We start from the raw sequence: 72,089 nt of genomic DNA on the forward strand, positions 1-72,089 counted from the left end.
TAAAGTTCGATACAAACAAAGAGATGCTCCATTTGTTAATTGATAAAGAGGTCTAAATTTACGGACAAAATATTTAGATCAACTTTCGTTCTTCATCATTATAAAGAGATGATTAGATAATTGAAAAGAATAAATTTAGCAAATAATAATGTCCTAACATGAAAATGCTTAATTTTTTTTTGATAAAGAGGCTCGAATCTATGAACAATTTCTTTCAACTTGATTCATTATCTCCATCATTAAAAAGAACCTTAAATATTTTCTCCACTTTAATATGGATAGCTAATTATGTTAATAAAATAAGAGTAGGTACAAAAAAGAAATTATATTTAACAACACTTTGGAAGTGGCCGCCGTCAAGACTAATAAAGAATACTTTTTTAAATTAACAAGACTTTACTCCATAAATTGAGAGACAATTTTGGGATAGTCAAATGTATAGTTTATTAAGGTATTATATGATCTTATTCTTTCTGTTGACATGTGTCATTTGAGTACTATTTGTTTCTTGATAATTGTAGAGTTCAAACTATATTTACGCCACCTTAATTAATTGAAAAAATAATATAAATTTTAATAGTTTAGATCTTAATAATTTTTAAAAATCTCAATTTTGAATCAATCGAGATATATAATTAGGTTTTGATATATTCAACGAAGATTCATTTTTTCCTTTGTAAAGATACATAATTAGCTCATGATACAATTTTTCTATTTTGAATCTGTCGCGAGATACAAAATACATTTAATGAAGATACATATCTATTTTTCTTTGTAAAGATACATAATTAGCTTTCGATATATTATTTTCAATTTTGAATCTATCGGGATACATAATTAGCTCCCAATACATCCAAAAAAGATACATAATTAGTTGAAATTTGTATAATTACTTTACACGGGTGGAGATATAAATATAGTAAATTAACGCATATGTTTATATTAGTTTTTCTAATTAATTCCCTAAAATATCTATCACCTTTCACTAGTAATATCTATCATGTACATTAGTAAAACTTCTATTTGAATGTTTCTTATTAGTTTTGAAGTGAATTATGGAATTTTCCTTCACTATATTTTAAACTCCCTCTTTTTCAATTTACATATATCTAACTAGTCTCCCATTAAAGATGTTTTCACTTTAATCAAACTTCTTTTACATGGGCACCATGAACAAATCCTTACTATTTGTGATTTTTAACATTTGCTCGTCACCAACAATCTTTGTCCAACTTAATTTTTTACAATCTAAAGATCAGGATTACAAGTAATTTGATCTTATGTTCACGCATAAGATCTCTGATACAATCCAAAATGCCTCAGAGCCTTTTGATGTGATCATGAAGTGAGAACTATCCCTTACTGCTATCCAAAGGATGCCACGAGTTGGTGATTACATCCCAGAGGGGTCGAGGGGCCTTGGAGAGGTCAAAGGGAAGCAAAGAAGAGTTAGAAGATGCCTTGGAGGCACCTGCCAAAGAAGTCACCTGCGCCCGCAAGTAAGGAGGTGCAGACGCATATGGCTTTTTGGCCTCTTCCAGAGTCACCTATGAATTGACACACGTGGTAGGTGCCACCTGCATCCTAATATGAGTGGGCATGTGTTCAATTTACTGAAATGGATCACTTTTGGGCTCATAGTTATAATAAATAGCTCATGACTATAAATAGTACTACCTTCGTTCCATTTTATGTATCGCCATTTGACTGGGCACAAAGTTTAAGAAATAAGAGAAACTTGGCAATATTTATCAAATTATCCTTTATCATGGTATTATTTTTTTTTAATTAAGTGAGATCAATAAGGGTAAAAGTGGAATTGTGTATTTAAATAGTCACCAAATAAGGAAAGATGACATTCTTTTTGGAACGGACCAAAAAGAAAATAATGACACATAAAATGGGAGGGAGGAGTAGTTTTTTCTTCATTTTTAGACTACTTTTGAGGCTAAAGAACAATTATACACATGAGAGTGTGAGTGAGCTAGAATTAGCTTACGTTGAAAAATCATTTGGAAACATTGGTTGCTTGGGAGTTTGATTCCCTGATGGTCTACGTAAGAGTTAAGTGCTAATTAGGATTATTGAATTGAGGATTTAGGTTTTAATATACCCTTTATTTGCTTTCAATTTATTCTGGTTCTCATAGTTTTCCCATTATCAATCTCATACTACATGTAAAAGTTATATAACATTTACATGTTTAATTTGTATGTTTTGATTTGCCTAGCTAGTTGTTTTAAAATGTAAAGACGACTTGAGAAATCTCTCATTAAAAAGTACAACTATATATAAAAATAACTCAAAAAATCTCTTTTTAAAAGATACAATCGTCTAATGTGTCCCATGAAATCTCTCATTCAAAGGTAAAGTTATTTAATCTGTATATACAAGACGCAAAAAGAACATCTTATGAAATTCTCATTGAAATGTAACTATTTGATCCATGTTGTGTAGTCAAATGAGCACTAGATGTAAAAAAAACATTTGAGGAAATCTCTCATTAAATGGTACATCAGATGTAAAAAGAACTCATGAAATCTCTCATTTAAAAGTACAACTATTTGATCTGTATGAAAAAAAAGGTAAAAAGAATTCATGAAAATTTCTTATTAAAAGATATAATTATTTGATTATTTACACTAGACGTAAAAATGACTCATGAAATCTCTTCTCATTAAACGATATCATAGTTTGATCAATGTACACCAAACGTGAAAAAAGTCACTCCTCCCTCCATCAATATAAAAAGTAAATCGAACAAAGAGAAACGAGGGGAAGAAGATAATTAAATTAAAAAAATTGGCTGGTAAGCAATTATTACGAAATTAATTAAGTACTTAATCCAACCAATACCAAATGTTTTCAAATCAAGATTCTAAGATTATATCATAAATTAAACCTTCAAGTTATACACCAAATATAATACCCCATGTCTTGATCCATAGATGATCAGTACAATTTACTATTCAAACAATATTGTCATCTACCTATATATACATGTTCAAATTGAAACTAATTGAGACAGAAAATTTTTGACCTCAATATGTATAATTGAAGAAGGTGATAGTGATGAGCAAAGCATAAATACGAAAATAAAAAAAATAGGAGATCATAATTAACAAAGTATTGCTAATTAATTCCATATATACTAATTTTCCTACCTTAGTTAATAAATTCATGAGATGAAGGAGGGAAAAAATAAATATATAAATAAAGCATCATCAGAAGCGGATAAATTTAGTGATGGCATATTTGGTCAAGCTTCTAATAGATCAAACATGCTTTATTTTTTGTTTACAAGAATGAAAGAGTTATCAAACTAGCTAGCTCGTAGTATATCTACATATATAATTACATCTTATAAAAAAAAAAAATACCAAAAATATAGAAATACCTTTTATTCGATTAAAAACATAATCTTGTAATGGCCATGAAGGATGATTAGTTAAATATTTTTTATACAAAATTATATTGCACATATATAAAACATATTAAGTATATAGTATATATATTGAAATCTCATACCTTAGCGAAATTAATTTTCAGCTGGGCCATCTAGTCATAATTTGCTGATGCAGCATCATCAAGATTCTCATGTTCAAAACTAATTAATTAGAAACAGATTTTATTACAAAGTAATTTTTTTTTTTCCTGCTCCCCATAATTTGTTGTATGTGAATCTTGATAGTGCTGCAGCTGCAAATAACAACTGTATATATATGTATCTCAATCACTTGACCATCTATAAGAATTGATGGAAGTCAAAATAAAATAAGAAAAAAAAAAAAGGAGTATGAGATCTGAACTCAGTATATAACAAAGAGGTAGAATCCGGTGAACGAAATAGAAGTGAATCCAGTATTTTTGACACGAAATATTGATGTAAATGTGAAAAATATTAAAACCTTTATATATGAAGATAAATTTTGAGTTCATAATTTAAAAGTATACTGAGTTATTTTAACATATCAAATTTAAATCCTGAATCCCTAATCGTCAAAGATTTCACTAAGATCTCCATCTAAAAAATTTTGAGGAGAAAGAATACAAATTGAACAGAAAAAAAATAATACAAAGATTCAGTTAAAAATAGTGGATGGATTCAATATATCAAAAAGAAAAAGAGGGGTACATGTTGGATTAATAAAGCTATTTTCTTGAGGTAATTAAAATTGTGAGAACTAGAAGAAAAATTTGTAGTGAAGAATCATTTGAGTTTTCGAATAAAATATTTTCCTTCAATACAGAAAATAAAACATTAGAAATACCACAAGAAGAAGAGCATTACATGTTGAATGAAAGAGTTTTGTTGAACTTGTGTATATATACACAGAGTCCCCAACCCCACCCCACCCCCACCCCCTTGTGTGGACCAATGAATATTAATATTTATTAATAGGAATTAACTAATATTTTTCTTCATTTTAATTTTAAAAACTTTCTAACTAGCACAAAAAGAAAAAAATATGAAATATATTAAAAGGGAAACAAATAGAACACATAAACTAACATAATGGAAGTAGATATATTTCAGGTCCAATCAATTTAATGGTTCGACTCTTCCGCAGATTCTAGGAATTAATGAGAGTTTAGTACACCAAGCTGTTAAATCGAGTTAATGATGAATAGTTGGACCAAGAAAACACAAGGCAACAATCTTGATTTGATGTCGTTACCAGAACAAGAGATATGATCATCATATATTTATTGTTTATCGGATATAAATTAATTTTTTTTTCTATTTCATAAGTTGAAACGATTTACATATTCACTTGACTATAAATTTTATCTCATTTAAGTTAGCTACATATATTGCTCGTTTATTCAAAAATTATGATCGATCAATAATAGTTGCATGTCTAACCACTTTCTCCTTCTTAATCCGGCGATTAGACATGACATCTAATCCCCTTGAATAATCTAAGTAGTATATGTACATCAATTAATCAAATTACAATATTTTTTTAATATAATTTTTTTGTTGTTATATTTAACTTTCACACATGACGTCATGTTATTTTCAACTAGAAATTAAGTTAGGACAATTAAGAAATAATTACTCCAACATATGGGCAGACAACCTAGTATCCTTTGGATATTTCTGTCCTCAATTGAACCCCCACAATCAATTCTCAAGTGGAGTATCATCAATGAACTATATTTCATTGATACAATCATGATAGTCTGTCGATTGTGATCTGACTCAGCAATAATATTATATATAAAAAAAAAAATTCGTTCTTATTAGAGTGAAGGTGAGATTTGTCAAACGTGATTTGACTTAACAGTAACATTATACGAGAAGATACTTTTGCTTTCTTTTTAACTTACATAGTAATGTGACTAGCACCATACATTATGTTGATATATTTTTGCGTGATTCAACCTTGGGATAGTTGATTAAGCATCTTCATTAACATAAATATTTAATTAAGCATCTACTTAGTTACAAATATTTTTTAAAAAATAATTACTTAAGTCTTCTTTTGAAATTGGAGAAGTGGTTATCCACTAGTTAATGTCTCTTGCTTGTGGAACCATGGACGGTTTCACTGTTTTTTCTTTTATATAAAGAAAAACAAATGCTATGATCATACTGCATTTTTGTAAATATTAAAAAAGAAAAATACTATAGACATTTTGAAAAAGAATAAATGAATGGAGTAGTTGATTATTTTATTCGAAATATAAAATAAATTCTTTTCAATTCAACAGGAGAAGACTCTGTGCCTTCAATTAATTCAAGCAATGTAGAAAGAAAGTCGTATGACAACCAATTAAATTTGTCAACATTGTTCATGAACACAACATCAAAAATACTTTTGAAAAATCTCTCATGAAAAGGTACAATTATCCACAATCATCGTATAAAATGTCTTAATATATGTTGCTTAACTAGTTCATCTTAATGTGTACTAGTCATTTGATTTGATATTATTCTATATTGACTATATAGATCAAGTTGGTAAAGATTTACGTTTCATTACTAATTTCATGGTTAAATATTATCAAAAATAATGAAGTTTGTCCTATTCACATTGAAACTTCACAAATACACATGAACTCTTTTAATCAATGGTTAATTAGGCATTGATTGACTCTGAATTGCTATCTGGTGAAGTTCCACTTGTACTAGAAATAAGACAAATATTTTTTTTAATAAACGAAACTTTCACTATGTGCATGATAAAAAAAAAAAAAAAGGTCTGATCATTAACCTTATTTTGCAAGTGTTGAGAACACAATAACATAAATAAAAATTTGTTATTTTTAAAAGCTTAAGTTTTTAGATAAGAAGATCACAATTTTAATAGAAATCAGAGTATATCTGAGATTTTGATTACTTAGAGTCTTACAATCTTGAATAAATATCATGTAATTGGCCATAAAACAAAATCAGATCCACATATAAAGAGGTGTGCACGAATTTAATCAAGCATTCTTATTTATTAATCGATCATGAACTTTGCAATGACAATTCTTAGATTGCGTAACGCTCCCCTTCAATCTAAGCTTCCTCTATATGTGGATCTGAAATAGGACCCAGCCATATTGAACCTATTTTTTGTGTATATATAAGAATATTAAAGAAATGCAGTGTGAATGCATCAAGTATATTCTACAGACTATATTATTATATAATGTATGATAAGTTATAATTTATCAATAAAACTTTCATATGTACAGCTACAGCTTCCAAGTTGGACTGATTCACTGTAGATTCGTTCACACATCTAATTAATTTTTTAAAGTTTAATTTATTTGAGTAATGCAATGTTATGAAGTTATTCTTTTCTTAATCAACATAAGCAAAGACCAATAAACGTGGATCATATCTGGAGGGAACATGCTTTTTTGATCACATATATATTTTTTTCGACGATTATAAGAGAAAGAAAGTCACTAAATAACTGCTTGTAGTTCCTGAGTCTACGAGCTAAAAAATTGACTTGACCTAAAGAGGTTGTCCTCTCCAGGCTAGTAATTCCACGACTATTTTTGTGGTTATTGTCAACGGGAATTCTGTTCTCAAAGGTTACTCTATAGATCGACGATTAGTTCAAAATTGTAATATACTGTTATAGTATCGATAGATTCACTCCTTCAGGGTGAGAAATTTTGTGTGGACTAGCTAGTTGTTTTTCGGACCGACTTTTAAAAAATAATTAGCATTTAAAAGAAAAATAGCCACATGAAAATACCAAAATAGTGTCATGAATTTTGAATTTAAGCAAATAAAAGTTTCAGGATATTATCATTAATTTTAATATAAATTTATAATATATATTACTCCATTACTTGTGTGGAACAAAAGCTCCAACTACATATTCTTTGACTAGAAGTGAAGATTCAATACATGTTGTATAATATATAGTTGTATCGAAATCAATCTTGCTTAGTGCCTAAATAGTTTCTCGGGTTGAATTTCAGTTACTTATTTAATATGTGGGAAGACGTTAAAAACACTCATAAAATTTCTCATCTAAAAATACAGGTGTCAATTGACAGTTATTTAACACTTTATACGTATAACTGTCAATGGAGTATTATGGCACACTTGATATTTGATCTATTTGACTCAAATTTTTAGTATTTATGAAAACGTCAAAAAAACTCATGAAATCTCTCATTAAAAATATAACCGATTATTTAACAATATTGTAGTCAACCACAGTTGTGCACTTACTTAGATGTGCCTAAATGGTTGTCTAGGCACCAACTTGGAATTATTTGATATATTTAAACTCAAATATTTAGTATATGCAAAAAAAGACAAAAGCACTGAAGAAATTTCTCATTAAAAGGTAGAATTTATAACAATTATGTATATACAATAATTGCACTAGAAACTCACCAACCCTTCATTCCAAGTTGAAGAACTGCATTGTGTGGAATGCTAGGGGGGCCAAGAATGTTGAGTTTAGGAAGCATTACAAGGCTATGGTCAATATGCACCAACCATGTATCCTAGCCTTGCTTGAAACCAAGATGACTGATCACCAAGACCTTTGTGAAGAGCTTGGATACCACAATCATATCCAAGCTGAAACAAATAGTAACTCAGGTGGGATTGTCATCATGTGGAAAGAGGACTCTATCTCCATTTCTTCTATCTCCATCTCTCCTCAGGTCATCAATGCTAAAGTTAAGGTAAACTCTCCCCCTTCTACTTGATTTCTTAGTGTCATTTATGCTAGCACTGACTTTCAAACCAGACCTGACCTCTGGGACCAGCTCTCTTCTTTCTCTGATAACTATATTCTTTCTGAGGGCAAGAGCTGGTAAGTTGGGGGAGACTTCAATGAAGTCCTAAAGGCTTCAGAAAAATTTGGAGGCTCCAGGATTAACATTAACAGGTCTAACCTTTTTATGAATTGCCTAAATTACTGGAAGCTCATTGATTTAGGTTTCCGAGATAGTAAGTACACTTGGTCCAATATGAGATATAGGAATAGACAATGCCTCATCCTAGAAAGGCCTGACATATGCCTTGCTAATGATGATTGTGTACATCTTTACCCAGAGGCCACCATCACTCACCTTTCTAGATACCACTCTGACCACTCCCCTCTTCTTCTTAATGTGGGTTCTCCCCCTCCCAACCAGGTTAAGCCTTTTAGAGTGGAATCCATGTGGCTTAGTCACCAAAATTTTCCTAACCTTATAAAAGACTCTTTCCTGGATTGTCTATGCATCACTGTGGCTACCACTGAGTTTGAAGATAGGGCTAGGAATTGGAATAAACTTCTTTTTGGTAACATATTTGCCAAGAAAAAGCACTTGCTTGCAATGTTAGCTGGCATTCAGAACTCTCCCAAATACCCTAACAGCCCTTTCCTTTATGGACTAAAGGCAACCCTCCTGAAAGAGTTCAACCATGTACTCACCCTAGAGACTGAATTCTGGAAACTCAAGTCCAGAATCTCTTGTCTGTTAGAAGGGGACTCCAACTCTAGATTCTTCCATACCTCCACTCTCAATAGAAGGAGAAGAAATAAAATTAATTTCCCCATTGATGATAGTGGCAACTGGCACTACCATCATTATGATATTATTCAAATGGTGTCCTCTTATTATGCCAACCTCTACACTACTGATCATACCCTGGGTTATATGGTTACCCAGCCCAACCTCTCTACTAAGGATAGCATCAACCCCCTCAACCATGAAGCCCTTCAGGCCATCCCTTTCATGGAGGAGGTCAAAATGACTATATTTTTCTTCAAACCTAATAAGGCCCCTGGGCCTGATAGTCTTCATCTTTTTCTTTATCAGAAATTTTGGGACACTATGGGTCCCCCCTGTTCAAATTTTGCCAGAAAACCTTTACCTCCTACTCTATGAACCCTCAAGTGAACTCTACTTATCTTTGCCTCATTCCCCAATATAGGAATGCAACCTCCCTTAAGAACTTCAGATCCATAGGACTCTGCAATACCCAATATAAGCTCATTACCTAAATCATAACCACCAGGCTGAAACCTCTCCTGGCAAAAATCATTGGCCCTTGCCAGGCCAGCTTCATGGCAACAGGAGAGTCTCTGACAATGCTATCATTGTGCAAGAGTATGTTAGTCACTTCTCCAAGATGAAGGGAAAAAAGGATAACATGTTCTTCAAAATTGACCTGAAAAAAGCCTGATAGATTGGAGTAGTCCTTTATCAATCAAGCCCAGGTTTTCTTCAACTTCCCCCTAACCTTATCAAGCTCTTCCTCTCTTGTGTCTCTTTTTCATCCATCTATGTTCTTGTTAATGGGGGAAAACAACCAACTTCACTCCCTCAAGAGGCATTAGATAAAGAGACCACATGTCCCTCTACCTCTTCATACTTTGCATGGAAATATTGTTTAGAAGAATCAACCATGAAGTTGACATTCTTAATTGGACATCCATTTCCATCTCCAACAAAGGGCACCCTGTCTCTCATCTCTTCTATGCTGATGGACTCACTCTCTTTGCAAGAGCTGATCTAAAGAACTGTCACACCATCAATAAAATCCTTCACAGTTTCAACTCTCATTCTGAGCGAAGGATCAACCTTGCTAAATCTAAGGTCATCTTCTCTGCTAACTGTACTCTTGAAGAACAAAGGAACCTCAGCAACATTTTGGGCATCCATCCTTTCACTACCTTTGGTAAATACTTGGGCTTCCCCATCTTCCATAAAAAGTTTGAGAAGGGTGATTTTCAATTTCTCATTGATAATCTGAACATCAAACTTGCTGGATGAAAAAAAACAAATTCCTCAACATAACTGGCAGGGTTACCCTAGCTAAATCCTCCTTGGCTAGCATTTCTAACCATGTCATGCAATACATCCATCTTTCAAGCTCCATTCATAAACTCATTGACAAATCTCAAAGAAACTTCATGTAGGGCACCACTGATGCCAAGAGGAAAATACACCTCCTGGGGTGGGACACTATTACCCTTCCCAAAAGATATGAGTGGCTAGGTATGCAGAGAGCTAACATCAAGAACAAAGCTCTTCTTTGTGGCTTGGGATGAAGAATATACTCCAACCCCACTTCTCTTTGGGCCAATACTTTTTTTTTTCAAATACAACTCTAAGGATAAGTTCAATGTTGGCTCTAGAACCTGGAAAAGTATCACTGATGGCTAGAAGCTATGCAAGGATGCCCTATTCTGGGACATCAAGGATGACACTAAGGTGAATTCCTAGAAAGATAGATGAATTCCTGGAATACCCTCTCTTTCTTAAATTATCCAGGGGTCCATCCCATCTCTCCATATTCACACTAAAGTCAAAGATATCTGGAAGGAAGGCAGATGGGACTTTACCCCTCTGCCCTTCTACGTCCCTCCCAGTATTATCCAAAACATAAAAAGTGTCTTTTTGCAGAGCCCCAACCTTAAGCAAGACACCTCTATTTGGAGACTTACTGGAGATGGCACCTTTTCCTGTAAAAGTGCTTACTATCACATCAATACTTGGAAAGACATCCCACCATTAATCACCATTCCTAAACTAAATCTGGAACCTTATAATCCTTAACAAGATAAAGACCTTCATGTGTCTCTTGCACCACAACATTCTTCCTACTAATTATACTCTTGCCAAAAGAGGCCTGAACATCACCTCCTCCTATCACAATTGCAGCAATAGTCAGGAGGACCAACACCATATCTTCTTTGAATGCAATGTTGTCAAGATCTTTTGACACCATCTTATTCAAAAATACAAAGGAACCATGCAGCTAAATATCCTCATGTTTGACACCAATAATTGGCACTCCACCTAAAAAATCCTGAGTAATGAGGATTTTGACCCTAACACCCCCTGGAGCACCTTGCTCCCTTTTCTGCCTCTGGCATCTCTGAAAGATCAGAAATGGCAAAAATTTTCAAAACTCTAACTCTCAATCTTGCTTCATCATACCCCATGCTGAAGCAGTGGAGTACAACCACTTAATAGATCTTAGAAATTACCTCCCTAGGACCAGCATCACCATTACATGGCAACCCCATCCTCAAACCCCTACAATCTCAACACTGATGGGTCCTGTCTTGGGAACCCAGGTAGGGGAAGGATAGGTGGGATCATCAAGAATAGTAGAGGAGACTGAGTGATGGGGTACAGTAGGAGCTTCACCCATGCCACTAACAATCTCATGAAACTCTTAGCCCTCAAAGAAGGCCTCAACTTAGCCATGGAACATAACTTAAAGCCCTTAGATATCTGCATTGACTCTCTAGAAGTGAGTAACATGCTGCACTATGAATACTTGCTATATAATTCTATTGTATTTGTATGCAGATCTCTACTAGAGAAGATGGGGAATCCTCCAGTTTACCACTCATAGAGTAGCAGATTCAATGGTGAAGATGGGCTCAAAGCAAGACCTGTTTGACAACCTTCATATTTTTGTTACTCCTCCAGTCAGTATAGGAGTAGTTTTTTGGGAAGACTTCAATGGGAAATCCTTCTCCCGAGTTGTATCTAGTAATGATAGTCTTAATCAAAACACTCATGTTTTTGTACCTGATTAGGTCTTGCTTGTAATTAACCTTTATTTACATTAATGCATATCCTCTTCTTCATGAAAAAAATAATAATTTAATTTCTAAACGTTGTATGCTAGTTGTTTCTCTCAACATGTACTATTTGATGTTATACCGATATTATTTAATCATGATATTTATTGAATAGTAATTATTTTTCAGTTATAACGATTGAAAGTGGTTATTTGTGAATTTTTTCTTAAAAAACTATATGCATATAAGGTAAGAGATCGACATACTAAAATTGCTCTAATCAATATTATTTGTACTTTAATATTATTTGTATTCATTTCCACTAAAAGCTTTTCAACTTTAAATTTTTAACGCTTCGGATCTTTCTTAAAAAAAATAAATAAAAGAACTAAAAATTATACAAATACACTACTTATGTTTTCAATATTACAAAAAATATCAATTCCTTAAACATATTACAAAAATCTCAATATATACACAAAATGTTATGTATATATCGGCTATGTTATGTATATTAATAGAGACAGAGAGTAAAATAATTAAAAATGTGGGAGAGAGTATAGTTACTTCTAAAAGAATTAGTATTTATGTTATTTATACTAAAAAAAATGCAAACATAAGCATTAATAAGGCCCAAGATAAAATGTCAATGAGGCTCATTAATGATTCTAAAAGAGACACGGCCCATTATTCCCTTGAATTTCTGAGCCCAAACTCTTCACACATATCATAACACAACGAGTCATTGAAAGTTACAGAGTTAATACATAAAAATGATCCTAAACTTGACACCAAATTATAACTTTGATCTTAAACTTTGATAGTGCACAAATAAGATCTTTAAATATTCAAAACCTGAACAAATATGACCTCCGATTTTGCAACCCCATGCGTGAGTCTCACTCGCACCTACGTGGAAAGGTAATCCAATCACACGGTGTCACATCGTTAAAAGGACTGACTTGGAGAGAGATCATATTTGTGCAGTTTTGAATAGTTAAAGGTCATATTTGTGCACTATCAAAGTTGTTTTTTATATTAAAACGACGTCGTTTATTATTATTATTATTATTATTATTATTATTATTATTATTATTATAATAATAATAATAATAATAATAATAATAATAATAATAATAATTTTATTATTTATTTCTATAGTAGCAGCACCTAATTTTTTTAATTTTAAAAAATTATTATTATTATTATTATTATTTATTTCTATAGCAGCAGCACCTAGCTTTTTTTTAATTAAAAAAAAACAGCCACTAGCAGGGATCGAACTCGCACAGTAGGCTGAAGGAAACACACAAGAAGAGCAAATAACACCACTGGGCTATCTAAGTGCCTTGTTCCATGTGGTTCAACATTAATATACGTACATAAATATACTTTTTCTATCTTATATATATACAACGTAATTTTTTTACCGAGGGGGTTCGGGTGAACCCCATGGCAACCACGTAGGTCCGCCCCTCGTTAATTTAATAACGTTGATGTAATAACATTTTAATTACGTTAATTTGATAACGTTAATTTAATATACTACTACTACTATCCGCAATAACATTAATTTAATAACGTTTTATTAAAACTATAATGTTTTTATTATTAGTATAGTTTCATCTTTAATTTAATATTTAAAAAAATAATATTTAGATATATTATATAACTTAAATTCGTCCTCTGTTTTGTAATATATATACATACTCGCTCGATATTTTCATATGAGGCTAATCCGTCTAATTAATAAATCTTCAATATTGCTCTTTTTTCTCAATGACAAAAGAAATTAGATGTCATTTTCATCTTTGAGCCGAAAATAATGAAAAAATAATAGTGAAGAATCATTTAAAGGTCATATTTGTGCAGTTTTGAATAGTTAAAGGTCATATTTGTGCACTGTCAAAGTTTAAGGTCATATTTATGTATTATACCCTTAGATTTTAAGCTGGACGCGCCCAGTTTTGCGTGTTGAACACGCGTTTTGCCACGTAGGATTGGAGGTCATATTTGTATAATTTTGAATAATTAAAGGTCATATTTATGCATTGTCAAAGTTTAAGGTCAAAGTTATAATTTGGTGTCAAGTTTAAGGTCATTTTTATGTATTAACTCAAAGTTATACGTAGCATGTTAAATTGGAACAACAAAGAGATTGAGAAAGCATACAGTAACGTATGCAGAATTTTTTATTTGATCGTCAAGATGTAACACTATTGCGATGATATTGTCTGCCTTGAATTAATTAAACTTCATAATTTTTAACGTCTTACTAATATATGAAATTTATTATCTTAAATAATTAACATTTCTCACGTATTTTGCCGATACAAAACAGCCATGGGTAAAGCCACCTATATCAAAGGGTGATCAGTGCACACCCTTCATCGAAAAATTATATTGTGTATATAGGCTAAATGTTAGCTATTATGAGTATATATTTAATTTTGCACACACAAATAAAAAAAAAATTTACACAATCTTCATCAAATTCCGGACTCTATTGCTGAAAACAACATTTGGGAAACGGTTTTTTTTTTTTTTTTTTTATGCTGTTGTTGTAACTAGACTTGTCCATTAAAGGTGGATGAATCCCCTTGAACTTGCTTTTGAAATTAAGCTTTAGATCCAAAATCTACATCATTGATGCGGTTAGATTTTTCACCAAGAAAATTTTCAAAATATACAAAAAATAAACACTCAAAATCTTAAATAAACAAGTGTATTTCACGTTTACTATATATAAAGTACGTAAAATATATTTTAATCGTATATATATGATATAATTTATTGCCAAGGAAGTTTTCATGAACCCTTTGCGCCACTAGCTCCATCTAACCTCCCCCACCCCCCGGCAACCCACCCCACACACCCCCTCTTTTTCTCTATGATACTTTTTGGTTTCAAATTTTGATGTGGCAATTATCCAGAAAGAAAATCAAAGTAACGTGTTACTCTTTTTTGAGCTACTAGATTTGCATAGGTGGTCTGTTATCCAAATTAAAGAGAAGACTTTAATTTAATTTTATGGTAGTTGGGATCCTCCAATATCCTTGGGCATGACTTGGATTCTACTCTAATTGGACATGTATTTTCTACGTGGCGATAATGTACGATTACACGTGGCAAAGATAATGTTGGCAAATAGGTAAGCTACTAATGACATGTGGCACCATCTAAGCATGTCCAAATTGCTACATATTATTGGTTAGGTTGACTGCATTTATTTGACAGAATAATAGTATTTCTTTTTTAGAGAACGACGCTGTGTAACACTTTTTAAAATAAATAATTTAAGTTTGAGATTTTGTCAAAAAGTGACCAGTAGATAAAATATTTTTACTTTATAGCTATTTCCTAATTTGAATCATTTTGGCTCAGGTAGTTCAGAAACAGTCCATATATACAGTTTTCAACTTAGGCTATTCATCCCTTTTAAAAATATTTTTTTTTTGCTATAAATTTTTTAACTAAAAAATATTCTAGTTTTTTTTTTTTGAAATAATAATTAAATATAATTATATAAAACGGTATAATTGTTGTATAGAATATGTATCTATATAAGATACATGTATAAAAATTGTATAGTTCATCAAATATGTATATGTATAAAATATATATATAAAAAAAAATATAGAAAGTGCATAAAAATTATATAATTGTTGTATAAAATTTGTAAAAAAAGTACAATTACTATATAAATTGTGTATCAAAATTGTATAATTTTCGTATAGAATATTTATATATAAGATATGTAAAGAAACTGAATAGAAGGTGTGTAGAAACGGCATAGAACAAGCCAACAAATTAAAATGGCTAGAAAGTGAAATTAAATTTCATGGAAATAATTTAATTTGAAGTGTCGTTTCTGTCCTTTCCACTTTCTTTTTTCCTTTGGTATTGATAACTGATTTTTCCGTTCATCTTTACTTATTCAATTTAAAAAATCAATAGATAATTTATTAATTTATATCTATTTTACTTTTAATATTAAATACTATTTATAATGCAGTGCATTTTTCAAAGATTAATATAATAAATTATTCATATCATTTATTATTTCTTAAGTTGTGTCATGTGTGTCAAGTCAATAATAGACGAATATAATAAATTATTCATATCATTTATTATTTTTTAAGTTGTGTCATGTGTGTCAAGTCAATAATAGACGAATATAATAAATTATTCATATCATTTATTATTTCTTAAGTTGTGTCATGTGTGTCAAGTCAATAATAGACGATTATTATTGAAAGGAAGGAATACTCTTGACTTTTGTAAATTTGCGCTAGTGTATATATTCCCGTGTATCTCTGCTTTGGGCATTAGTTCATTTAAATTTGCGCTGAAAAGTCATATTTGTGATAAAATATTTTCTTGTAAAGATAACTTCATGAGACTTGAACTTGAAGGACTTCTAATCCTAGATGAGATAAAGTGTTAAATTATTTTTTTAAAAAAATTTAATTGGAAATTTCGAGTTTTACTTTGTTAAAAGCATTATACTATCAAAATAACTCATTCCGATCGATGTGAATTCAAATTATTTAATTTTCAAAATAAATAGTAAAAATCATAATCTTTCGATCATGGAGGTTTTGGTTCTTGTTCCCCTCCATCATATCTATCTCAGATTTTTCACTATCTCGAAAGGTAAAAGCATGGATGGATGGATGGATTTAAACCAACAAAATAAAAATAAAACAACAGCAACAATAAATTCAATGTATTCCCACAAAATGGGGTTTGGGGAGGAGGGTAAAACGTACGTAGTCCATACTGCTACCTCCGAAGAAGTAGAGAGGCTATTTTCGATAGACCCCCGGCTCAAAATAAAGAATAGTAAATAAGGTCGCAATGAAACATCAAACATGATGGCTGGCATAACAGAAATAAGGAATAAGAAATAATAAAAATAGAAATAACAGAAATAAGAAATAAGACACCAACACAGTAGTACCATACATTCATAGACCAAAGACACCAAAACTCTCCTAGGATTTCTAACCAGGCTACACAAAAGCTATCCTAACTACTTACTACGACTCACCCACACACTAGTCTTCTGCCCTTATTCGCGACTTCCGCACCTTCCTATCTAGGGTCATGTTGTCAGATAAAAATAAAAATGAAAATAAATATTAAAAATCAGATAAAAAAAAAGAAAAAAAAACAGAAAAGACCACAATGGAGGGGCATTTATTATTATCCCATGAATTTAAGAAGCACAAAATTGCAATATCGTGATCCATACCTTTTTTAAACTTAGCTGAGTTGTTCAAAATAAATTGACGAATATCAAAACATCAACAAATATCAAAAAGGAAACAGCTAAATACACTTTATCTTTATTTATTTTAAAAAAATATATTTGCTATTATAGATTATATAATTAGTATATAATCAATGTATAATTAGCAAGCTAAGTATGCATTTTACACCGAACCGCAAACCAAACCAAACCGATAAAAAAATCGACATTTGGTTTGGTTTGGTTTGATTTTAGATTTTAAAAACCGATATTTATGTGGTTTGATTTTAATTTTACTCTAAAATAACCGATAAAGTAATCAAACCGAACCGATAATATATATATATATATATATATATATATATATATATATATATATATATATTATTCATGAATAAAATATAAATATTTGTTATATTTTAAATTTTAAATTTTAATTATGAATTTAAATTTAGCCATAACACTTTTAGTCATATGTCTTTATCTAGTTGACAGTACTTTATGAGACTCAAAATAATTTTTGCACTTTGAATGACATATGATACTAATTGTGAAAATTATTTTGTTGTCTATGATATTTTAAAGGTGGGTTTCATTAGACTATAGACAATCGCTAGTTTTGAACTTTTTATTTGGTCCCTATTGAGAAAAAAATATATGTGTTCATCGTTTGGGGAGTTCACATATCGTACTCTTATATGTAACTTCTAAATATTTTTTGTAGAAGCGTTCATATGGTTTTGTTCGTGGCGTTGCCTAAGTATAGCAATGAATTGACATTTTAGTTTCAAGGTTAAGGTACAATACTTGGTTGGCATCTCATATATTGTACTGAATTTTTTTAAAAAATTTAACATGTATCATTAGCTAAAGTTATAAATCGAGACCGAACCAAACCGAACTAAACCGACAAGAATCAAACCGACGGTTATTTTCTCGTATTGATTTGGTTTGATTTTAGAAATTTAAAAACCGACTAAGTTGGTTTGGTTATGATTTTGACCAATAACCGACCCATGAACACCCCTACTTGTTAAATATCGAATATACACCAACAATAATTACAAAATGTTACCAACGGCACTAACTAATTATTTTTTATATTGTCAATATATAGAAGTTAAATTTGAATATTTACGGCTTATTTTCCGCTAAAAGTTTCAAATGTAATTTTTTTAAACTCTATGCTCAATCACAGAAGATAACGATATGGATTATTTTTAAACAACTTTTCTACTACATTTGAGGTAATGGTATAAACTGTGTACACTTTATCATTTTCAGACCTCACTTTGTGAGAATACACTGAATATATTATTGTTGCAGTATGCATGATCATAGAGAGTCACATTAATTGGGAAATATGGTTTTTTTTTTTAATTTTTTTTTATGGTGTGATGTTGGCTCTATGTCAAGAAGATTTTAATCACCTAAGTAATTTACATAGGTAGTAAAGAACAACCTTAGTTGCTACTTGTTTCTTATTCAGAGTGTCTGATACTTATATTAGAGTTTCGTTAGATTCAAAATTGTATTAAAAAATCTCGCACTTAGCATTCTATAAAAAACACAACTCGAAATTAAACATGATTTGAATCCGAAATATCTGATTCAAAATAGAAGAATGGTAACCACTCAACCACAGCTCTAACTCTTTTGTTGGTCGAAAAGAAGTGTCTTAGTGAGATCATCAAATTACGGAATTTGACTTCTTCAAAAGAAATTAAATTTGCCAACTAGAAATGAAGTACTAGTACACGAGCTTCCTCACTTTACATTTGCCAAAAAGTAAGTTTCAACAACCTTTTATAAAAATTAATTGGTCAAACAAATATTACTTCTACTTCTATATATTGTCCCATTTCTCTTCTCATTTTTTCACACCTCAACAAAACAATTACATTGCCTTAAACACCACTATTATTTCTCAAAAAATGCCAAGTCCTTCACTTTTCATACTAGTTTTCATTATTATTTATTTTATCCTCTTCTCTCCTACTACTATTCTTGCCACTAAACATTATGAAGCTTCAACAAGATTTAAACCTAAAATTGGAAGAAAACAAGGTAGTTTTCATGGTGATCAAGGTGTGGAGGATTGTTTACCAAAGGGTATACGAAGATCGTCTGCGCCTAGTCGATACATAAATGATCAAACTTTAGGTTCAACAACTTGCTCATCAATCAAGAAGGTGAATAAACCATGATGTTTGATCAAATTACTTCAATTGTAGATGAAATATACAATAGAAAAAATGTAATATATAGTCATGATACATATATTTCTCCACTTTTTAAATTTCTTTATGATGTATGCTACTTATAAAAGGAGATATATATAGTGTGTTTAATGCTTATATTGTAAAATGAAAAATATGTGCATATTAAGTTTTAGTAGCTTGTTATATTAATCTTTCAAGTCAAGTATATCATGCATTACCAATCTATTTAAGTTCTAGCCATTACTGTTATCACTATTTGAAGAGCTAGAAGCATGCAAAACTAGAAGAAAATATATAAATTTCTGTATATTTAAGTATGATATACACATATTATACATATAATATACATAATCAATGTATAGATTTTGTATATTATAGCTATATATTGATAAATAAATTTGGTCGAACTGTACATATTGATAATTTTCCCTTATTTCTATATTTTTTTTTATGGACCGGCCTAATCCTAATTCTATATAGCTCTTGAGTTTGAATAATTTGCTTCTAGCTGTGAAAATATTAAAGCAAAAAATGAAATAGTGGTCCAAAAAAATTGGTAAATAATTAATGTATACCACCAAGGGTCCAAGAAGTGGCACAACAAATTAATTAACTTCTAGATATTAAGGATTATTTTTTTGTGTGTGTCTCAAGTTTAATTTAGTCGAGTTTTGGGATTGAAAAAAATTCGTCTAACAAGAAGCGTTTTTTCCTTAAATGGGGTCTATACAGGAGGACTTTTTTAATTAATCGAATGGTCAGTGAGTTCTGAATATCGAATTATGACTAATAGTAGTAACCATAAGGAGCATTTGAGTAAAGTATATCTAATTTCTCCCTTAAATGAGTAATTAATACCTTATACGTTCTTAGAGTAGTAGTAAAGATGAAATTAGAAAAAGATGATGCTTTCTTAATTTTAAAATGACAGACAAAAAAGACGTATTAAACTATAGAAAATTCGAAGTCTTTACCTCTTAAAATAAAAGTATATGTATGAAGTTTTCAAACTCATGAAAAACATGACTAAATTTAGTAGAGAGTCAATAGGAGCCAAGAAAGTGTGATTAGATCAGAATAATTAGTTGGGAGAACGAAATTATCATCTAATTCCAATATAATATTGTTGAATGGTGACATTCAATTTAATTTATGTTGTTTGGATTTTTTTTTTTCTGGGGGAGGGGGAGGGAGAGGGGGTTGTTTAATATTTGCATATCCTCATTATTCGATTACATAATACCTCTCAACAGATTGGGTGTTTGTGAAAGCAGTAAATCAGAGTGCAATCACAATCGTCCTGGAAGTTCCAAAATAAGTGACTGGTTTTTTCTATTCAAATCGGATATATAAGTTACTTCCTATAACTCTTTTTTTATTATATTTCTAGATCGATAGTTAAAATAAAAAATTTTCTTTTCAATCTCTTATATACATATGTAATTTTTAAATCAATACGTTTACTAAAAGACTGACTTTCATCATTATCATTAGTCCAGCGTAAAATTAAGAAAGAAAGGTAGAAATTCACCGTCGGGAAATTCATTCGAAAAGAAACGAAGAATTCTCAACGAAAAAAGTTTAGGGTACAAGTAAAAAAGAAATAATTGAATGAAATAACTAAAGGCAAAGAACCATTCTTTCATTTAATTAAAAATTCAAGGCATCCAAATTGAAGTAGTAACACCAAACAATCCCAACTTTAGCTCTAGAGGGCTCCATGATGGGGTAGACTGTAGAGTAACAAAATGCTGTATAACTAAAATACAAACTTCAAACTCCTATCTATAGCCACATAATATTTCATAATATTTTTTAACAACTTTTCCCTGTTAAAATTGATATCCAATCCAATCCAATCCAACAACAATAACAACATTAATTACTGCTATATTATAAATGATCTATAATTTCTCTGCTTAAGTAGGTTGTTTACTTTATGATTTTATTATATCATCTCTAATTAATTATTATAAATTATTTATATGTTAAAAAAATGATACTATTTAATACGAAAAATAAAATAGATATTTATAACATATCTATTTTTGATGCTTCAATCACAATTTTACTAAATATCACCACTAATTAATTATCATAAGTTATCTAATTATTAAAATATAATAATATTTAATAAATAAATAGAATATATATAAAATAATAAATTAACTTTTGATATTATAAATTAATTTGACATACTTTATGAAACCTTAAACTTTTTCTACATATCACTTTTTACTACTACTATATTTCTAATAAGCTATATGAAACCCTTAAACTTTTTCTACATATCACTTTTTACTACTACTATATTTCTAATAAGCTATAGTTTCAATATGTCTGTTTTAGCAGGCTGCTTGATTTGTAATTTTATTATATCATCTCTAATTAATTATTATAAGTTATTTATATATTAAAAAAATAATATTATTTAATATGAAAAATAAAATAGACATTTATAACATGTCTGCTTTTGCTGTTTCAATCATAATTTTACTAAATATCACCACTAATTAATTATTATAAGTCATCTAATTATTAAAAATAATAATATTTAATAAAAAATAAAATAGATATAAAATGATAAATTAACTGTTGATGTTTTAAATTAACTTGACGTCCTTTATGAAACCCTTAAATTTTTTCCACATATCACTTTTTACTAAATATCTCCCTAAATTAATTATTAGAAGTCATTTAAGTATTAAAAAATTAATAATCTTTAATAAAAGAAAATAATATAGACATAAAATAATAAATTAACTCTTGATATTTTAAATTAACTTAAGGCATTATATGTGGCTCACTTAATTAATTTTTTTTCAAATATTTTTTATAATAATTTTGTTATATCACTTTTTACTAAAAATATCTCTCCTAATTAATTATTATAAGTCATCTAATATTAAAAAATTAATAATATTTAATAAAAGAATAATATAGATATAAAATGATAAATTAACTCTTGATATTTTAAATTAATCTACATTTTATACGAGATTCATTTAAATTTGTTTCACAAATATTTTTTATAATAATTTTATTATATTATTATAAATCATTTAAAATATATTTATTTCGTTGCTTTAATCATGATTTTACTATATCACACTTTATCATGATGGTGACAATAACGAAGACAAAGAAGTCGAATTTTATTACAAGTTGAGGGAGTTCAAGAATCTCGTGTTGGAGTTTGTAAGAAGAGAAAAGTTGATGTTGAAGGTGGGGTTAATAAAAAGAGGGGAATTGATGTACAAATGATTCCCGTACTTGAAGTAGAGTATATGTTCAATGATCCTGATATCTTGGATTTTTTTACCAAAAAAAAGGGATTTCATAATAAACTTGAGGTTTTCGATCGGAAAATTTAAAAATTTAGGAAAGTGAAAAGTGGACTGAAGATTGTGAAATTGGAAAAGGAGAATGTTGTGAGTTTTGAATCGGGAGATATATGCCCCGTTTGTTTCGAGATTTTTGAAGAAAGTTCAGTTGCGGTGTTCACATATATTTTTCTCTAGCTGGCCCAATGACCGGTGTTCCACTAGTGTACCTTCGGCAACAATTTAATTTCTTGGTCGTCACAGAAACGGCGGTGTTGCCCGTTCCGTAAATCACTGGCCAATGCCACAGCTGAAATCATGTGGGTAAGCTCTCTTCTTGGCTTCCCATCCTTCGTCCCTGCTATCATGTGGTGTGATAACGTTGGTGCAATTTACTTGAGTGCCAATCCTTTTTTATATGCCCGCACCAAACATATTGAATTAGACTATCACTTTGTGTGGGAGCAAATCAAGGCCAACTATGAAGCCATGTTTTAGATGTTTTGACAGAAGCAATGAAGATGGGAGCCAAGGGGGAGAAACGAAAAGAGATGAAAATGAAGCAGTAGAAGCACTGACCGCTAAGAAAATGATCTTTTACGTGTATGTATGAACCATTTGGAATTCCTTGCAGAGGACCTTACACACCACCTGCAATTGCTGTCAATGTGGTGGTCGATGAATGATGTAACGACATTTTACCTGTTTTCTCCATTTTAACCCTCTCCATAGCTTTTATTTGAGATTTATGACTTGCGGGGATGAGTGACTTGATTTCCGAGGTAGTAGTATTGAAGGGTGCTTGAAGTGTATCATTAAAGATGGTGAAGGGATATTCATTCTATCATCACCCCCTTCCGTAAAATGACTTTCTTTTTCTTTTTGACAATTCTATAATCCTATCACCACGATGGCGGGCCTTAAAACAATCGGAGGCGGAGCCAGCCTTCTTTAAGGGGTTCGGCAACAAAAATATATTATTTATACATGATTAAAATCATTTTTTATGTGGTTATAGTAGGTGTTGAACCCCTTCGATTTAGTTTTCTTTGAACATTGAACCCCTTACTTGAAATCTTGGCTCCGCCTCTGAAAACGATCAGTCCAATCCTTATTTCCATGTAGAATACTCTCTAAAGCCGTTACATGTAAGAAAAAGAAGTCTGGGGTGTCAACTAGAAAAATTGGAATTGCATCACAAAGCAACTAAAATGTAGACTGTTGTATTTGTGTACCGTATGATGTTTTGGTTCTTGATTATGATTGAATGCCAAGGTAATATTTGTAACAAGTTTCATGATTATGATTGAATGCCAAGGTAATATTTGTAACAAGTTTCATGCCAACTGAAAATTCTTGCAAGTTGGAAACATTCAGTAAATGGGCTTCTGTGACAATACCTTCTCACCCACATATTATCAGAGATGTCCAACGAGACCAACGACATGCTCTGCCCCATATTTGGGGTGAGGTTGAATGTCTCCTAGGATGATGAGTTCCCTATAATATTAGGAATTGTGCCTGTCAGTGAGTTGTACCTCAATTCAACATCTTTTAGTTCACTCAAGTATCCTAATGCAGCAGGAAGATTGCCAGTCAATTGATTGAAACTACAATGACTCCAAGCTGTTGCTTTGACATTCAGTTAAGGCATCGACGAAATCAGTTATCTCTCCACTGATGCTATTGTAGGAGAGGATCAGAGTCTTTCATATTACATAGTTTCCCAAAGCTTCTCTTGAGCGTCCCATTGATACCATAGTTGGAAGGTAGATCAAGATATTCAAGGCAAGTAAGCTTTGCAAACTCATCCATTGTTGGAAAGATCAAGCACCAAAAAGGAAGTAAGATTTAGAGTTGGGAGAGAAGATGGAAGGTTTAAAAGCTGACACTGAGACAAATGCAGCTCGAGGAGAGAAGGAAGAAGATTATTGATCATTTGAAGCCAAGAATAAGTAACTTTGCTAAGAACTGAACCTCCCAAATTCAAATGTTCAAGAAAAGTAAGCTGAATGGTTAAGATTCAAGAATGTCAGCTAGAATGAATTGAGTTCCAAGACATAACCGTAGAATTAGTCCAGGTACGTACGCGCACTCTGACGCAGACTAAAAGGTTATTAAACAAAAAGAAAATTGTTGAAGTGGGAAATATTTTAGCTAGTCAATTGATGTATTAGAGTTTTTGACTTCGACAACAAAGAATCTGAAAGTTCATTCACCTAGAAAGAGTCTCATTAGCAGGCACCTTTGTCAACTCATTTTCTTGTTTACCAAAGATTCCTGGGATTATAAATAATACATTTGTGTTTCTTCCTTAAATCATTGGCACTAATTAAGGAGAAATAATCAGATTTGCTTAATTAACTACTACTACTAATTAATAGCTAATGTTTCTTCCCTTCTAGTTTATGTGATGGTGTTTGACTAGATACAAAGTTTACAAATGAAAGTAAGACTTATGAAACTTAAATTAAATCCTAGATATTATTGTATGGCTTAATATCATCTCATTAAGGTATGGGATCCACTCCGGTATTGCTCTGCATATCCAGTAAACGTCCCATTCGTCTGGATATGCATTTAGCGATGTTGGAGGATCCTTACCGGTTGAATCCCGCTCCTTGTTCTTCCTACTTCTCAATGCTTATTTCTGGTTGTAAGTGTGGAGGTTACTATTCCACTGAATGCAAGCCGTGGAAACAGCCTTGTGCAGAAATGCAAGGTAAGGCTGCGTAAAATAGACCATTGCGGTCCAACCTTTCCCCGGACCCCACGCGTAACAGGAGCTTCAGCGCACCGGCCTGCCAAATAAAATGATTTGGATTGGTTGTTGGAATAAATTGAAGAACACCATTATTAATAATTTGTTTTAGTTTTAAAGAAGTTCGTTGAGGAAGAGAAGGCCCCTCTATTTAGCTAAGGATGTTCAAGATTTAATATGCATGTGTAAGAAGTATTATTTTGACGTACATACATGCAATATTCTTATCAGGCGAAGTTGTTCAACTGGCCACTCTTTGCATGTTGTAGCTCTTCCTCCCTGGTTAATGGTTCTTTCTCTTGCGGCGCCCCATAAGTTCACGCTTTTTCATACACAAAAAGTAGTAATATGTCCTATACTGAAACTAAAACATAACATATAGCTCCATTTATTGAATACATTGATAAAGTTAACAAACATTTTTCATCTTCTTCTTCTCAAGTGTTTCTTTCTTTTACTCATTAAACATCCAAACCATTTATGTAGAAAACTCGAAAACCTTTCATGGAACTCCAAAATGCATGTCTCAATGAATCTGAAATAAGCAACTCTCCAGCTTTTCTTGAAGATCAAAGTGCCAAAAAATACCCAGAAGCCAACTAAGTATCCGAGACCAACGACAGCATAGAACCATATTTTCTCAACTTTATCTTCGTCATCTGTTTCTCCGTCATCATCCATTCCACCGTCAGATGTTGTAGTCGTGTCATTAGAACAATGTCGTAAAGGAGGACCACAGAGTGCGTCATTTCCTTGGAAAATTGTTGGATCGTCTTTGATTTGGAACTCAGTACTGGTGGGAATTCTTCCTGACGAATTGTTGTAAGACAAGTTCAAGTGTGTCAAGAAGTCTAAAGTAGTTACGCTTGGTGGTATAGGAACTGATAGTTGATTTTTGGAAAGATCTAAGGTTTCAATCCATCCCAGTTTTCCAATATCCGTTAGTATAGTTCCCGTCAAATGATTCATGGACAAGTTCAAGGTTCCAAGTTTGTGTAACCTTGTTATCTCTACCGGGATTTCTCCAGATAAACTGTTGCTCGAAAGGTCGATACTGTTTACTAGGTAAAGGATAGTATCATAATAAAGTATTCTTCCTTTCGCCTCCAGTTTCAGTTTCCCTTGATATTGACTAGCTTCCGCATCAGTTAGCTCAGCCTTGAAGCCTTCCAAATTGCCAACACAGGATGGGATAGAACCGGATAAGTTGTTTTCTGAAAGGTCTAGTATGTGAAGACCTCTGAGGCTACAAACTTTTAAAGGAATGTGGCCGGAAAACCTATTGTTTCTTACGCTAAGGATTAACAGTGATCTCATCGTTTCGCCTAACCAAGATGGGATTAGCCCTAATGGTTGTTACTAAGATCAATGCTAATCATTCTCGTGCAATTTCTCAAACTCGAAGGCAGTTCTCCAGAGAGATTGTTGCCTGAGAGTCTTAAGAACCTCAGATAAGCAAGAGAACCTAGTGAGCCTGGAATTTGGCCGGCTAGGCGGTTCTCTGACATATCTAACCAATAAAGATACGGAAGCTTACCCCAGAAATCAGGAAACTGTCCGATAAGTTGGTTATTATCGAGGGCTAAAGTAGTCAGCTGATTCATATCACCCATGCACAAGGGAATTGTGCCATTTAGATTGTTGTAGGAGATGTCCAAGTCTGTTAGATTGGGAAGTGCTTCACAAATGTTTACGGGAATAGGTCCTGAAAACAAGTTATCCCTCAGATACAATGATGTAATGTTAGAAGACCATAGTGGGAGAGGTCCCTCGAAGCGATTGGAGCTTAAGTCCACATTGGCTAGAAAGTTGAATTGAAACGTGTTGGGAACTTTCCCTGTCAAGTTGTTGTAAGCCATGTCTAGATTATCAAGCTTCAAATCCAACTCTACAAACCAATCTGGTAAAACATCTGAAATCCCCGCAGTATTGAATACTATACTGGTGAGCTCATGCTGATCCTTAAGCCAGTGTGGGAATTTGGGGCCTAATTTGCATGACTGAATGGTCAATAACGTCAGCTGGAACGAAGGAGTCCAGTTCGAGCTGACGTTGAATGTCAAGGTAATATTTTTACCAAGCATCACGCCAACTGAAAACTCTTGCAAGTTAGAAAGATTCAGCAAATGGGCTTCTGTGACAATACCTTCCCACATATTATCGGAGATGTCCAACGAGACCACCGATGTGAGCTGCCCGATATTCGAGGTGAGGTTCCCACTCATTTTGTTGGATGAGAGGTAGAGCGCCTCCAACGATGACAAGTCCCCTGTACTTTCAGGGATTGTGCCTGTGAGTGAGCTGAAGAATTTTTAGCTTCTTCAAGTGACCTAATGTAGCAGGAAGCTTGCCACTCAGTTCATTGAAATTCAAATCCAATGCCTCCAAGCTGTTGCTTTCGCATTCAGATAAGGCATCGACAAAATCAGTAAGGTCGCCGCTGATGCTGTTGTAGGAGAGGATCAACGTTTTCAAATTGCATAGTTTCCCCAAGCTTTTCTTCAGTGGACCTTTAATACCATAATTAGACGATACATGAAGATACTCAAGCGAAATGAGCTTTGCAAACTCATCAGGCAGTTCACTAACGATATTGTTGGAGTTTAAGTCAAGATGCACAAGGTTACTGAGGTCGAACATCCATTCAGGGAAAGTACTCGAGTTGAAAGCATTGTTGGAAAGATCGAGTACCAAAAGGGAAGTAAAATTTAAGGAAGGAAGAGAAGACGGAAGGTTTAGAAGTTGACACTGAGGCAAACGCAACTCGAGGAGAGAAGGGCTATGACTGTTGATTGTGTCAAGCCAAGAATCATCAACTTTGCTAAGATCTGAACCTCCCTAATTCAAATGTTCAAGAAAAGGAAGTCCTCTTAGCCATTCAAGATCATTCTCAGCTGGCTTTCCGGAGTAGAAACTCAAATCAAGAACTTGCAAATTCGATAGGTTTCCAAGAAAAGAAGATACTGAACCAGAAAAAGATGCACCAGAAAGATTGAGGTACCTCAACTCCTTAACGCGACCGATGAATTCAGGTACTTTGACTCCTCCAAAATTGTTCATACTCAAGTCTAAGTATCTCAACTTTTTCAACTCAAGTAAAGATGGATTAATCTCACCTCCCAATCTATTGTTTCTTGATAATTGGTTTCTGAGGTCAAGCTTTACGACGCTTCCTGTCTTGTTGTCACAGATTACCCCAAGCCATTGACAGCAATTTTCTTGATCAATCCAAGAAGATAGCCTGCCTGAAGAATCTGTAAGATTTTCTTTAAGTTTTAGCAGTGCTTTCTTTTCTGTTTCAATGCAAGTTCCCACTTTAGAGGTGCCAGCAGTGGAAACAAAGTGATACGCAATGCAAGTGAAATAGAAAAGATGTGCAAACAATATGAGAAAGATAAGTTGAAATGATTTGCTTTCCATATTTGCTTCTTGTGGTTGAAGCTAGGAAGGACAATCTCTTATCATTTATAGACATAGAAGTACATTGGTGTACAAAGTTACCTGGTATCTGCGCTGGTGGAGACACTCCATCCGTGCTTAGGCATGTTACGTGGACAGTTGAAATGAAAGAGTTGCTTAAAAACGGAAAGACGCATTCCTTTTGAAATAGACTAAAAAGGAAAGGAAAGACAAACAAGTTGAAACGGAGGGAGCAGCAAGTATAACATGCAGAACTAGTCGAGGTACATGCAAGCTGACACGAACGGCGTGGTTATCAAAACAATAATAAATTTGGAAGTTCATTCACCTAGAAATAGTCTCATTCTTTGTATGAGGACTATATCTCATACAAATCCTAATGAATATGAGTGATAACATCAACATATAACTTTGATATAACGTGTTCTGTCATTAAAGCAGACCTCACTTGTTGTTTGAATTGAATAGTATATTATCTTTTGTGTACGACTATGACTTTACCGTAATACGCTCCATATCTGAAGCATACCTCACTCTTTATTTTTTCATTGAACATAACATATTTCATGTACAACTCCGAATGTAATATGCTCTATCGCTAAAGTAGACCTCACTTGTTATTTGTTATAGAATATAGAGAAAATGCCCTATTTCACCCTTGAACTATATCCAAAACGGCTGAGACACACCTCAACTTAACGGGGGTCCTATAACCCCCTGAACTAATTAAAAGTGTAATTTTGACACCCTTAATATCTACGTGGCACATAAGTGGCACACACGTGTGCCTACGTGGATCCTTCCGTGTGTTGTGCCACGTATATGCCACATAGGCACTAAGGGTGTCAAAATTACACTTTTAATTAGTTAAGGGGTAATAGAACCGCTTTTAAGTTGAGGTGTGTCTCAGCCGTTTTGGGTATAGTTCAAGGGTGAACTAGAACATTTTCTCTATAAGATATTTCGTGCATGAAGTAAATCATAGTTGATAATATATTAAGGAAAAATAACATAAACATACACCTTAACTTATCATATTTACACAAATTTCCACCCTTATAAAATAGTTACAAAAATTTCAACTAATTATGTATCTTCAATGGATGTACCGAAAGCTAATCATGTATCTCGACAGACCAAGAATAAAAAAAAAATGTATCGAGATCTTATGTATCCTTACAAAGAAAAAAAAATGTATTTTCGTTGGATGTATTATGTCTCTCTGACAGACTCAAAATTGAAAAATGTATCAGGAGCTAATAATGTATCTTTACAAGAAAAAATGTATCTTTGTTGAATGTATCGGGAGCTAAATATGTATGTCGACAGACTCAAATTTGGGATTTTCAATAATTATATAAAATGTCGAAATTTTTGAAATTAAGCTCGCAACTGTCGGGATTTATATTATTTATCCTAAAATTAATTAATGCGAATATTATTGGGATATTATTGGCTGTCAGACAAAAAGAATTTAAGCAACAATTTTATTAATTGCAAGTTGCAACTTTGTCAACTCATTTTCTAGTTTGCCAAGGTTCTTGGATTATAAATAATACATTTGTGTTTCTTCCTAAAATCATTCACATAATTATTGAGAAATAGTCAACTTTGTTTTCATGAATAATTGTCTATTATTGACTCGACACACATATTAAAAAATAATAATAATACAGATATTTTTATCATATCACCTTTTGAATATCATTAATTCGATGCTCTGAGAAATATATTGGATAGTGGATTGTAAATAATAATTAAGGGTAAAATTGATAGAAATCGATAAATTATTAATCGATTTTTCAAACTGGACAAGTATTGTTGAAAATCTATTTTCAGTATAGCGGATAGGTAAAAATGGACGAAGAGAGCAATAATTACTGCCTACGTTTTATTTTATTTGGCTTTATGGCTTGGTACTCTCCTTAAGAAAAAATTATTTTATAGGTATATTTTACTAAGATAATCTTATTAATGATGTTTTAAAACTCTAAATTTGACTGTTACTAGTTTATATAGCTATTTGATAATAAGGATAGTATGAACTTTCTTGATTTGTGAAAATGAACAAGTAAATTGAAACATCTATATTTAGTATAGGGTGAATTAAAATAAAAGATAATATTTACATAGCATATCATAATTGATAAAATTAATGTGAATTATTATATATATATATATATATATATATATATATATATATTATATGATGCAACAATTTTACTATTTGCAAATTGCAACTTAGCAGCCACTTTTGGTCAACTCATTTTCTAGTCTACCAAATATTCCTAGGATTATAAATAATACTTTTGTTTGATAAATTACTAATAATTCATGTCTAATTTTTTATTTTAATTTATGTGATGGTGTTTGATTGGATATGAAATTTAAGAACGAAAGTAAAACTTTTGAAACTGTAAAACAAATCATATATATTAGAAGGTTGTACATCAAACTTGGAGTCATTTGAAGTTAATTCGAACTAATTTCAAAGAAAAAATATTTGGTGAAATTTTTACACAACAAATTATGATGACCGTAAAGATTTTATTGTTAATTCTTATGATTTATGTGGATTTTGTAGTCATAATTTTCGTGATCCGTCAATTTGTGACAAAGCGAGTTTTGCCATCAATATGAAAATCGACAGAATTTGTGACTAGAATTTTAGCCATTCATCAGAATTTGTATTTTGAGGTTGGTCTACAAGGCCCATACAAAATTTGTGGTTTTGGTTGGGCTATATGCATGGGTGGCCCAACTATGTGATTGAGCCCAATAGGCCTAAACAAAATTGATTACTTTACTATTTAGAGAGAATAATCGAAAATTTATGGTTTTTAAAGTTTAGCTGCCTCGACTCGATTTGAAATTTGCACTGTTAAAACCTAGCTTAATAGTTTCCTCGAGATTAAACAAGTATTTTTCTGATTAATTAGAGGGCATCCATGATTAAATAAGTCTTTCCTAATTAATCAGAAAATACAGAAAACAACAAAACTATTACTAGAAATGCCAAAAAGTTAAACGAAAGATTTACTAAAAGAATAACTAAAATCATTAAGTGATATAAAAAGAAGTGGGGAATAGAGGATGAAAATGTTGAAAACAAAAATGTTGGGATAAATTTGAAGGCTAAAATAACAACAACAAATACAGTATATTCCCACGTAGTGGATTCTGGAGAGGGTAAAATGTACGCAGTTCATACCATTACCTCTGAAGAAGTAGAGAGGTTGTTTCCGATAGACCCCTGACTCGGAAAACAAGTGGTTTAATAGACTTAACATGTTAACAAGTGACTAAACACTTGTCGAAATATTGTCATGCAAAATAACATTTGTCCTTCGAGTCTAACAAGCATCAATGCTTTAAAAGAACATTGACATGCATATTGCCAACACCATTGCTAGTTAGTGTTAGGTTTTTTGCCTGATTTTCTTGCCAAGTTTAAGTTTTATTTTTCCTGAAAGGAAAATATAATTCTTTTCTATATTTGGCTAACCTCTTTCTTAGATGAAAGGTTTTGGAACTCTATAAATAGAAGACTACCCCTCTCATACCATAATACAATATCATACACAATGTATTCGTTAAAAAAGTCTGGTTTAGGGAGAGATTTCTCTCATAGATTTATGTTTTATATTTTCAATATTAGTTACTTAATATGTAGGCCGTTTGGCGAAATATATCACTAATATATATGTTTTTATTATATTTTTATTTGTCATCTGAATTATCATCGTCTTGGTTCGCAAACTTTAAGCTTCCGCATGATGCCCTCTCGATTTCAAATCCAACAAGTGGTATCAGGGCCAGGTTCAAAAATCAAATGGTTCGATTGAGGATAGTTTAAGATCAAAGTTGCAACAAATTTGATAATAAGAAGATATATGACCAAAATATTATTAATAAAATAATAATAATAATAATAATAATAATAATAAAAAATAAAAAAATATGTTGTGGAAAATTGATTTGAGATGGCTTGGAGAGCAAGTTCTTTTGAGGAAAGTCCGGTGCGCTAAAGCTGTTCAAAGGTTTATTGTCAGGGGTGGACAACGTCAATTTTGAGATGTTTCGACACCCATTAAATCCGATGCAAACTAGGTATAATTATATAAAAAATGTATAAAATTTAACATAGGAATTTAAAAAACACTCAGTAAATCAAAAAGATAGACGGGTGTTTTAGTTTCCTAGCGGAACGTTAAAGCTTTTGGCGTTATATGTGTGTTTGGACCTCCCGGGCACCCACGACCCCTAAACCTCGTAATGACACGCCATCTAAGCAGTGTGCCACTTAAATTGACATTTGTGATTTATTACCTCACTTATAAAGGATGATCAACATGATTGTTTGTGTTGTCCACTTAGATATTTTTTTTTATATTTCTTTATTTTAATTTTCTTTTTAATCTGTTATATATTTGAGAATTACGTAAAAGTATTATAAATTATAATAATTAACAACATAAAATAATTCAAAGGATGTAAAAGAAAAATTAGTTGACCCTCGAGGGTTTATTACTGCTACATAAATTGAGATAGAAGAAAAAATACTATAAATCACAATAACTAATAATTTTTTTTTTTTAAAAAAATATATAAAAAATTTAGTTAACTCTCAAAATTGTATCAATATCACACCAAATTAGATAGGGAGTGTAATATATATTATTTAAAAAATTACGTAAAAAATATATAAATCACAATAGTTAATAACATGAGCCATATCAGACCTAGTAATAACATATCAATATAATATTTTGATGAAAAAGGTCCTAGTAAAACAGTATATATACAGATCTTATCATATACAATCAGATCTCTCTATAACGTCACCTCGTTATAACATCATTTCCCTATAGCGGCACGATTTTCTTCAGAATCAATTTTTCATGTTATATATATATTTTTTAACGGCATTTAACTATAATAATAATGACGTTTATCATTGACGGACCCACGATTTAAGGATTGTGGGTGCGTAAAAAATTAAAAAGCTGAAAACAAGTAAAAAATTATCTCAACGAGGTTTGAACCCGGGATGCCCCTTTCAATGGAGAATCTTACGTTCGAATCCGGGTTGCCCCTCCCAATGGAGAATCTTAATCTTAAGATCAATCCAAATACCAGCGCAATCAATCTAGATGCCAGTGCACCCAACTAATTTTTTGTTTTAGTGGGTGTTTTTATATCTTTTATACCTATTTTTGTTTATTTTCTATGTAATTATACCTATTCTGTGTCGAGTTTACTGAGTACCGGAGCACCCCAAAAACAATGTAGGTCCACCCCTGACGTTTACTATAGCAGTAGTTTATTATCGCGGTACATTCTTTGTAACATTACCTCTCTATAAATAGCATACTTTCATAAGAAATATATCATGTACAAAATAAAATATTAAAATATTTATAGTAATCATCATTAACGTCATGCACGCAGTAAATTTCAAGTACGAAGATCTAATTTAAAGATTTTTTATTTAAATGATGCATATAAGTTATTCCATAACTTCACAAGGAAAACACTATTAATATTTATCTTTTTTATATTCATGCTCTTTCTAATTTTATATACTTTTACTTATGATAAGTAAATGAAATCTGAACTTCAAATGATATTATATATATATATATATATGAAATTACCTCTCCATAATCATCATAAAAATTTTCAAATAAAAACTGCTACTACAGAAATGTTTGACTATATTTATGGGGACTTAAAAAGTTAGAAAGTCCATTTTATTTAATTTGGGGGAGTGTGAAGGTTGTTTGATCGTTTAATTTAACTACGTAAATCTAATAAAAATAAAACGTGTCATCGAAGAAATTTTAATATATTTTTCGTGTTTTTTCCATTATCTCTCTTAGTCTTCTAAGTTCCAACCCCCAATTAAGGTTTCACTTCCCCTCTTCCTCAAAACTCACAATATACATACAAAAATTATAATCCAAAGTCAAATTAAACCCAAAAAACCCATTTAATTCAATTTTACTGACAAATTCTTTTATTATATATACTACCCAATTGATCTATTTACGTTATGGGTTGTGCATCTTCAGTTGCAGGTAATCAATTTCAAAACCCTCTTATTGTATATAATTGAATTAATTGGGTTCATCTTATTAGTTATCTTATTTTTTCTTTATATGGGTTGCCTTCTAATTGGTTCATTCTTAATAACTATTGAAGTTTATATTGTTGTTTGGGTCCGTTTGCACGCACCTCAACTAACACTAATTATATTACATGGGTATTGGGTAACTTGGTCTATTAAGATTGGAACAGATGAGAAGAAATCAACTAGTAATTGAACCTGAGACCTCCTAGTTTCATTAATCACTAGGCACGCCCATTGGGTGTAACTGTGGTGTCCGGACCAGCTTATGCATGTCAGTTTATTGTCGATTTGGGACAGTTGAATATGTAGGTCGATCAAGAACCCGTGTTACGGCTTAGGTTCGAGTTGGTAGTGGAAGTTTGCAAAACAACAAGTGAAGTTAAAAGATAGCATAAGTAATAGACAAGCTGAAATTAAAGAACGTATATTAGGCACGGTGCAAAGCGTATGATCGAGATTCACTAGCCATGAGCCGGCTTCGACCGGAAATAAGAATTAAAACAGAGAAAACTCGGAGATAAAGCTAAAGGATTTTATTGCTTAGATGCAGGAAGTATAAATTAGATGATGATATTTACAATGAGGAGGGCGCACCGCGCACCTATTTATTGTGTACAAGGTTGGTCTGTGTATGCCCAATAAGAGAGTGCCACCCGAACCCAATAGTACCCTGATCAATGATCAATGATTAAACGTCATTTGCCGAAGAATTGTTTGGAGATGCCAGCCAAATACTCCATGTTTGGCACAAACTTGTTGAGGATCGTCCACGTACCTGAGAGCCCTGACACATTGGTTCCCTGTTTGTCCTTTAGTGCACAGTCGCTATCGCTAGTGGCCTTTCGTTATTTTTATTTAGACCGAGAGGGCGTACTCTATCTAGGTATCGTTCCTGAGGTGACTCGATCATGGGCAAATTCCAATTCTACCCGACCCGAGATGGCGTATATTTGCTAATTCTATTTTAATCTATACAGTCTCGACTAATTCCATGGGATACCTACCACTTTCCACAAGCAGCAACAAGCACATAACTCTGTCCACCAACAGATGTGAAGAAATCACCTAGTGTTTTCTATCTTCTAGGATTTGAACCTACTTGACATGGAGCCGTTACAACTTACTGTGGACATGACCCTAGGGAGAAAGACATGGAGGATGCAAATTTGGTCAGATGGCTAGTTCGTGGGAGTGAGTCGTAGCTAGTAGATAAGATTTATGTTGCTTGGACTCATCAAAAATGTCAACGGGTGCATGTTGGATCCTCCAAAATAATGTATTTTTAAAGGATCTGACATGGGTGTGACAACATTTTTGGAGAGTCCGAGCAACTTAGGATAAGATTGCTATGGTGTAGCCATGCTAGTAGTCGTAGGGATATGCTCGTAGATTGGAGTTTTTTGTTCGCAGGGTTTGGGTGAGGTGTGTACTTTCGGTTAGATAGTGTATAGTAATACTCTGTGAGTTTCTTATTTCTGTTATTTCATCTTGTTTTATGTTCTATTACGACTTTGTTTACTGTCCTTTTGTCCTGAACCGAGGGTCTATCGAAAACAACCTCTCTACTTCTTTGGAGGTAGTGGTATGGAATGCATACACTTTACCCTCCCAGACCGCACTATGTGGGAATACACAGGGTATGTTGTTGTAGGATTTGAACCTTCTACCTCATGGTTCTCGACCCATTTCATTGAGCATTTGTCCACACCCTTAGGTCTGATGATTTATTTTTATTTTAATCTTTCTGTGCTACACTAAAGCTGTGCTCAGTATGATGATGATATGAAATGAGCTTAAATGAAGAAGTGGGAATTTATATAGCCGACCCCAACTTGTTTGGGATAGAGGTATATTTGTTGTTGTTTATCAGGTTGTGGTTGGGACTAGGGGTGAGGAAGGTGATACTCCCTTTGTTTTAATTTGTTTGCCGGTTTTAACTTGGCACGGAGTGGAAGAAAGTAAAGAAAGTTTTTGATTCTTGTGGTCTTAAACTAAAAGATATGCGAAATATATCAAAATGTCCTTTAATCTTGTGACTTAAACTGCCATATGAAAAGTTGGAAATTAAAGAGTTTCCAAAAAAAGGAAAGAAACATTCTTTTTTAAACGGTCTAAAAAGAAAAGTAAGACGAACAAATTGAAACAGAAGGAAGCACCCAAGGGTGTGGCATAGTGTTCAATGAAGTGGGTTGAGAACTGGAGGTCTTAGGTTCACATTCCAATAGAGGCAAAAAACGCTAGTTGATTCTTCCCATAAGTCCTAGCCTTGGTTGACAGAGTTACCAGATATTTATTGCTGGTGGGAGGTGACAGGTGTCCCGTGGATTTAGTTGAGGTGTGCGAAAGCTGGCCCCGACACCGAAATTATCAACCAACAAAAAGAACTTGAAATATTGGGAGTCCTATCCAATGTTGTGTTTAATACTTCCTTTTGACTAATGCAGATAGGAATTCGGGGCGGGCCGCTGGACTTGATCCCAATGGTGGAGGTGGAGCAGTGGATCCTAAAAATCTTAAAGTGAAGGTAAAGTTTGAAACTTTGGGATTGGCCCTTTGTGCTATGGCAAAGTATTAATCCATATGTTCCAATTTATGCCATTCTTCCTATTTTTTACAACTTTATATGTTTGACACAATTCTAGCTATGTTATTTCGTAAAAATGTCACAATTTTTCAAATTCATTTAACTAATCAAATTTTAATTTGATGAGATGGGTTTCTGCAAACTATTTATTTAACTCTAACATTTGTAGTTGGTTCACGAGCTGCCTATACCATATGTTAGTCAATTAAGTATATTAAAATCCATGCTCCACAGCTGGTGTCACGTAAATTGGGACAGAGGGAGTTGTTTCTACAATCCTAACATCTATGATATTAAGATGACAGTAGACTATTAGTGTCCATATCACATTGCTTGTACTATAAATCTTTTGATAAGGTAAATAGTTTAATTAACGTGGATATATTACCATGTAATCAAAAAGATCTTTTTCCAATTACTAATCTCTGTATTAGTTATTACATCTTCCGCTCCACTTCGTCATTTCATAAAGATCAGGGTTTCGTCTCTTCACGCTTCTCCGGCTAAAGCATGTTGAAGACATGATTAAGTGCGGGCTTGTCAGTAAGTGCGGAGATGATTGTCAGTAAGACCTCAGTTCTATTTGAAACAGAGTTTTTTTTTTTTTTTTATAATCTCTCTGTCTAATAGATATACATCAAAAAATGAAGGTGCTTGATTATCATGATGGCTGCCACTCATTTTTATTGTCATTCCTTATTTCTGATGAGGAACGGATTACTAGAAGGTCCATGTTTGAGTCAATATAATAGTTTGAGCTAACTGGCAAATATATTTCTCATAATAATCTTAGTAATCAATAAAGAATATACTCTTTCACACCCCTTCAGGTGCGGCCCTTCCCGGGCCTCTGCGTGAATGTGAGATGCTTTGTGCATTGGGATGCCCTTTTGTTTTTACTCTTTCATGTCTGTTGGTGACCTTTTAAATCGCTATCTAAAGTTCATTAGATGATCAAACTGAGACTTACTGACAGACTTTAGAAAGTGTAGTGCCTCGGAGATATAGGCCTGAATGGCTGTTATGGAAATTGGGCGGGAGCGTCTCAATGAGCATATTTAGGGTCATGCCTTTGTTTACTTCTAGACTTTAGCCAACTTATCTTCTTGCTTGAATAAACTTTCAGTACTGTATGTCGTGTTTATGAAAATTGGTGCTTCTGGAACTTTCTGATTATGACTATTTATGTTGAATCAGTTTCGTGGTTGGAGTACATATGTTCTCCTGAATTGAATGGATTTCTTCAATGCACAGGCGTGGACTGTAGCTTTTTATGTCTTCTTTCATGCATTCAAAAGTGGGCTAACAGCTTTGGATACTATCTAGCTATTCTCTTTGTTGTTCCTTTACCATGAGATTTTGGTGGGATATGCTTCAGTGGTTCGGAGTTTCTTGGATTATGCCAAAATTTGTGAAAGATTTAATGTTTTTTTGGAGAACGGGAATAGGAGGAGAAGGCGTAAGGCATGGAATTTGGTCCCTCTTGTGTTGATGTGGGTTATTTGGAATGAGAGAAATAGGAGAGATTTTGAGGGGGTAGAGTTGAGTTTTTCTCAAGTAATGAATAGCCTCCGGCATCTTATTTTGTTTTGGTGCACCATAAAATCCTTAGTTGTAGGGAAGAATAGGGTGGACTTTGTAGAGAATTAGATTTTGTAGATTCTTTACCTTTTGGTTTTTCCTTTGTATATGGCCAACTCGGCCTTGTTTATGAATGAAATACTCCTCATCAAAAAAAAGAAAACTATGTTCTTTTTGTCAAAATATGATTTAATAAGTCCCTTGCACCCTATTTGTGATACTGATATTGCCGTTTCCCCCAAACATCATTTGCAGCTGGTACTCTTGGGTGATTCTGGTGTTGGTAAAAGCTGTATTGTTCTGCGCTTTGTACGGGGTCAATTTGATCCGACATCTAAGGTATGAATATGCTATTCCAAAATGATAAACATGTTCTTATATCATGTAACGTTTATATATTGTATTCGGTTCTCACCTCCCACCTTTTTTCTTTCCCTTCTGGTGTGTGTGTTTCAGTGGACTGTGTCTGTTTATGTTATGTATCTTAGGTTCTTCGATAATAGTTTATAATTGTTGCTTGGATGATTTTAGGTGACTATAGGAGCTTCTTTTCTGTCTCAAACAATAGCCTTGCAAGACTCAACTACAGTTAAATTTGAAATATGGGACACAGCTGGTCAAGAGAGGTATTGCGAGCCAAGTTTCATGTTGTATTTATCTCTTTCTGCTCTTGATAAATAATTTCATCCAATAACTGAGAAATCCCCTGTGAGTTAGCTGACCAACCCTTGAGTCGGAATAAAAATGAGAAGTCTCTAATGATTGACAAAAGATAGTTGTAAAGAAGACCCTCAAGTTCTGCTGTCTGCCTTGCTTTCAGGTATGCAGCACTTGCACCATTATACTACCGAGGTGCTGCAGTTGCAGTGGTTGTATATGATATTACTAGTCCCGAGTCTTTTGCCAAAGCACAATACTGGGTCAAGGTATTTCTCTTATAAGAATTGAAGCGAGCGTTCTGTCTCTTTTGTTTGATAGCAAAATTATTAACGTGTCAATGATTGCCCCTTGTTACTTCTGTTTCGACACTTGTTCATAGCAGCGGTTTGCTTTATTTATATCTTTGGAGTTTGCACCTTTTCTTGTGACTTAATATGCTTCCCCTGTTCGAATGGAGCTGAATCTTGTTATCCTTGAAAGAATCCAATCCCCTTATATGGTCATTCAGTCACTCCATCATCATCAACTAAAATCAAGAAGTAAACTTTCTAACATGGGTACAAGTGAGGGTACCCAATCAAGGGTGCCTCAAGGGTAAGGCTAATAAAGCGTTGGCTTTAGGCCCCAAAATTTTGAAGCGTCAAAAAAATTTAATTGTAAATTTCATGATTTCAGTTTCATTTGAAATAATAATGAAGATTGTGAAATACTTTAAAAAAATTTTCCTAAAAAAATACAAAAAGAAAGAAATATCTAATTTTTACTAGAAATATTTTAGAACTTCGAATTAAACAACTCAAACTTCATACAAATAATTAATGTTTTAACAACATCATCTAAGTTTAATGTATTACAAACAAATGGCTAACATCTTATTAACTAGAATGAATCTTTCTTTTATTAAAAATCGTATTATATGTGAAGTTAAAGGTCATGTGTCGTTCAAAATATTACAGCAAAAACAATTAATATATAACAACAAAAAAACAACTCCCAATTATTATAATATTATTTTTGTATGTATATTTATATATCTAAAGCCTGTGCTTTAAGTTTAACTTTAGACCACTAATTTTATTGAGACGGTACTTTAGGCGATAGTGTGTGGGATCGACCTGATAGTGTGTGGGGATCTACAAGTCGGATTTATTTTCACCTAAATTTTCAGATTCAGGTCCTAAATTTTCAAATTTAGGACATGGACGTGGATAGGCGAGGTTAACAGTTGTTAAGACTTGGTAATAAATGTAGGTAATTATTTCAACAAAGTTGCCACAGTAAAACGACTTAAACAACTCATTGTAAATATCTTTTGAAATATATAATATCTTATTCATAAACATATGTCATAGTTCTGGGTAGATATGTATATAATATCTTATTCATAAACATATGTCATAGTTCTGGGTAGATATGTTGGGCTAGCCACATAGGTACGCCCGGGCCCCTCACTCACTCAGTCCCCTAGTTATAAGCATAATCAAAAGGATTGAGCAATCCAGATAAAGATCGACGGTAAACCAAGAAGATCAAAAAACATTTTTTTCTGGTAATTGTGCTTGATCAAAAATGTTTCCTAATACTTGTGCGTATACCAGCAATAACAATAGCATACTCTGTGTGATCCATGAGTGGGGTCTGAGGAAGTTGGGGTGTATGCAGACCATACCTTACCTTTGTGCTTTGTGGGTACCCTGATACAAGTATAAAAAAGCTACGATAAAAATACTGTGAAATGAAAAGTATTAACAACCAAATTAATGAAGATACTAAAGTACTTGTATGCCAAAAACAACAATTTGCAAAAGAAAATTCAGCCAATTTACGTCTCTCGGCCATAATTGTAGTAGAAGCACCTTGGCTAAATTGACCAAATAATCCTTGTTGAACATTTGATTGCCAGATAACTGTTGAAGTCTTCCTTCTACAAAACTCTACAAAACTTTATTGTGATAAGATATTGATAGTAGTTCATTAGAGCATCATATTTGGTGAAGCAACTTAGTCAATGATCGTTCTTTTTTAAGTTCATATTTATTTAAGATTCTCTTTTCATAGTTTCAATGGAGAAATGAGAATTTGCAAGTTGAAACAAGATTAATGAGAATCTCAAAATGTAATTGTCAAATAGCTCCTATGTCAAGAATTGTTGAGCTTGTTTTCCCTAAAAGAATAGTTTCACCCGCTAATAATTCAAAAACATGAAAAACTAGTTTCTACCTTAATATATTACCTGAATCCGACATTGGTCTGCCCAACTATTTTCTATTTTGAGCCGAGGGTCTTTAGAAACAGATTGTATACCCCACAAAGGTAGGGGTAAGGTCTGCCACTCTGCATACACCCTACCTTCCACAGACCTTACTTTTGAGATTACACTGACAATGCTGTTCAATATATATTACTTTTGATAACTGAGAAACCCCCGGGAGCCAGTGGATAATGGTCTGCCTTCTACCCTTCTCTGCTTAAATGTCAGGCTTTTGTTTATGGTAAGGTTCGAACCAATCACATGTGCCTAAGCCACACATCACAAGTTGCTCTCTCACCAGATCAGATCACAGCCCTGGGGATATATTAATCTGTTCTAATATTGTGCTCTTATTCCTCGTGCAACTAAAGTGGGTCATATATTTTGGAAAGGAGGTACTAGCGTCTTAACTTTCAGGTCATCCTAAATAGAGAGATAAAACTGCTTTTTGTGTTGTCAGGCATAATTAAGATTCCAATAGATCACAGACCACCCAAAATCTCCCTGGCATAAAATGAAGAAAATTGGTGCTGCTTGTACTTATTAAAAGGTGGTAACTTCTGCTGCTGATTGTACGTATTTTTGTATGTGTGAACAAATTGTCAATTTTTTGATGCAAATGATGCTGTAATAGAAAAGATCATGTCAAAATGTGGGATACTGTAAATTATTTCTTTAGGCCATAATTCAAGCTTTAGGTATTCTGCTTGAGATCCATATCTTAGAGATGACGATCAGCACAAAAGATAATGCCACATTTGCCGCTTCATGTTTATTGATGTCCAATTCATTTGGTGTTTCTTCGTTCTCTAAATGAGTCAGTCTGTCAGACAAACAACAACAGTAATTACTATACCTCAATCTGCGCAGGTGGGCCGGCTTTATAAATCTTCACTTTCCATGTGATTAGTCATCCTGTCGGACAAGCTAGTGCTAAATGATACGCAATTTCTGAAATTTAGTCATGCATACAATGTCCTACTTAGTAGCTGCTAAATGATTGCCATTTGTAGGAATTGCAAAAACATGGGAGCCCTGATATAGTCATGGCTCTGGTTGGCAACAAAGCTGATCTCGACGAAAAAAGAGAAGTAACGACACAAGTGAGTACCGTTAAGTTTTTACCGCTAGCACTGTTAGACATGAAAATTATTTCTGCTATTCTGATCTTTTTGTGGTATTTACTTTTGAAGGATGGAATTGACTGTGCTGAAAAGAATGGTATGTTCTTTATAGAAACATCCGCTAAGACAGCTGATAATATCAACCAGCTGTTTGAGGTACGTTCGTAATGTCATTTCTCAAAAGCGAAATGTCAACTTTTTAAGGTGTATAAATTTAATTAGGACCTTTATAGGTGCGTGCTTTGAATTCAAATGCTATTAACCTACATTGTTTCTGCAACTGTCTAAAACTTAATCCAGCTGCCATTTGTTCATTTTATTCATCCTCATCGGACCCTTCAGTTTCCTCTTGCTTTTCTGGTCCTCGTGTATTGTTGGCAAGGGGAGGACAATACCGGCCTGAACTTTCAGTCTGATAAAGAGAGTTTTCTGAGGATTTTGTGTTCGCCGAAATTAGTTATGTTCAATTTAGCTCTAATCTCATATCGATAAGATGCAACAGAAGTAGTACAAGAAGTTCTCTATGTTTCGTACTGGCATATAAATCTCTGACCGGACTTATGACTCCTAGAGAACAATAGAACATAAAGGATAACATACTACTTGTAGTCGCATATGTAGATCCTTATCTTCCATTATGCCTTATTTTTCGCTAGGCCTGCATTTGAACACAAACATTGGTAATATTCACTTGTTGATGGCTTTACTTGCAGGAAATTGCCAAAAGATTGCCACGCCCGTCTGCTGCTTGACCCATCAAGAATATAGATCGGCATAAACAGCTGCAGCAATTCTGATTGCTACAGTCTGTAACACTATGTATATGAAGTCATTCTACGTCTCTTCCTTTCTGCACTCTTGTTACAATTTCTGATCTTGTAATCGCGATCCTATTCCATGAGGCATCTTGCTATAACTGTGTGAATTGAGGAGACGAAAAGCTCACTTCAACTTGTGAAAGTTTGAAATAATTGAATGATTCAATGACATGAAATTTGGAGGGAAGCCTTGGAGTAACCGGTTAAGTTGTCTCCATGTGATTTGGAGGTTACGGGGTTCAAGTTGTGGAAATAACCTCTTGCAAAAATACTAGGTTGCATACAATAAACTTTTCTGGTTTGGTTTAGCCTTCTCTGGGCTCCGTGCATAGTGGGGCATTTAATGCACCGTGCTGTCCTTTTGTTCAATGAAATTTAGCTAGCAGAAATTAACATGTGACATTTAACATGATAAAGCTTTATAAAATGGAAGTGTTATAGTATATGCTAAGGTTCCAAAAGTTGGAAAAAAATTTAGAACTCTATGATGGGTTTATTAAGAGTGGAGCTTTAAAAACATTAGATTTTTTCTCAATTCAAGAGAATGTGGACCTTCTGAAGGCTATGATTTCAAGCAGACTTCAAGTTTATCCATAAAATACCTGAAAATCTAGCTCTAAACTTTAAAATTTTTTAAAGCAGGCCCCCAAAACATCCAATAGACTGTTAAACACAATTAACATTTATTTAGTTGAAACAACAATAATAACATACCCCGCATATTTTTACAAAGTGGATCTGAAGGGGTAAGCTTATGCCGTCCATACAACTACCTCAAAAGTGCGGTAGAGACGGTGTTTCCGATAGACCCTCAACTTCAGGAAAAAAAAGAGTCTAGAAAGACATAATAACAGAAACAAGACCGCCATAAAACTATCACAAAGTAATACTACAATCGAATAAGATATCGTAATATCAACTAATTATTCTTTAATATAATCTATTCACAAATGGTACAAGCAATCTCTTCACACTGAGCCTGAGTCTTCTTTTTCCTTTTTCTTTCTAAACAAAATCTGAAATAATGAGTTTGTTTTCACAAAATATAAACTTGTGAGTAAATTTTATATTTAAAAAAGTTGAAATCATGATTTAGAATTTCAAATCACGATCTTTTTGAGAATTTGAAATTCATCTCATGATTTTTAAATGGGAAAAGGCTCAAATATGCCACTGAACTATCAGAAATGACTCATTTATGCCATCCGTTAAAAGTTGGGCTCATTCATGCCATCACCGCTATAAAACTGGTCCATCCATGCCATTACTTTTTAAAGATGGTTTTCTAAAAAACTGCTTTGCCACATGGCCTTTTATTAGAGGCCCACGTTATTTTTTAAATTTTTAATTTATTTTTTTTGAAGTTTTGATCCATTAAGAAGAATTCGCCCACACCTAACCTATCACCTTAACCCACTTTAATATTATTCTTAATTTTGACACTAGATTTAAACATATATATAATCATTTAGTCTTCGAACATAAAATTTACACACTTGAATACTACGTTTAAAATAATATAGGTTAGAATAATTAATAATTTTAAATGGCAAATGAATAAATTGTGATTAAAAATTAATTTGTTTTGACTCTCGAAATCCGAGCATCATCACATAATTTAGGACGAAGAAAATACCACATAAATGAAGGACCACAACTTTTAATTAGGAAGAATATCTAAAAATCCCTTCTAAATTTGGATTATAAGTTTTATAATTGAATTATTGGTAGTCTTAATTATTTCGTAAATTTGGCTATTTGGTAGCCTTTATGCTCTTTAACGTGGACGAGACGTAGAACATAATTTTTTTCTGTGTGGGTGGATTCTTTAATATACACATTAAAGATCCATTAACATATACATAAATAGTGTCTGCGTGAGTAGGTACCAAACAACACTAAAAAATATGTGGACTGAAAACACCCTACGTACCTGGATGGTGGTCTTTTATTTATTTTATATTTTTTTTAAACTCTAAAACGCCTAAAAATAAATTATGCTCTACGTCTCGTCCACGTTAAAGAGTATAAAGGCTACCAAATAGCCAAGTCCACGAAATAATTAAGACTACCAATAATTCAATTATACAACTTATAATCCAAATTTAGAAGGAATTTTTGGGTATTCGTCCTAATTAAAAGTTGCGGTCCTTCATGTATGTGGTTTCTCTTCGTCCTAAATTAGGAGTAACATCAGAAGACACTGTTGAGTAATTAGTTTGTGTTTATGGTTTGTCTTTTAGTGGAGTAATTAATTAAGGGTTTAAATTAGTTTTATCGGAATTTCTACGATTATGATAGATTGGATCTTACAGGATTTGAGGTATAAACTTCTTATTGTTATTGTTTACCTGATGTATGAGTTGGACTTTTATGATTTGGTTCGTTTGATTTTTAGTTGGAAGTGTACAATTTGTTAAATTTGTTTGTTGCTTCTGGTCAAGGATCTGTCGAAAATAGCCTCTTTACCTCAGTTAGGGGTAACATCAGAAGACACTATTGAGTAATTAGTTTGTGTTTATGATTGTGATAGGTTGGATCCTGATGGATTTAATTTGAGGTTAAACTTCTTATTGTTATTGCTTAATTGATGTGTGAGTTGGGTTTTTATGATTTGGTTCGTTTAATTTTTAGTTGGGAGTGGATAATCTATTAAATTTGTTTGTTGCTTATGATCGAGGGTCTATCGAAAATAGTCTCTCTACCTCGGTTAAGGGTAAGGTATTATGTTGTTATTTGTTGCATATGGAGTATAGTGCTAATTGCCTTTCTTAGCAAGCGAGGTGTTTACGTCTTTTTAGAGTGTGAGATTAGTGGTTAATGAATGTGTAATCCTAATGAATGAAGTGTTTAACACCTCTTTAGCTATCAGTAACAATTCAATGAAGCAAAAAGGAATAGAAAAAGTAATACTATATGTTTCCAATTCAATGAAATTTAGTTATCAGTAACATACACGTGATATTAAACAAAAAAAAAGTTGCAAAATATTTTTTTTTTTAAAAAAGAATTTCGATACTAGATTTATCTAGAATGATAAACTTAAAAAAGATGGAATGACCTGTAAGACTTATCTACTTGGCTCAGATTGTTAGTTGAACCTTTCTGCTCATGATTATGTTAATTGAACAATTAATCCTTTAAAACTTAAACCTTTTAATCACTCTGATTATTGATCGAACTTATGTGACATTTAACGAAAACAGCCTCCCTAATTAATTAATAAGGTTAATTTGCTAAAATAAACCTCTAAGGAATATTTTCTTAAGAATCAAGTCGACAAGGGCTAATTATTTTGAAATGGAGAAAGTATGAGATTTTGTGGATTTATGAAATTAATTCAAAATTGCAATTCACCTTTCCTACATTCATACTTGGTCTAATTTTACATATTTTTTTGTGTAACGGTTCATTAAATAATTTCGTCATTATTTGATTTTCATATTGTCATTCCATAATATAATTTGTACACCGGCTAAAAGTAAAATAGGGAAGTGGTAAAACAAACTTTAGTTTGTAAAGGTTTGGGAAAACAAAAATACAAATTACTCGACCAATGTAAAATAAAATAAATATAATTATTCTAATTTCAAAAACTTCTAGAAGTGTGAAAAAAAACAAAATATTTCTTTTCATAGAATCTATTTTCATATAAACTAATACTCCCTCCGTTTCGAAATAAGTGAATTGTTGGGGTATTTATTGGTGTTTCAAAATAAGTGAATCATTGAATTTTTTTTCCAAGTTTACCCTTATGATTTGACAACCAATTAACTTTTGAAAAGATATTACAAAGTCAATTTTTTCTTTTTTTGGGGTAAAAATGGAAAGTTGTGTTAAATTTATGTCTTTAATGCTTTTTCCTTAATCTGTATGTCAAAATCCAACAATTCATTTATTATGAAACGGAGGGAGTAAAGACTAGGAGAAAGAAATAATCAATCACTAATTATAAATACACTACGCCGCCCTACATACCTCTCGGGCTCTCAACAGTGGCAGAGTCAGAATTTTCACTGAGGGAGTTCAGAAGTAAATATATGACTAGTCGAAGGGAGTTCAACATCTACTATATATACATAAAAATATTTTTGATCATATAAAAATTGTATAATTTTCCGACGAAGGGGGTTCGGATGAACTCCTGAAATGTATGTGGCTCCGCCACTGGCTCTCAACATATTCTACGTACGTTTTTACGTTTTTTCTCAAAACAATTTCTCTCCAAATGTCAATGACATCATCATCAGAAATCGAACCAAAAAAAATATTAATCCTCAAGTCATCTGAAGTCTGAAGATGACGAATTTGAGATTGAAGAATCTATAGCGATTCAACCAGAAACCATAAAAGACATGGTGGAGCACGATTTAACCGTCATCCCACTCTCAAACGTTGATACAAAAACCCTAATCAAAATTATCAAGTACATGAAAATGCAAACAAGAGAGAGGAATCAAACAAAGAAGAAATAAAAGAATTCGTGAACAAAAGCTTGATTGAACTACATGAATTTTTATTGGCTGCAAATTACTTTAACATTGTCAGTTTGATGGATCTATTGTGTCAGTCGATTGACAATAAGAATCAAGGACAAGCCTAGTTTCAATGTTTTTCGACAGAGATATTCAATTTTACGAATGACTATACACCAGAGGGAGAAGAAAAGTTTTGGGAATAATTGGCAAAGAAGGAACCCTCCAAAACTAATTTGTCAAATACCCACTTAATTTTCTTTTTGATTTATTTTTTAGGTTTAGGGTGTAAAAAGTGGGAAAAAGTAGAAAAAGTGGGGCCCACACGTAGGCCAAGGGACCAATTCATCATTTTTACAACTTTACAAATTTAATATAATACACTTAACACCCTTCACTTATTCCACTATTAAAAAAAACTCACCCCCTCTCTCCTTTTCAATTCCCAACTCCTTTTTTTGAAACTACTTCTCCCAAAAATGCCATTTTCATTTCGTCATCTTCTCCAGCTACTAAGGGGTCGTTGTTGCTTCGTAAGGTTAGTTAAAATTAAGTTTCGATCATTTCTAGATCCATTTAAACGATTTTTTTTTGCTAATCGATTCGTAGTGATGCAAGATCTTTTTTTCTTGAATTTGATATTTTGGTTCAGTCGTGTTTTTTTTTAGCAACGAAGTGTTGAATGGTGGGATAATAGCTGTTTGAAGAGTGATTTTGGCATTTTGATTTGAACAGCGACCTGTTTCTGTCCGTAGACCCGCGGTCTATCCGTAGACCCGTGGTCTATGAAATGAGAATGCCCTAGATTGAAATCAATTTTAAGACGTATGAAATTCTTGTAAAACATGATTGCTGAAATAGTGAAAATTGAAATATTAATAGCTAATTAGTTTGATTAGGTGCACTAATTTGATTTTTAGCAATTGTTGTGTTTTGATATTGCATGTTGGATTTTAGTATAGTTATTGTATGTTTGTGTAGTAAACTGTTTAATAGTGGGATGTTTGTTAACTTTTTTGTGGGGTTTTCATTTGAGCATTGAGTTATTTCTGTTGATAGACTTGTGGTCTATTTACTGAAAATGGAGATTTGTTCTTCAGGTGTAGATTATGTTGAAAATGGGTAAAAAAAAACATCATTCCTAAATGCAAAGCCGGTACCGCTAGTAGCAGTAGAAAAAGAAGAGCTAAGGCAGTTGGAAATGTCTTAAAAAGGAAGAAAATTGAAGAGTCGGTGTCCGAATCAGATTCGGAGTTAAAGGAAATAAGTGACTACATCGATTCTAGTGAAGATGTTGCCAAACGGAGTGTCAGTGGTGACAGTGAAGAGAGTAATAGTGATGATAGGGATAATGATTCCTTGTCCGTGCCATATCTTTCAAGGTGCATTTTCGTGGAGCGGTATGACCTTCGAACGATAATTGACGAGGTCGGACCTTTTCTGGCAAAGATATCAGTCAGATCAAGAATGATTGCTTATCGAGAATTTAAGCAAGTTCTTGTCGACTAAAAATTGAAGAAAAGATTCAAGCGGTCCTGTTTTGGACACTTGAGAAACCTGCCGGAACATCTCAAGTTCAATGGGCAGTTGCTCTATTATTTGCTGTTGCGACGCATCAGGATTGATAAGATGTGTCATGAAATGTGGTTCTGCGTTAACAACAAGCCTTCCTGTTTTGGCTTAAAAGAGTTTTGTTTGATTACGGGGCTAAACTGCTCATCATACCCCAGTGAATAAAAAATGAAGAAAGTGTTACCAAAGGGGGACAATTTTTATTTTAAAGTGACGAAAAATAAAAACATCACGACGGCCAACTTGTTACACCTGATCAGAGGGATAAGATGAACGAGGACCAGAAGTTCAAGTGTTGCCTACTATGGTTCTTGCACACCATGTTACTTGCAAAAGATTCGACGAAGGTTGTCGACACAAAATTGATTCGAATGATCGATTCGTTGAGTTTTTTCGAGAAGTATCCATGGGGGGAAGAGACATTTCAACTGACCATGGAGTATCTAAAGAAGAAAAGAGACCTGAAGAAGCAGAAGGAAATATTTGATGAGAAACAGAAGGCATCCTATGCTCTATTCGGATTTCCCTGGGTATTCATAGTATCTACCATAAATCCTTCAATGAGTTTATCGTAGATTCTCATTTTATTTATACTCTGTCATAGACTCTGAGTTATTTTTTTTCACTGCTGTACTGCTTACAAATTTGGATCTATGAGGCCTTTCCTCATCTTGGAGAATTTGCTGGAACATCAATGGATGAGCCCTTTCCCATTCCCCGCATCCTCAGATGGCACACTACAAAAAGTGACAAGATAATCGAAGGCGACTCATTCAAGTATAAAGGAAAAGTTACCGAGGTATGAACTTATTTTCTAATAAGCAATAATACTACCGTTATATCGAATGTTATGTAATTGTTAAGTGATATTTTGTAGAACGTGCACCTGTACATCATCACTACTGTTTGTCAGACGATGATGGATTACATGATTACGTTTGAGCCATATACGGACGAGGTGAAGAATAACGTCCTCGATGGCTTGAAGAAAGTGTTAGAAGGGGTGACTTTCCTTACTTCAAATGAGGACAGTGATGATGACGGGGATTTGGGTGGTAACCCCGTTGGAGTACGCGTTGGTGATGATGATTCTCCGAGTACCTCCAAAGATGCAGCGGGAATCTCATCCCTCAGGGATCTTCATAAGCGTGTTGCTGCGCTCGAAGAAGAGATGTTGGAAATTGCTGCCTATATCAAAGAGAAAAAATAAAAAAAAAGGAATAGGATGAGCGACAACACGAGCGAGGTAACTTCATTCAATAATTGATGTTGTTAATGAATTTTCAGCTTTAAATATTAGTAACACTTTGTGATATGATGATACAGTGCATGTGGACCTTCGTGAATCGCAGAGGAATGAAGAAGGAAAAAAAGGAGCAAAATGAATGAGTTGGCCTCTGTTGTGGCAGAAGAGGAAAAAGAAAAAGAAAAGACGGATGAAAAAGAAGAAATAGAAGACTATAAGAGCCAAGAAGAAGGTGGAAAAGTAGCGCTGCAGAAGCAGAAGAAGAAGCGACAGTAGATGAACAAGAAGGTGAGGAAAAAGAAAAAACTGATGAAGAAGAAACTAACAAAGAAGAAGTTGAGAAAGAAGCAGCAGGTGAACGAAATGAAGAAGCTGAAGAAGAAACAACTGCTGCAGGAGAAGAAAGAGAAGAAGGTGTGGAAGAAAAGGAAATCGAAGAAGTACCAGCTGCTGATAAAGAAGGAGAAAAAGGTGAGAATGAAGAAGCAACTGCAACTGTTGAGAAAAAAGGAGCTGAAGATGACCAAAAAGATGTGGTCATGGACATTGTTGATGAAATCAACAGTAACACTTGTGTTGATGAGGAACTTAGGGAAAAAGACATTTGAATCCTAAGTCTTTTAATGTGTTGTTGAATGATGAGTTGTTAGGATATGGCAATTTTCTTTTAAGTTCACAAATATCTGGTGGTAGGATATGACAATTATTCTTTTATTTTATGAAGCTTGTTTTGATTCTGCATTGAATCTATTGCTATCAAACTGATTTGTGGCATGGAATTTGAATATGCAGGGTGTGGTCATAGTTGGTGCAGTGTATGCTTGATATCATAGAAGACATACTTAATATTTCATATACCATATGCATAGTCTATCATTACCGTGCTGGTCGAATTGAAGTTGAGGTGTTGTTTAATCGACTATGATTCTATCAAAAATAGTATTAACATTATAGAAAAATAGAACTATTATTATTTATTCAATATCACTACATCCATGTTACACTTTTTCAAAGAACGAATACTAGCATTATAGAACATAACATTTTTTTTAGGACATTCTTCCTTTCTTCGGTCAAAATCAATTTTTGTTTTAGTTGATCCCTCTCTATTTGGGTGTCATGTAGCAATATTTTAAAGTGATCCCTCTGTTCTTCGTTTTTTTTGAACAAAGTCATGAGAAAATCTTTATTTTCTTTGCATTTTTGGAGAGCCTTTGTAGTAGATTAAATTTTGCCAAGCCTTAAAAATTTGATGTCTCGAGTCCCGAACTCAACGTTGATGGACTGGTTGGAGGTGATAGCTCATCAAGCCATTTAAAAACGAGCATGCGCCATTATCCTAGGAAAAAAATAATAATTACATAATGATTAACTTAACTTTTAAAAAAACACACACACACCTCACCTTCGCAATTGCACAATTATAAAATTTTTGACCTGGATTTGAATCTATGCGTGACGTCCTCAAGATAGCCGCATTCCCATAAGGACAAATTAGAGTATTTTTAGAATTAGATGTTTGAGATGCTTGCGACATTGTCGAATTTTAAAACAAAACAAAGTGAATGAAATAAAATAATGAGGGATGGACACCTTATATATGAAGTAAAAATGAAATGTTAACACTGATGACTTACAAAAGTAGCCGTTTATTACCGTTGAAAAAGTCATTTTTCTATTTTGAACTGGTGGTGACACTTAATAGACCATCGTAGATGATGACTTATGTTAGCCATCGATTTGTCTGGTCTACCGTTGACTTACACCTTTAGTAGTGCATCGATTAATATCCTGATTATGCGTAGACTACGATGATCTATGTACACTTATATAGACCATCACTTGGATGTAGTTAAATAGATAATGACATGTTTTGGAGCTGGTGGAAGAAAGTAATTTAATTAAAAAAGATTTAAATAGATAATCTTGGAGTGGTGGTGACACTTAATAGACCGTCATAGATCATGACCTATGTCAGCAATCGATTAGTCTGGTCTACCATAGACTTACACCTTTATTAGTGCATCGATTGATATCATGATTATGCGTAGACCACGATGATCTATTTACACCGTTATAGACCATCACTTGGATGTAGTTAAAAAATAAATAAATAAATTTAAAATAAATGTAGTGTGAATTTCTACACATGTGAAGGAGTGAAGCAAGTCACATAATCATATTAGATGTTAAAAAAATTAGGGAGGGGTGAATTAAGGAGTGTGTGGATGGGTAGCGGTTGAATGTTCAATATTGTAAGAGTAATGTTTGTAAAAGCACAAGTATGACAAAACAACTCTTTATCAAAATTATTTTGCCAAATACCCAAAAGTTTTAAAACCTTAGCCAAATACCCACATAATTCCACCTCACCATTAACTTTTCCAACTTAACAATTTCAGCCCTAACTTTTATAATAATTCAGTTTAACCCAATACTTCCAACTTAATAAATTCACCCATAAGTTTCTAATAATACACTTCAACCCACTTCATCATCCACCATTATATATACAAAAATAACTAGGATTTTCAAAAATATTTAAAAAAAATTTGCAAAAGCTAAAAATAGAAGGTGGTTATTTTTTTTCTCCAAAAAGCTTCGATTCCAGCCAATGTGGTGAACATCCATGGGTACATGAAGGTAAGTTTGATGACACTGTTGACAATGGTGGAGAAGATAAATCACAGGATGAAGAAGAGTTTTACGATTGTATTGATGAGTAATTAGTTTTTGTTTATGTTTTTAGCCTTTTAATGGAGTAATAGTAGTTAGGGTTCAAATGTTTGATTAATATGTGAGTAGGGTTTTATGATTTGCTTCCTTTGGTTGTCAGTTGGAATTGGATAATCTGTTAAATTTGCTTGTTGCTTATGGATGAGGGTCTGTCGTAATTAATCTGCCGATCTCTGGTAGGGGCAAGGTATACATATGTATACAGTACTCTACCTTCACAGATGTCACTTTGTGAGATTATGTTGTTATTTATTGCTTATGGAGTATCGTTATGACTCGTGGTCATGTGACCTCTCCTATGTGGGTAAACAGGAAACTCGACCATATGAGCCCGAAAAATGGGTCCCACTAAAAAGTGTCGGGTTCGAAATCGAGAGGGCTTCATGCGGAAGCTAATAATTTGCAAACCCTATAGACGATAATAAGAAAATATATTATTAATATGATTTGGTCAAATGACCTACTTATGAAAATATATTGATATTAAAGAAAACATAAAACTATTGAGAGAAAATCTTCCTAATAAGACTTTTTAATAACTACATTGTGATATTTTTGTGTTATGGTATGAGAAAGAGATTTTCTATTTATAAATGTCAAAAATCTTTCCTCCAAGAAAGAAGTTTGTTAAATATGAAATAGTTTTATATTTTCCTTCTGGAAAAAGTAAAAGTAATTATGGTATTAGTTTTATTTTTCTTCTAAGAAAAGTAGAACTTAAATTTGGTAAGAAAATCAGGGCAAAACCCCTAACAAATCTCCCCTTTTTGACTTGATTTTCTGGCAAAATAATCTTGATCTTCCTTCTTCACACAATCTTCATATATCACTGCTGCTTACCATGATTAAAAGTTAACATGGGTTAAAAATTGAAGCCCTATACATTGAAAAATTAAAGCATGGGTTAATATTATTGGAGCCGTGTGTTATAGTGAACATGGTTAAAAGTAGATCCTTTTGCATTGAAAGTGAGCACAAGTTAAAGTGAAGCTCATGCGTCAAAAGTATACGCACGAGTTGAAAGGAACCCAAGCATTAAAAGTAAGCGGGGTTGAAAGTTGGAGCCCATAAACATGGATTGAAAATTAATTTTGGTTTTAAAGATGGATTAACAGCAGGATTGTTGAAAATTTGTTGAAACTTTTCTCCATATGTTGCTAGACAAAGTCATCATTATCGCTAAACTGGTTGCAGCTCGATTTTGAAACCGCTTTGAACCTGTTTAATCTTGTCTCACCACACCATTGGACCTTTGAACCATAAACTCTTATACCACTTGTTGGGTTTGAAATCGAGAGGACGTCATGCGGAAGCTAATAGTTTGTAAACCATATAGACGATAAATCAGATGACAAAGAAAACTATAATAAAAAAACATAATATTAATATGATTTGTTCAAATGACCTAAATATGAAAATATATTGATATTAAAGAAAACATAAAACTGTTGGGAGAAAATCTCCCCTAAACTTAACTACACTGTGGATGTTTTTGTGTTATGATATGAGAAGGGGGTATTCTATTTATAAATGTCCAAAATCTTGTTTTTGTGTTATGGTATAAGAAGGGGTATTCTATTTATAAATGTCCAAAATCTTTCCTCTAAGAAAGAGGTTTGCTAAATATAGAATAATTTTATATTTTCCTTGTAGAAAAAGTAAAAGTAATTGTGGTATTACTTTTATTTTTCTTCTAAAAAAAATAAAACCTAAATTTAGTAAGAAAATCAGGGCAAAAACCCTAACAAAAAGGTGGGGGTAAGACCGGAGCTATTTATAGTGCTAATTCCCTCTCTTAGCAAGTGAGGTGTTTACGCCTCTTTAGAGTGTGGAACTAGTCGTTAACGAATGTGCAATCCTAGCGAGTGAAGGGTTAATGCCCCTAGAGCTATAAGTAACAATTTAATGAAACTTAGCTCGCAATGACAAACATGTGACATTATATTAAACAGAAAAAAGCTGGAAAATATAGAAGTGTTAGCATGCTAAGGTTCGAGAAAACACAAGCCAACGTTCCAAAAATTTGAAAAATATAAGGACTTTTATACTAGGGCTAGAAGGCTAGAAGACTTATGTACTTTGACTTACGATTCTACTAATTGAACACTTAAATCCCTTAAAACTCTGACTTTTAAAGATTTTTGATCATTGATCAAACTTATATTACATTTATAATGGCTGAGTTGAACAACGTGCGTGATTACATGCACTTAGAAGCCAGTGAATATAATATCTTTATATTAACAAATTTTTAAAAAGTGAAAAAAAGAATCCCAAATCCCATTCCCCACCTAATTAGTTTCTGGAAATTATACTTCTTATTGTTGAAAATTCAAATCTTCAGCTATTTGGATTATGAGCAAATATGAAGAATATAATTGTTGAAAATTTTTCAGAATTTGTAAAAGTCACATGTTTAGTTAATTTTTTAATATTTAATTTCCTATGTGGCATTAAAAATTCGACATGATGTGGTTATATTACATGCACCATTTACATGGTTTTATTCCAAATGCAGCTCCAAGTTAGTGTTTGGCTATAAAAATTTAAATACAACTTGAGTTGTATTTGAAAAAGTGAAACTTGTTTTCATTCCCAGTCATTCCACAAAAATTTAAAAACAACTCCAACTTATATTCACACCAAACATAATTTCAACTCTAAGTCCAAAAAATATTGATTTTCATGACCAAACGCTTAATTAATTTCTTTAAGAGCCACGTGGCGTAATTTGTCTCCAGAAATATTATAGGGAAACCATAAAACAGGTTTGGGAAGACAAAATAAAAATTACTTGAGGAATTTTTTTGGGTAAAACAAAAGCTTTTATTCATCATCTGCAAGCAATAATTATTACAATCTACGTACAGATTAATAAACTACTTTCTACTGTATAATTTTTCTATCCATGCTCTTACTCTTTTACCATCTTTCCTTCCTTTTAGATTAATTTGTGCTTCTGATGTTATACACATTCAAATGACATACAGAAACGAAAGAAGAAAAATGTTAGGCATTAGAAAACTGAAAACTTTAAACACATAGTAATTGAATATACAATAATAATTCACTTAACATGAACTGCATAACAGAATTAACAAGAGATGCACTCGAAATGTGACCTATTTAGAAGATGCAAGGCCAATTCTACAAGGCATTTTCTTTGAGCTAGAGTCTTCAACGTCTTTCAACTGATAATAATGGGGAGCTACATCTACAAGCCATTCCGGTTTCAATTCAGTAACCTGCCGCATGTATTCCTTAGTTGTCAGGACCAATTCATGATAAACAACCCATCTAGGAGGTACCTGTGATAAGCCTGAGCTGGGATGAATGTGACATGTCTGGGGATGTTTAACAGTTCGATAAGATCCATTCTTCAGTAGTCTAGCTGAGTGCGGAAAAAATCCTGATATTATTGACTTCTTAATAGCTTCCAAGTCATTAACATTTGAAGTCGAATCAATTCCAACCCTTTCAAGCCGACCTTGTAACTGTTCGCGGATATCTCTAGCTTTTTTCATGCTTCTGACCTGGATGTAATTCTCGTAGCACCACTGGGTGGAAAATTTTGTTTCCTTCCAGGAATTGTAAACCTTAAGCAAAGCAATATGATCTCCCACATTGCCAATGTGAAAGTTCATCCATGCATTGTCAGCTTGAACTTGTCTGTCGTCCTTTGGACGATAGAAAATTGAATTCCCCACAGAAAGCATTGCAGCAATGCCTATTATCTCAGCTGAGCACTTGTACTTGTCAGAGGCGACTATCATCTTGGACAACATTGGATCCAGAGGAAACTCGGACATTCTTTCACCCACTTTGGTTAACTTACCATCCTTATCGAGGGCGCCAAGTGCAAATAACAATTCTAGGGCTTTAAGTAGAGCTTCAGCAGGTGGAGGATCCATGAAGTCAAAATTCAGCAAGTTGATAATCCCAAGGCTCTTGAGTAAGAGCACGACATTTGCAAGGTTAGTCCTTTGTATTTCTGGAATTGTGTTGTCTTCCAAATCATTCGTGTAGCTATGTTCAGTGTATAGCCGGAAGCACTTCCCAGGACCTGTTCGTCCAGATCGACCAGCCCTTTGGTTGGCAGACCCCTTCGAGATAGGAGTAACCAGCAATGACTCAGTTCCTGTCCGAGGGTTGTAACACTTGATCTTACAAAAACCTGTATCAATAACATGCTTGATCCCATCAATTGTCAACGATGTCTCAGCTATATTTGTAGCCAGGACGACCTTACGTGCCCCTTCAGGAGCAGGCTCAAATATCTTGGCTTGTAGTTCAGTTGGTAAGTTTGCATAGATTGGGCAGGTTATCAACTCAGCTATTTTTGTTCCCAAAGCCTTTATTCGGTTCTTAATAATATTCTCAGCTGTTTCAATCTCCTCCTGCCCAGTCAAAAAAATTAATATATCACCATCACCCTGTGGTTGAGTTACATGGATCTGAAGGGCAGTAGTCACTGCTGCATCCAAGTAATCTGAGATTGGTTCTTTTATATGGTGTATCTCAACTGGAAACCGCCTTCCAGGTATTTTAAAAATCGGAGCACAGTCAAAATAATCACTGAACTTCTCTGCATCGAGGGTGGCGCTAGATATAAGTAACTTGAAATGGGGTCGAGCACGAGCAACATCCTTAATCAAGCCAAACAGGACATCCGTTGACAACGTTCTTTCATGAGCTTCATCAATCATGATGACACTATAGCTTGATAAATCAGGCTCTGTAAGGAACTCTCTTAGCAACATTCCATCAGTCATATATTTGAGAATAGTTTTCTCACAAGTACAATCCTCGAATCGAATAGAATAACCAACCTCGTGACCAAGTTTAGACCCCATTTCATTTGAAACACGAGCAGCAACCCTCATTGCAGCAACTCTACGAGGTTGAGTACAACCGATCATCCCACCGCTTCTAGTATAACCCGCCTCATGCAGATATTGAGGTATTTGAGTTGTCTTCCCGGAACCCGTCTCTCCAACTATAATAATAACCTGATAATCATGAACAGCTTGGAGCAAAGCATCCTTATAGGGATAAATTGGTAGGGCCTTCCTATCCTCCTTAAGTTTCGAATTTCTGCTGGTTTGCAGCTTCTCAACATCAACATTAGCATCATTGGACGACTCAATACCGTTTGCCTTTATGAATTCAATCTGGTCTCCAAATACAAACTGATATTCCGTCTGCTTTCTATCTTTTGATCCAAAATTAAGTTTTGCTTTCTCGACTTGGTTTTCTTCCCATGCTTGTTCTGGATGAATCTCATGTTCCTCCCTGTAACGCTGCGAAGCAACAGAGAATCTCTTCTTCTGATTAACACGGCCTCCTTCAAGATTATCATAGTTTTCAGGAATCCTATAATCATCAGCTTCTTCGCACTTCTTCTTACTAACTAGTTCAACAATTTTTTGCTTGCGTACATGTTCACGTTTTTCTGCTTCGGACAGTTTGTCCAGTCTCTCAAACAAAAATTGCTCGTCTTCTATATCATGTTTAAGTTCATCTATTTTTTTTTGCTCCCTTTTCTCCAAATACTCCTGCCTTGAAACTTCCCTTAAATTTTCAACCATAAACTTCTCTTCCTCAACACGTCTTCTAACCGCCGATTTTTGAATGTCATCTTCAATTGTCGATGCCATCCTCAACTTCCTCGTACCTCTTTTCATCAGAGAATTAATATCTTTGTCGACTTCGTCTTCACCAGCGTACTTCCTCACCAACACTGATTCTAGCTCAAGATACACAGTAGGTGCGATGAGTTACTTGACGGGTGAGATCTCTGATTCAAGTCCAAGATCCCAGCTGTGCGTGGATGCACTAGTCTTCCACAAGCCAGAGATGAGACGAAAATCCTCTTGCAATATCAATTGTGAAATTCAATATGTAAATAAACTGCAATAATGATAACAAATTATGAATGATACAAAATCAACAAATTAACTGGGAAATACAAGATAACAAGAACCATATATAATTAACAATGTGAATGGAATGACAAGAAAGAAAATAAGAATGTGAGAAGACAAGAAAGGCAAGAAGAATGTTTTTCTTGTGTTATTAAATGAGCTTAGCACCCATATATATATATATATATATATAATAGGATCTGAGGAAGCTAGTAGGTAGAAAAACAAAAATAACTCTACTTGATCACAAAGTAATTAGAGTTGTTGGCCATCAAATAAGAGAACTTGGCCACAAAGTAATTGAAGTACTTGGCCATCAAGTAATTGAAGTACTTGGCCATCAAGAAATAAAAGTATTTGGCCACAAAGAAATTTTGATCAATCAAAAAATAATTTAATCTTTTGAAATATTGTTATATTGACAACAAATTATCTGCGCGATTACAACCAATTTTATTTTTACTTTGGATGCAATAGACTTAAATAGACAATAGGCAATTCCAATGTGAGCTGTTCTTTTCCTAATTATAAAGTGAGCAAGAATGAGAAAAATTCTCTAAAATAAATGTTTTTATAATAAACTAGTTTAAAGTAAATGAGGTGTGTTTTGCGTATTCATTTAAATGAAAAGTTTGGCATAATTCTTTTTAAAAATTAAATTAAAATATCTATATAAAAACATCGAAAGTAAACTTTGAAGATAAATAAAATGCAATCACAAAAGAACTAACTAACTAAATAGAAGTGAATATTTTATTTATTGGGATTGTTAGTATAATTTTGTGTGTTCTCTTGATTCTTTTTTTCTTAATTTTCTTTGTGATTTGAAGGCTGTCAGTGACAGATTATTTCTCGAACATAGGATGATATGGACCTCCTTGTGATGTCTATGATCGCCAAGAATGTCGGACATTACTTGTATAGATCGAGTATATCAAGAAAATCACTATTGGATCACTTCAAATTTAAGAAGATAGTATTTGATGTATGAATGCACAGCTGTGTTAATATCAGAAGAACTTTTAATAATTGGACATTATAACCTTAGGCTTGATACATATTTAAGCAATTTCTTTGTTGTTTTATTATTATTTTTCACCAAATCTATTTTTACATGTTTCAAATAACAATGTTAGTATTTCTATATCTTATCACCAAAAAAAATATAAAGTGACGAAATTTGAATAGAAAAAACTATAAGAAATCTTTGACCAAAACACTGAATTGAATTTTTGCTAATTAGTTAACTTAAATACTTGATTATTTATTTCAACATTAATGAACATTCTTTCTTGTTGGTTCATATTTTTAATATCAGTTATCTCAGATTTTAAATACTTTATATTAGATTTTCACTTGGATTCTACAAGGATGTCTATGAAATATTTGTTTCGCATCAAACTTATTTAGTTAAATTTGAAGATTCATCATTTTAATAAAAAGAGTGCAATGAAAATCAACACTTAAATATAACGTTATATGATATGCTTGTTGGTCAAGTTTTTGGAGACATCAATACACTCCCTAAAGTATATATCAAACTTAAGGTTAGCATGCGCCTTTTTAGCTATATAGAAAATTTCATTCAATGACAAACAAATTAAAAATAACTCATTACTTAAAATTAGAAAAGAATGACAACAAAAAAAAGTGGAAGAAAATACCTACTATCCCACCAATGACAATAGCTAAATAACGTAATCAAATTAAGTCAAAATTAAACAAAGAAAGAAAAAAGGATGGAAAGAGTAAACCTTAAATATTTTTTTTGTTAGGTCATTCAACAACAAAATGCTTGTTTCTTCAATCAAAAAATTTCAATTTAAAAAGTAACATGAGACATATTTTTTTTGTGCATGATAAAAACCCTATATGTTATGATATATATATCAATTATAGTGAATGTCTATCAAGATTTATTTAATGTCTATCAGAATTTGATGTATTTGTTTTTGAGAAACTAGGGGCAAATTCTCCCTATAAATAGAAGAGCTTCCATTATTGTAAATCATCCCTTAAGAGAAAAATAAGAATTAATCTCTCTATTCTCTCTACTCTTCTTTATTCTTTCTTGTTTTATAACACGTTATCAGCATAAGAATTAAGATATTATTATTTTTCCTCCCTTTTTTTCATATGGCGAACAATCTTACGAAGTGTGAGTTCGTTGCCCTTTAAAGTTCGGGCAAGAACTATATTTCATGGGTGTTGGATGCTAAAATCCACCTAGATGCTATGGGTCTTGGAGACGCCATAAAGAATGAAAATACAACACCTACTCAAAATCGTGCTAAGATTATGATTTTCTTGCGTCATCATTTTGATGAAGTTCTAAAAATTGAGTACCTTACTACTAAGGATCCACTCGTATTGTGGAATAGCCTAAAAGAAAGGTTTGACCACTTAAAGATGGTCATCCTCCCGAAAGCACGATATGAGTGGATGCATCTAAGATTTCAAGACTATAAGTTTGTTCATAAATACAATTCTGCCATGTTCAGAATTTCTTCTCAATTGAAACTATGGGGAGAGACGGTCAATGATAATGATATGATGGAAAAGACGCTCTCCACTTTTCATGTCTCAAATTTGCTATTACAATCGAGAAAAAGGTTTCAAGAAATATACTGAACTGAGTTCTCATCTTCTCGTGGCTGAACAAAATAATGATTTATTGATGAAAAATCACGAGAACTGACCAACTAGATCTACACTATTTCCTGAGGTGAATGATGTGCACGCTCACCATGCTAGGCATGGAAAAGGTCGCGGCCCTGATCGTGGTCGTGGTCATGATGACCAAGAAAGAAACCCTGTTCTGGGTGTTAATCATTCATCAAACAAAAAGAAAAAGATAAGAAACGTAAAGCAATTACTTGTTTTCGATGTGGTGGAAAAGGACATTATCCACGTGACTGTCGTGCTCTCAAGAACTTAGTTGATCTTTATCAAGCATCATTAAAGAAGAAAGAAAGGAATCCCGAGGCTAACTTTCTCTCTGAAAATAATGTTGACATCACATGTTTGGATGTAGCAGACTTTTACGAGCACCCTGAAGGAAAGATTGATCACTTGATTGGAGATGGTTCCGTAAATATGAAAGAATGAATGATTTTAATTTTGTTTTATTTTAATTAAGAGTTAGAGAATAAAAATCATGTAAAAGTAGTTGTTTGCATGAGTATTGCTTTTTAATTCATATTGATTGGTTCAATTATATTATTGTAATTTATTATTGAAGTGAATTGAATTTTAATTTTGTCATTATTTATAAAAAAAAGAATGAAACGATATGTACGGGGGTTGAAAATATTTTAAAGACAAGAATAAGTAGAACTACAATTTGACCAGCAGGAAAATTGTGGCCATGCACTTATATTCTTATAAAATAATAAAATATTTTTAAGTGGCCTGAAAACAAAGTACACACAGCTATAAATTTTACTACAAACTTTATTGTTAAAATTAATTTGTCCCCGCATACTCATTAGAACAATAAGGTAGTTGAATTATTTTACTGTCCTTGCCTCTATATATTAATTACTTAGAAATATTTTTAAATTATATTGTACTTAATTTGGCCTAGCTGGTTGATTTAATAAGAGGCAGTTTTTAGTAGTTGCATAAATTATAGGGGTTAATGTTAAGGTGTCTGAAAATTATGAGATTTTGAGTTGGACATATTTTTAATTGCTTAGTAAAGTATGATTAACAATTCATAATCTTTCACTTTGTACCAAAATTTAATATATATCTTACTTGGTGTATGTCATTTTATTTGAAGATATGGATAATTTTCAAGAAGATATTTGTTTGATTGATTCTGACACTACACATACAATATTCAAAGACAAGAAATATTTCTTTCATCTAAACATGGAAAAGATTAACGTTACTACAATTTCTGGTAGCGCTAATTTGATTGAAGGCTTCAGAAAAGCCATTATAATCTTGCCCAAGGGAACTAAACTCGTCATAAGTAATGCTATGTTCTCTCCCAAGTCTCAAAGAAACTTGATGAGCTTTAAAGATATCCGTAAAAATGGTTATCATATCAAGACATTTGATGAGATGAATCTTGAATATCTTGGTATCACCAAGAATGTCTCTGGGCAGACATGTGTTGTTGAAAAGTTCCCTGCTTTATCTTTTGGCCTATATTGGACAAAGATTTGTGCAATTGAGGCACATTCTATAGTAAAACAAAAGTTTACTGATTCCAATACTTTCGTACTTTGACATGATCGTTTGTGACATCCAGGATCAATAATGATGAGATGAATAATAGAAAATTCAAATGGGCATCCATTAAAGAACTTGAAGGTTCTTTCGAATGGTAAATTTTCATGTAATACTTGTTATCAAGGCAAGCTGATTGTGAGATCATCGCCAACAAAAGTTGGTATTGAGTCCCTCGCGTTCTTGGAACGCATACATGGGAACATTTGTGGACCAATTCACCCACCAAGTGGGTCGTTTAGATACTTCATGGTCCTAATAGATGCTTCTTCTAGATGGTCTCATGTATGATTTTGTCATCTCGCAACTTGGCATTTGCAAAATTGTTGACACAAATAATACGATTATGGGCACAATTCCTGATAATCAAATTAAGTCGATTCGCCTTGATAATACTATAGAATTTTTATCCCAAGTATTTAATGACTATTACTTATCGATTAGGATAAGAGTGAAACATCTTGTAACCCATGTTCACTCTCAAAATGGCCTTGCTGAGTCATTAATTAAACGCTACAGTTGATAGCAAGACCATTACTGATGAAAACTAAGTTGCCCACTTCTATTTGGGGTCATGTAATTTTGCATGCTGCAACACTTGTTCGTCTTAGACCGACATATTATCATAAATTTTCTCCGTTGCAATTGGTTTTGGGTCAAGAGCCTAGTGTATCTCACTTGAGAACTTTTGGGTGCGGTGTATATGTGCCTATAGCACCACCAAACCGTACCAAGATGGGCCCTAAAGAAGGTTAGGAATTTATGTTGGGTTTGAATCACCCTCCATTATTCTCTATCTTGAACCATTAACAGGAGATATGTTCACTGCTCGATTTGCAAATTGTCGATTTGATGAGATACTTTTTTCAAAATTAGGGGGAGAATATAGTGATATCAAAAGAGAAATTTTGTGGAAAAATCCATCACTATCTTATCTTGATCCATGTGCTTCTATTTGTGAGCAAGAAGTACAAAAGATTATTCATCTGCAGAAAATTGCAAATTAAATGCCGGATGCATTTACTAATCTGAAAAGGATCACCAAATCACATATTCCTGCAGAGAATGTTCCAATTCGAATTGATGTCTCTAAAGGACCATCCACTAGTGTCATAACTAATGAATCTAAAGCACGCTTGAAACGTGGCAGACCATTAGGTTCTAAGGATCAAAATCCTAGAAAAAGAAAAAGAAATAGTCAAGATGACACTGCGAAAGATCCTTATATGGAAGATCAATATTTGAGCAATGTTGATATCCCTGAAGGGATCAATGAGCCTGAGACTCAAGAAAATGAGTAACTATCCATAAATTCAAGTGATGTTGTAACTAATTTGAATCGAACTGAAATAGTAGTGGATCATGTCTTTGAATACAATATTGCAATGAAAATCATGCAAGATAGCGAGGATCTTGAACCTCGGTCTGTCACAGAATGTCGACAAAGAAATGATTGGCCAAAATGGCAAGAAGCAATTCAATCTGAATTGAATTCACTTGCCAAATGTGAAGTTTTTGGACCTATAACTCAAACACCTAATGGTGTTAAGCCTGTTGGCTATAAATGGGTCTTTGTACGAAAAAGAAATGAGAAAAATAAAATACAAAGGTATAAAGCACACCTTGTTGCACAAAGATTTTCACAACAACCTGGTGTCGATTATGATAAGACATATTCACCAGTTATGGACGCAATAACATTACGTTATCTTATTAGTTTCACTATCCATGAGAGACTTGAAATGCATTTGATGGATGTGGTAACAACCTATCTATATGGATCACTTGATAATGAGATGTACATGAAAATTCCCAAAGGATTTAAAATGCCGAAAACATATAATTCAAAGCCTCGAAAAATGTATTCCATTAGATTGCAAAGATAATTGTATGATTTGAAGCAATCTGGACGCATGTGGTATAACCGTCTTAGTGAATATTTATCTAAAGAAGGTTATACGAATGATGAAATTTGCCCATGTGTTTTCATAAAGAAAACAACGTCGGAGTTTGTTATACTTGATGTCTATGTTGATTACATAAACCTTATTGGAACACCAATAGAGCTTCAAAAGGCAATTGATTACCTAAAGAAAGAATTTGAGAAAGTTATGCCTTGGTTTGAAAATTGAGCATTTTACAAATGATATCTTTATCCATCAATCTGCCTACACAGAAAAGGTGTTAAAATGATTCTATATGGATAGAGCACATCCATTAAGTACTCCGATGGTTGTTCGATCACTTGATGTGAATAAGGATCCATTCTGACCTCAAGAAAAGAATGAGGAACTCCTTGATCCTGAAATACCATATCTTAGTGCAATTGGTGCACTAATGTATCTTGCAAACACTACAAGGCCTGATATTGCCTTTTCAGTAAATTTGCTAGCAATGTATAGTTCTGCTCTTACTAGGAGACATTGGAATAGGATCAAACACATATTACGGTATCTAAAAGGGACTACCGACATGGGCTTCTTTTATTCTAAAAATTGCAGTTTCGATTTTGTTTGTTATGCTGATGCTGGGTACTTATCTGACCTGCATAAAGTTTGGTCTCAAATAGGCTATGTATTCATATGTTGGGGTTTGCCATATCTTGGAGATCAACAAATCAGTCTATCATAGCCACTTCATCGAATCACACTGAGATTATAGTTATTCATGAAGCAAGCCGAGAGCGTGTGTGATTGAGGTCCATAATACATCTCATTCGAGAAAAATGTGGCTTGAAATGTGACAAAGTATCCATAATTTTATATGAAGATAATGCAGCCTGCATAGAACAACTGAAAGGTGGATTCATAAAAGGAGATAGAACGAAGCACATTTCGCCAAAGCTCTTCTATGCACATGAGCTCCAAAATAATGGTGATATTGACGTACAACAGATTTGTTCAAGTGACAATATGGTTGATTTATTCACCAAGTCTCTTTCAAATACAACTTTCAAGAAGATGGTGCACAAGATCGGAATGCTGAGATTCAAGGATGTTTTTATTTGGGGGAGTTAATACGTGCTGTACTCTTTTTCCCTTATGAGGTTTTTTCCCACTGGGTTTTCCTTGTAAGATTTTTAATGAGGAAGTCTATGCGCGTATTGTAAGACATTCAAGGGGGAGTGTTATGATATATATCAATTATAGTGAATGTCTATCAAGATCTATTTGATGTCTATCAGGATTTAATGTATTTATCTTTTAGTGTGAAACTAGGGGCAAATTCCCCCTATAAATAGAAGGGCTTCCTCCATTGTAAATCATCCCTTAAGAGAAGAAATAAGAATTACTCTCTCTATTCTCTCTACTCTTTTTCTTTATTCTTTCTTATTTTATAACACTATAAACATTATTTAATTTACAAATTTCTAGCACAAAAAATAAATAAATCAAAAGTTAACTTATTAATCACAATAAGCACAACACGTAATCACAACATAATATACATACCACAACGATTTGTAGATAATTTAAGAAAATTTACCAAACTTATCTAAAACATGGAGAGAATCTAATTTATATCCAATATATTTATAGAACTCCTCTTTTACATACGATAAAAAAAACTTAAAATTCTTTTATAGAATAAAGAAATTGTTATAAATGTATTTACATTATAGTGAATGTCTATCAAGATCTAATTTGATATCTATTAGGATTTGATGCATCCGTCTTTTACTCAGACTAGGAATAAATTTCCCCTATAAATAGAGGGGTTTTGTTTATTGTATTTACAATCAAGATGATCTCTCATCATCAAGAGAAAAAATAAGAATCACTCTCCCTATTCTCTTTACTCTTTTTATTGTTCTTTATTATTTTATAACACGTTATCAGCACGAGACTCTACCAAACAAGGTGAGATTATAAATCTGAAGGATTTCAAGGTTAGTAATTCTTTATGTTATCTTTCTTTTGCTACTACTAATATAATTATTATTGGATTTAAAAAAAAATAATTGATTTGAAACCATTTATATTTTAAATTTATTCCTCAAGAACAATATTATAAAAAAGGATGATAATATGTTGGGTTCAAGTCCCATCGATTCATGCCTAAGACGCCTTTATATGGATCAAATATTGAGTTTGAATCTCAATACACCATATTGATGATATTGTGATGGCTAAGGCAAAATAATGGGTGTTTGATGAAAAGTCATGAAATTCGACCCATTGAATATGCTCCATTCCATGAAGTGAATGTGGTAGCAATATATGATAAGTCTGAAATATGACAGCTTACTTCATTCTTGAGGTGTATGTGGTAGTAGTGCATAATATGTATGAAAGAAGACAAGTGATTGAATGCACGAATATACGTGTGGAGGGACAATATGATAATGATCATCAAAAGTGATGATATTTTCACACGCTTATATGATTATAAGATATGCTAGAGAAAAATTCTCTACATCATATGTATGCCTCGATTTGCTTCTGAAGTAGCAAGATCTTGAAAGAGGTTATAAGATATCATAATTTGATAGGCTTAAGGCACGATTATATGCTATTTCTGGGGAATGAGAAACTTATTAATGCAGACGTGCACTTGATTGTGATTGTATCACCAATCACCTCCGAAAGAGGTTGAATAATTTTGAAATCTACTTATGAAGTAGTAAATCTAAAATTTATTCATGTAATAGTAAACCTGAAATTTACTAAAGAAAAAGTACATGTCATGGTAAACTTGAAGTTTACTAGAATAAAAGTTCATAAATTGATATGAACGATTGTGACATCTCAAAGATGTGCATGTATTGAAGAACTAGAAGGTTCTTCAAGAATTGTTTATGTCGTTTGTTCTTATGATAAGTTGGTTGGACCAACTAATATTGGGATTGGATCCCTTCAAATCTGAAAATTATAAAAGGTGAATAAGGGCCCGTTCATCTATCATGTGATATGCTGAAAAGATGCATCAATAAGATGATCACATGTACATTCATTGTCAACCTGCAGTTTGACATTCATAAAGTTGCTTGCTCAATAAAATTGAGTTAAGAACATAATTTTCAGATTGTACAATCAAGAAAGTTATCTTGATGATGATGGTTTGGCATTGAATGCCTTCGATAAATAGCTAAATCATTATTAATGAGAACAAAACTTCATGTATTGGTCTAAAATATGATATATTTCAATAGCATTTGTATTCATCAGACCAATAAATTATGATTATTTCTTTCCTCTCAATTAGTTCAAGGTCGGGAACCAATCATTTTATCTAATAATTTTAATGTGCGGTATACGATTAATGAATATACCATAGTGCACAAAGATGGATTCCTCAAAGAAGTAGAAGATGTATGTTAGTTTTCCTAACATAAGGGGGAGATTATAAGCACTATGAAATATGTTAGGAATTATCACCATATCCTCATCCAAAAGATAATTCAAGTCAAATGCTGAAAGCATCTCATATTAAGCGCAAGTGCTCTTATTTTGTGTTCCTAAAGGATAAAGTCTATGCATGCGTGAAACGTGGTAGACTGATTGGTTCCAAATGAAATAGTCCTTGAAAAATAAGGAGCAAATAATCATAATAAGAAGGCAATGAGTTCTTGAAGAGCCTACGACATACCACTTTATGAAACCTTATGAGAGGTTCATGTACCTGAAACTAATGAAGTGATGAGATCTCAAAATGTTATATCGCATTGTGAACCGATACAAAATGACATATCATCAATATCTTTGACACAATATTGGCGCAATATTGTGAAAGATTACGAGGATTTAAAATCTACGTTTATTTAAGCATGCTGATGTAGAAACATTTATCAAGTGACATGAAATGATGCATTTTGGTAAGCGTAAAACTTATTTGATTTGCAGTCCAGACACTTGAAGATGTCACTCATGAAATGTTGAATATTGTCACTTGACAAAACTTATGTGAAATTTTTTAAGGATTCAAACTGCTTGAAGCATATAAAAGTTTCTGGGAAACTTATTTATAATCCTTATACTGTATAAGCTTATTGCTTGAACATCATTGGAACTCTTGAAGAGTTTTCAAAGCAATAGATTATTTGCTGAAATTCAAAATATATCAAATTGGATTGGTTATGAAGTACCATATCTTAGTGCAATTGATGCACTCGTGTACCTTGCAAATACTACAAGGCCTATAGCCTTTTCAGTCAATTTGTTAGCAAGGTATATTTCTGCTCCTACTATGAGACATCAAAATGGGATAAAACACATGAGCTTGTTTTATTCTAAAGATTGCAGTCCCGATCTTATTGGTCATGCTGATGTTGGGTACTTATCTGACCCGCATAAAGGTCGGTCTCAAATAGGCTATGTGTTCATATGTTGTGGTACCACCATATCTTGGAGATATACAAAGCAGTCTATCGTAGCTACTTCATTGAATCATGCTGAGATAATAGCTATTCATGAAGCAAGCCGAGAATGTATATGGTTGAGGTCCATGATACATCTCATTCGAGAAAAATGTGGTATAAAATATGACAATCTACCTACAATTTTATACAGAGATAATTCAGCATAAATAGCACATCTTAAGGGAGGATTCATAAATGGAGATAGAACGAAACACATTTTGCCAAAGCTTTTCTACATATATGAGCTACAAAAGAATGATGATATTAACAAGCAACAGATTTGTTCAACTGACAATGTGACTGATTTATTCACCAAATCTTCTCTAATTGCAATTTTCAAGAAGATGCTGCACAAGATATCACGATGCAAAGGTTAAGGATGTTCTCATTAGGGGGAGTTAATACACGCTGTACTCTTTTTCTCTTACGAGGTTTTGTCCCACTGGGTTTTCCTTGTAAGGTTTTTAATAAGGCAGCTGAAATGCGTATTATTAGAGATGTGTACTCTTTTTTCTTTACTGAATTTTTTTCCTACTGGGTTTTTTCTAGTAAGGTTTTAACGAGGCACATTATCTACCAATTAGACATCCAAAGGGGAGTGTTATAAATGTATTTACATTATAGTGAATGTCTATCAAGATCTACTTTGATATCTATTAGGATTTGATGCATCCGTCTTTTACTCGGACTAGGAGTAAATTTCTCCTTTAAATAGAGGGGTTTTGTTCATTGTATTTACAATCAAGATGATCTCTCATCATCAAGAGAAGAAATAAGAATCTCTCTATTCTCTCTACTCTTCTTATTGTTCTTTATTATTTTATAACAGAAATAAATTTGAATAAGGTTTAATTTTTCTTTTGTAAGCATATAATTATGCTAACTTTACCTCTTTATTATATCTTATATTATTTGTTTTTCCCTACATTTCATGTTTTGTATTGTTTTGATTATTTAATTTTTTATAACGTAATTTTGATTTATGTTACAGGGCATTCATGACATAATTCATAATTCTGTCTCGAAGAACACACTTGATATGTTGCATTGAACAAGCCATCTTCAGAATATCCACCTTACTATAAGTAATTTATTTTTTTCTAATGATTAAAATTGATTTTTTTTAGCGATTAATTTCATGTATCTAATTTAAAAGTCTTAAGAAAGCACCACACGAAAGCTATTCGATCAGAAATACACTTAGTGATAAATGCTACTCAAAAATATAAATTTACCTCACCTTTTTATTTATTTTTTAATTATTTTATTTAAGTAATATTTTGATCAAATTTACTACAAACCTACGACCGTCTTTTGAAGAGAAAGAAACTAAGGTTGGCTAAAAGGAAATTGAGCCATGACACATGTAGAAGCAAAGACAGAATATTTAGCTTTTCTCTGTTGTG

At 32.9% G+C, this 72,089-nt stretch overlaps 4 protein-coding genes across 4 annotated transcripts; 1 reads left to right on the forward strand and 3 right to left on the reverse strand.

Moving 5' to 3' along the window:
* Nucleotides 1–26,908: 26,908 nt before the first annotated feature.
* LOC124889548 (receptor-like protein EIX2) lies at nucleotides 26,909–27,787 on the reverse strand. The gene has a single exon (XM_047401489.1). It carries the CDS (start codon nucleotides 27,785–27,787, stop codon nucleotides 26,909–26,911), a length of 879 nt encoding a protein of 292 aa, XP_047257445.1.
* Nucleotides 27,788–27,839: 52 nt separating this feature from the next.
* LOC124889549 (receptor-like protein EIX2) lies at nucleotides 27,840–28,982 on the reverse strand. The gene is made up of 2 exons (XM_047401490.1): nucleotides 28,491–28,982; nucleotides 27,840–28,400 (listed from the first exon to the last, which is right to left on the reverse strand). The coding sequence occupies exons 1-2, from the start codon at nucleotides 28,980–28,982 to the stop codon at nucleotides 27,840–27,842; spliced, it is 1,053 nt and encodes a 350-aa protein (XP_047257446.1).
* Nucleotides 28,983–34,750: 5,768 nt separating this feature from the next.
* Nucleotides 34,751–44,320, forward strand: LOC107851149 (ras-related protein RABF1). The gene is made up of 8 exons (XM_016696075.2): nucleotides 34,751–35,062; nucleotides 37,560–37,639; nucleotides 39,536–39,619; nucleotides 39,812–39,906; nucleotides 40,101–40,206; nucleotides 43,205–43,294; nucleotides 43,385–43,471; nucleotides 44,029–44,320. The coding sequence occupies exons 1-8, from the start codon at nucleotides 35,038–35,040 to the stop codon at nucleotides 44,065–44,067; spliced, it is 606 nt and encodes a 201-aa protein (XP_016551561.1). The 5' UTR covers nucleotides 34,751–35,037; the 3' UTR covers nucleotides 44,068–44,320.
* A 12,644-nt stretch (nucleotides 44,321–56,964) lies between these two features.
* Nucleotides 56,965–60,217, reverse strand: LOC107851854 (pre-mRNA-splicing factor ATP-dependent RNA helicase DEAH1-like). The gene has a single exon (XM_016696956.2). The coding sequence runs from the start codon at nucleotides 59,844–59,846 to the stop codon at nucleotides 57,285–57,287; it is 2,562 nt and encodes an 853-aa protein (XP_016552442.1). The 5' UTR covers nucleotides 59,847–60,217; the 3' UTR covers nucleotides 56,965–57,284.
* Between the last annotated feature and the right edge of the window lie 11,872 nt (nucleotides 60,218–72,089).

The sequence above is a fragment of the Capsicum annuum genome, chromosome 12 (genome assembly GCF_002878395.1).
Source record: "Capsicum annuum cultivar UCD-10X-F1 chromosome 12, UCD10Xv1.1, whole genome shotgun sequence".
Taxonomy (NCBI): Eukaryota; Viridiplantae; Streptophyta; class Magnoliopsida; order Solanales; family Solanaceae; genus Capsicum; species Capsicum annuum.

Bases quoted from the DNA above. Each gene is read 5' to 3' on its own strand.
- LOC124889548 (XM_047401489.1), bottom strand. From the start codon at position 27,787: ATGAGTGGGAACCTCACCTCGAATATCGGGCAGCTCACATCGGTGGTC.
- LOC107851149 (XM_016696075.2), top strand. From the start codon at position 35,038: ATGGGTTGTGCATCTTCAGTTGCAG. The intron at 39,620-39,811 runs GTATGAATATGC...GGATGATTTTAG, and splicing joins AATTTGATCCGACATCTAAG to GTGACTATAGGAGCTTCTTT. The intron at 43,472-44,028 runs GTACGTTCGTAA...CTTTACTTGCAG, and splicing joins ATATCAACCAGCTGTTTGAG to GAAATTGCCAAAAGATTGCC.
- LOC124889549 (XM_047401490.1), bottom strand. From the start codon at position 28,982: ATGGAAAGCAAATCATTTCAACTTATCTTTCTCATATTGTTTGCACAT. The intron at 28,401-28,490 runs GTTCTTGATTTG...CATTTGAATTAG, and splicing joins GAAACCTATCGAATTTGCAA to GGAGGTTCAGATCTTAGCAA.
- LOC107851854 (XM_016696956.2), bottom strand. From the start codon at position 59,846: ATGAAAAGAGGTACGAGGAAGTTGAGGATGGCATCGACAATTGAAGAT.